This window comes from Clupea harengus, chromosome 10 (genome assembly GCF_900700415.2).
Source record: "Clupea harengus chromosome 10, Ch_v2.0.2, whole genome shotgun sequence".
Classification (NCBI taxonomy): Eukaryota; Metazoa; Chordata; class Actinopteri; order Clupeiformes; family Clupeidae; genus Clupea; species Clupea harengus.
The window spans coordinates 23,319,159-23,381,088 of NC_045161.1; the positions used below are offsets into that span (position 1 = coordinate 23,319,159).

At 43.0% G+C, this 61,930-nt stretch overlaps 2 protein-coding genes across 2 annotated transcripts in view; one reads left to right on the forward strand and one right to left on the reverse strand.

The window, feature by feature from the left end:
• Nucleotides 1-9,399: 9,399 nt before the first annotated feature.
• Nucleotides 9,400-60,726, forward strand: slc1a7b (solute carrier family 1 member 7b). Its single transcript, XM_031574254.2, has 11 exons — nt 9,400-9,540; nt 27,540-27,661; nt 33,527-33,742; nt 40,531-40,573; nt 42,184-42,418; nt 42,750-42,849; nt 43,644-43,877; nt 46,055-46,249; nt 56,938-57,072; nt 57,765-57,864; nt 59,567-60,726. Exons 1-11 carry the CDS (start codon nt 9,400-9,402, stop codon nt 59,855-59,857), a joined length of 1,812 nt encoding a protein of 603 aa, XP_031430114.1. The 3' UTR covers nt 59,858-60,726.
• A 942-nt stretch (nt 60,727-61,668) lies between these two features.
• podn (podocan) overlaps nt 61,669-61,930 on the reverse strand; it is a 14,932-nt gene continuing 14,670 nt past the window's right edge. Inside the window, exon 9 of the mRNA XM_012821853.3 lies at nt 61,669-61,930. This exon is cut by the window's right edge and continues 1,438 nt beyond it. The gene's annotated coding sequence lies outside the window, so the exon portion shown is untranslated.

Consider the following 61,930-nt stretch of genomic DNA (forward strand, 5'->3'; position numbering starts at 1 on the left):
TTCTCCAAATGACCAGTTGCTTGTTGCGTGTGCGTTCTCCCTGTGCTATGACATGGGCTTTTGTGAATCTAGCCATCTAGACAGCACAGGATCAGTAACCATAGGATGAGTCCCAAAAGCGTCCCTGCGGGGATGAAAGAGCAGCTTCCATTGACATTAGAGATTATTGTATTAATTCTGCCTTTGAATAGGTGTTAAGGAAAAAACAATTACACTGAATTGGATTTTGATGAGGTTATTAAGGGGAAAGTGCAGCAGAGTGCCAAATCCTGGTTAATCACATGAGAAGCTAAATGAATGAAGGGCTGGTGGGTGAGTGGAAGAAAATTGCTTTTTTTTCTCTCTCTCTCTCTAAAAAATGAATGCTTCAATTGGCTTTCAAACAGTTGAAGAGGACTTGTCCATTGTCCATTTGCGTAAGGATTATATAGTCAATTCTAAGAAATAATAGCCCGAACCATAAAGCTTGTGGATTTATGTATTAGCCAGGCAGAAGGATTGTTCATGCCTCCAGTCACATTCATCTCTACTGTATGCCCTGTCATTTCAGACAGTGGTTGGGCTTTGTGAAAGGAACCAAACACACCCTCCCTCTGTCCCTCCATCCCTCCATCCCTCCCTCCATCCCTCCTCTGAGGCTGGATGGACTGGCAAGAGGGATTCAGAGTGACCTTTGACCTTGGCAGATTTAACACAGTGCAGCAGCAATTCATTTCGAGATAAAACATTAAAAAAAAACGACAGCACTTAACACCTGGAACCCACCGACCAACTTCAACCCTAGTGATGCCGTTCTGTTACACTGTGCAAAACAATGCTGCTTCATTTAGGCATTTCAACTGCCTTTGCATATTGTGAAGAGGACATCAATATTATTAATGAACGACTGCATGCCAGCCTCTAGGGGGTTGTCTAATCTTAGATAATCCCAGCCTGATGAGACCAGATTGAGGAGAAATATTGGCAAAAGAGAGGGATTACAGAGCATGGAGTCTAGGGAAACATGTGATGTCACAGATGACAGACTCACACATACGCACATAGATTTTACAACGGCAAAGCATTCACGCACATGCACAGACTCATATATAATGAACTTTATTTGTATAGCACCTTTCATACAAAACAATGCACCTCAAAGTGCTTAACAGTAAAGAATTACATGCACAAAGAAATTACATGCACAGTGATTCACATCAAAATAGACATAAAATAAACATAAAAACTGGGATAGAGTGCATAGAATAGACAAAATGAACATAAAAACAGGGAAAGAGTGCATAAAGATTTAAGAAGGATGTACATGTACACCCACGCACACACACACACACACACACACACGCATACACATACACCCACATGCTGGACACATCCACACACAAACACACACACACACATGCATTCACAATCATGGACATTCACGCACATGCACAGACACACATATGTACACACACACATACACACACTCGCATACACACATGAACACACAAATACAGACACATACACATGCATTGTGTGTGGGCATGGCATGGGCATACACACACACACACACACACACACACACACACACACACACACACACACACACACACACACACACACACACACACACACACAAAAGAGAGCTCACAGCACTGAGGTTACAGATATCCTTAGTTCATTCATGAATAGGCAGCATGAGATTAGTGTGAAGATATCCTCCGTGTCCTCCACCATGTCAGGTCTCCATAGCAGCAGATATTTAGAGTGCTAAACACATACTACACGGCAGGCATTCTCTGGCTCATAGGATTAGGGCCGTATGAAATACTGTTTGGCTGTGTGACAGCTTTGGGTCACTAAAACACCAGCGCAGGTTTCCTCAGAACAAGAGCGCGTATTCATTTATTTATTTATTTATGTGCCAGAGCTTTCCTTTCAGAACATGCTGTCTGGACCTTTTTCCATTGAGGTTCTTATTCTGACCCGCGGACAAAACCAGGCACCCATCTGGTGGAGGATGTCGATGGCCTTGTGCTGTCATGCCATGTTGATGTCAAATTGTTGCCTGCCGTGCACATTACCAATGACGGCTTGCCCTGCCCCCTTCAAAAAAAAAAAGGGGTTTAAATCTATTTTTCAAATCTCCCAACCCCCTCCTGTAAAGAGAGGAGCGTTTGATGGCTCGGGCAGCCATTAATCCTCGGATAGAAGCACACCAACACCACTCACCATGAAAGCCGTGGAAAACGGAAATAAAAGAGAAAAGCGTGGCGAGAGCGTGATGTCACAAAAGAAAACAAACAGCGCGTATTTTAATAACTTCCCCCACCTCCCCTTAGTGTGACATGGAAAGACGGCTGTGCAGCACAATGGCAGACTTTAGAGGGACAAAGCGACCGGTATTGTCACAAGTTTTTGGGGTCAGTGGAAGATTAAAGCTCATCTCTGTATTTATGAAGGAGGGGGAAAATGCAGACACAACTCTGATGAGACTTAACCCAGTAAATGCACTGATTGACAGGATAATCTGGCCAATAGCAGCTCTGCAAGAGGTCCTTGTAAATGCAAGATACATAGATGTTGAAGCGTGTATGACATAGACTAGAGGAAAGTGGCCCTGTAGTCTATGCCATATGCAGCAATGTACTACCGTAGGCATATAATCATTGGGATAAGTGACACCACTTTCTGGAATGTATGCTCAGTATGCTCAAAACTATGCATCAGGCTTTTGTTACAGCGCTCAGTATGCTCAAAAGCATGCGTCAGGCTTGTGTTACTGCGCTCAGTATGCTCAAAAGCATTCGTCAGGCTCAGGGGCGTAACTATAGGGAGTGCAGCAGGTGCGGCTGCACCTGGGCCCGTGGGTCTTGGGGGCCCATAGCCGGGGGTTTTTTGTGCCCAAGAAAAATATCTGCGCAGGGGGAGGGGGCGTGGCAGCGGCGGTTAGTGACATACCCTGACAATTTCACAGTTTTAAGTGTTGTAGGCTAAATATCTGCGCAGGGGGAGGGGGCGTGGCGACGGCGGCGGTTACAAACATGGGGTACGGGACTGTAAAATGTTTGGGAATGATGGTAATTAGTTTTATACCATATATTGAAGATTCAGTCTTAGGTTTGATCAGTCAGGATTCAGGTTTATTCTTGAAGAATGGCGGCCGACCATTTGTGAGACAGAGACTTTCAGATCCATCCTCCCTCACAGAACTTCACCTCAGTATATCTGATCTTTTCCTTGTAGGATTTGCTCTTAAAAGCTGAGTTTAGGGGTGTTACCGTCTATTCAAATGGGCCATGGGTGCTGGGCTCTTTGTCTCGACCTGGGGGGGGGGAGGTGAGTCTAATATCACACCTCACTTCCCAGGTCAACCCAAGAGTATATTCACCCAGAAACTGTTTGCATGCTAGTTAAATCCAAATAAAAGTACAATTTATAACTAGGTATAATATCATTGACTTATTGACTATGGCATATTCTTATGACCTATGCTGGTCCCTTCATTCCCCCTTTTTAAGACTGTATGTCTTAAACATCAGATCATTTAACTATTTTCTTTTTCTTGAGTGAGTGGATTTGTTCAGTCTTTGTCTCATAAATGTGGCATTCTCTCACGAGGGAAGGCGAAACCCATGTTACAGAGTGCCCCACGCTTTTACGCCAATTGTGTGGACCTCTGATTTAGGGACAAATTCCTTCCCGATGTTATGTCAACATAACCATCCTATTTTAGCCGTGAGAGCAGAGAAATATAACAGAAGTAATACATATATGTACATGGTACTCATTCGGAAAATGCAGTTTACAAGCGGTGAGAACACAGAATAAACTTAATTACACATCTTAACTCTAAGGTAAACTAAGCTAAAAATGAAATGTTTAGGATTAAACAATAGTACAGAAGATAACGGATTATGGGAGATACATTATGGTGTCACAACATCTTAAAACATTTCCTTTCTGGTTACTGAGGGGTACATGACATGGAGCATTACTTTACGGTTGATACGGTTAAGTGTGTGTCTCTGTGTGTGTGACTCCAGAATGTGTGAGTGTCTTTGATGGTGATGGTAATCGTTCCCGATTTTTCCGTGGTCCCTTGGAGTTGATCGTCTATGATGGTTGAAGGTGTGATGTTTTGTTCAAACAGTCCTGCGGGTTCCAGAGGTGTTGATCTGGGTTAATGGCTGAGGGTGTTGGCTTTGGTCTGAGCCTGTCCCCCTTTCATGGCGTTTGTTTGAAGTTCAAATGATTCTGCTGTTCCTTCATCTGTTGATTTTCTGGAATGGTCCCCCTTTCGACACCTTGGCGAGAAGCTGCTTCCTTTTTTTGTCATCGCTATTCTCCATATTCCTAAAAACTGTCTGTAACGAGATCTCAGAAAAAGACAATACCGGCCAACATCTCCATGAGGCAGGAAGCCTGTTAGCATACTCAACACATCAGACAATAGACATTTGGTATTGGGTGTGAAAGACGGCAGACAGCTTAATCTCAGACAAAAGCAGGTTTGCTTAAATCTCACAAGAGACATCACATCATCCTGTTATCTGCAAGGTTTGGGCATTTAAAAACCACAGACCCATACTAACCAAATAAAGAACTGAGAGTGGGGATTTTGAAAGAAGTTGAATGTTTGAAAGAAATGGAATGATTGAAAGAAAGAAAACGTTTTTAAATCTCCTTCAATTCAAACAATTTCACTTAAAGACAAAGTCAGTGGTCAAATGTAGGTTAAACAGTCCTGTAAGTTCATTCATTCATTCATTCATACGACGGCTGGCCAGCCTACAGGCATACACACACATTCATTCGCTTGTTCAGGAGACAGGTGTGTCCATCCCTAAGAGAAAGGAATCAATCTGTTTACAGAGTTACAGTTAGTTAGTTAGTTACAAAATGATCTCATAAAATCCATTTTTATCCAGATTCCAATGGCACTTGAATGCCAAACCATTTAAGGCATTCCTTAATTCATTAATTGCTCCTGGATCATTTGATGAAGTCAGAAATTCAGCAGCTAAACCTGTTTTGAGAAAAAAAACACATTTTGCAGTTATCATCTTATTAAGGTCAATTCTCTCTGAAGCTCAACACCTCCCCCTTTTGATCTAACAGCAGTCGTCTGCTGCTGTAGGATCACGTACGGTTTCCGAAAAAAAAAAATAAAAATCTTATTTTCCATGTACCTTAAACCCATACACTAAGGATGAAGACTTTGTTCCGTTAAAAATACGCTTACAATTATTCATAATTGTAACACTTCATACAATGATTTTAGCATGAATTAAGAAAATCAATGTGTATGCAAAACAAATGCTTAAAGTTTGTCTTGCTATGTGGCTTTAGTGTGGTTCACTTCAGCTTAATGGGCCATCAAGGTCACAGGTGCGGCTGTGCCTGAAGTGTGAATTAAGTGGTATGCGTGAGAGCTGTCTAACTATTGTGTGAACAGACACAGTTTAACATTTAGCAGTCTAACATCTGACTTTATCAAAAGCATTGTGAAATCTGGACTTAAAGGAATCCTATGTCTTGAATCATGACTGGTCAAATCCAAGAACTGAATCTCCACAATCTAATGTAAATAATTTACAAATTGACTTAGAACAATCTCTAAATTGAAATATTAAAAAAAAATGCTGAAGATTTTCCAAACACTCGTTATGACCACAAAACTTCTATCCTCTTGGGAACAATATCTGAGCGTGGCAGAAACTAGATTTTCACAAATGATCCAACCCACAGCTCAGACTGTGCTGAATCAGATGTCTGCTACTCTCTAAACAGAGCAGGCTCAAGAGTGTAGCTTCTCCCAAGGGAGAACTACTCAACACTCTGATGTGAATATGGAGCTGGAATATGGAATTAAGCTTTAGCTTGCCCATGGTGAACTTGCTAGTGCAAAGACTCAATTCCGTCTGAGAATTCCAATCTCAAGACTGTTACTACGATCTACGGCACATATTTTCCCAAGATTAAGTAAGTTTACTCACCAAAGTGTTGTGTCAACCCAGTGTGAAGAGACATCTTACAGCAAACTCGAATCAGCAAATACAAGAACATATCTTTCGGTGAGGACCTCCAATTGATGGTAATTAGTTTTATACCATATATTGAAGATTCAGTCTTAGGTTTGATCAGTCAGGATTCAGGTTTATTCTTGAAGAATGGCGGCCGACCATTTGTGAGACAGAGACTTTCAGATCCATCCTCCCTCACAGAACTTCACCTCAGTATATCTGATCTTTTCCTTGTAGGATTTGCTCTTAAAAGCTGAGTTTAGGGGTGTTACCGTCTATTCAAATGGGCCATGGGTGCTGGGCTCTTTGTCTCGACCTGGGGGGGGGGAGGTGAGTCTAATATCACACCTCACTCCCCAGGTCAGCCCAAGAGTATATTCACCCAGAAACTGTTTGCATGCTAGTTAAATCCAAATAAAAGTACAATTTATAACTAGGTATAATATCATTGACTTATTGACTATGGCATATTCTTATGACCTATGCTGGTCCCTTCAGGAACCACTGCCTTACGCCACTGACTAGGGCCTGTCATAATAGCCTGCACCTGGGCCCGTCGTAACTACGTTAGGCCACTGGTCAGGCTTGTATGAGCCATTCTCAGTCATCAGCTTGGCCAGCATTACAAACATTTTCTCCTCTGAAGTTGCCTATAAACAATCACATGCTAACAGAAGAACAGACTCAGGGATTGATCCCTCTGCCTGGCAATCAGAGATCAAACTGACAGTTTTTTGGGCTGTGTAAAATAAACCACCTCCTCATAATAATTTGGTTTTATTTTTCAGAATTTGGTGAGGATTTGGTTAATCTGGCGTGAGTAGTTTCTGGGTTTTGTTTTGTAGCCCTCCACAAAAATGTCCCCAAAAATAACGACGGCTTTACTTAGGGCAGTTAGTGCATGATAAAGGTGGAGGACAGAAGCGGATGTGGCTCTTGCCTCACATGTCTCCAGAGACTAGCAGGGGCTGTTATGGTGTCTGCAGCTCCTCTGAATGAACAACCATCTGTGTTTATTTTAATCCTCTGCAAGTCGACGTGCTTTATCATTTTACAAGTGCTGCATGACATGAACAATGACACTTCACATACCAAATGCATGCTGCAATAAAATGACTGAAGCTGCAACTGAATTTCTCAGTATGTAAATAAGTACAGTTAAATAGATTTTGCATATAAATTTCAGTCGAATCATTATCACACGCTATGAGAAATGCAGCGTCTGATGAATAAGACGTACAGCTAAAATACTTTTTCAAAGCGAACAGTGAGTGATCTTTTGGATCACTGTTTCACATTCACAAAGCAGACAGATTGAGAGGAATGGGAGATATTGATGGATAGGAAGGGCTTGTGTATGCTGCCATCACTGTTTGATATTCCTCAGATGTAACTGTATAATTTTCCATTCAACATCCATTCACATTGATGTATATAAAACTCATGTACGTGTTATGAGTGTGAATTTGTGTGTTCAACATTGATATTGTAAAATGATGTATGATTGGCATATGGTGCAGTAGTTTAACTGGGCAATCAGGCAACGCTTCTCTTTGTTATGTAAGGTCTGAGAGCACACAGAAGTGTCTGAGGGAAAATACATGAATATGTGTTATGTGGACAGTTCTGTTCAAACCGCAGGTTTTTCTGAGGACTGTTTGATAATTGTCATGTGTTGTTTTTGTTCATTTTATTCCAAAACGATGTGAAACGATGGCGCCACGGACGGCTGCCTCGTGTGTTGGTGCGCGATGTTTTGTCTTGTTTTGTTAGTAAATTATGTTTTATGTTATGTGTAGTACTTACTGTGTTTGTATGTTTTTATGTTTACTGTATGCACCTATACATCAGAACAAATTCCAGGTAGGTGTAAACCTACTTGGCAATAAATACTATTCTGATTCTGATTCTGATTCTGAAACATTTTAACAGATAGATTTCTAATAATTGTTTTAGACAAATGGGCATCGTCTTTAAAAGCTAGATTGGAACAATATCGACATAATTGTTTTCCATAGACTGGTGCAAACAGACCAATACATTGCCATTCTTGCCAATTACTATCCCTTCATTATTAATAGCTGAGACGGTGTATGGTATAATTAGCCAGCTAATGAGGCTCTGAGTCCAGAGTACATTTAGTAACATCCCCACAGGCAAGCTATTATAATGACTAATATACCTTTTTTCTGTGCAAAGCAGATATCTCACAGTTAGGTGAAATACACGATGAAAACATTACCCAGAGCAGTCAGTAATTAATGACATTGGCTGACTTCAGAGCCCGGTTATATTGAGGCCATTTTATGTGTACGTTCCACTGACCTACACCAACACAGAGAGGGTAATTGAACTTGCATGTTAGACGAAATGAAGACAAGACAGTTGGTTGAGTAATATCTTATCTGAAAACCAAAAAGACTGAGCATGGAAATATTATGGCATAGTATAGCGCTGCCAACCCATTAGCGCGACCATCACAGTGTTGATATCCTAGTGGCTCCTTGAAGCATGTATGCATGTGATTGGTCCTTGAAGCATGTATGCATGTGATTGGTCCTTGAAACATGTATGCATGTGATTGGTCCTTGAACCATGTATGCATGTCATTGGTCCTTGAAGCATGTATGCATGTGATTGGTCCTTGAAGCATGTATGCATGTGATTGGTCCTTGAAGCATGTATGCATGTGATTGGTACTTGAAGCATGTATGCATGTCATTGGTCCTTGAAGCATGTATGCATGTGATTGGTCCTTCAGTGTCGCTGTCTCTGTGGCCCCCCTGGCTCTCGGGCCCCTTTAACCCACATTGTGACTTCATCCTGTTTGGCTTTGGGTATTTCATGCTGCTGCCCATCCCTATGTTTTTATGGGTCTTTAATCCTTGCATCAATCCAGCCCTTTGAATACAGGGGCGCTCAATGGGATTGCTGCCGCCTGGCCCAAGACAATCGCACCAGCTGTCACAGGCCCCCTGTTGGCCACTGTGGGGAAGTGCATGTGGGGCGTTGGGCGATGGGCTGGGCGTGGGGAGTATGCCTGGAAAGTGTCATGATCTCCTTAGTCCTGCGCAGAGAGAGGGAGAGAGAGTGAGGGAGAGATAGAGGGAGAGAGTGAGGGAGAGATAGAGGGAGAGAAAGCGTGCACGCGAGAGAGAGGAGGGTGATCCGTCACACAACCAAAAAAGTGCTTCACAGCTGCTGTGTCACGAGCAATCAGACCTTCCCCGTCGCCTTCTTGTGTACATCTTTTTTTTTCTACACCCGTTCTCCCTGTTTTGATAAATTTTTGTGCACATCTGTTTTTTCTTCTTCGTTCCTCTTGTGGTCCGCTGCCTTGGATTTGTCCTGTTCACATATGGGGTATTGATACGGCGCTAGTTGGGGATTCGCGATGGCTGTGGCACTGGACGCCGTGTGGCTGCGGGTGAAGGCGGTGTGCAAGCAGAATGGGCTGCTTATCATGTCGGTGATGGCCGTCATCATCGGATGCCTCCTCGGCTTCTTCCTACGCTCAAAGCAGCTCTCCGAGCAGGTCAGTCGCACAGCGCCCCCCCCCCCCCCCCTCCAAATAACCTGCTTAGGTTCACCTGTGCTCCCTCCAATCCCAAACCCCACCCTTAGAAAAAGCACCACATCAAAACCCAACTCTGCTTACCCCCATCTCCCACATGAGACCCCACTGTGGTGTTTTTCTCTGTCACCCCTTATGCGTTTCCTTTCACCTGCCACAATAAGTATTCAGCGTTTTGGTCAAGTCCTACTGATGGCTTTTGATGTCACAATCGTAGTGTAGCTCAAGCCAGCAGAAGACAGCTGCCATTTTTTTTTTTTTTTTTGCTGCTGCGTAAGAAGCATTAATACAAAAAAAACACACACACACACACACCATCCCCATCAGGCTGCCCTCTGCAAGTAGTGGAAGGAGACACCTTCGCGGACTTCAGAAGGTTTTTCCTAGGGTATACTTAGGTAACTTTTTTCCCTTAGTCAAACCACTTTACTTGCAGGTCTAATTGAACCTTTGAAAGGGCAGTTGCAAGACCTCATGGACGGTGGGCGTTTGCAGCAAGATTTATCAGTGCCAAAAACTGTTGCCCACATTAAAAACACACATCGTTCTGTAACAGGGCCCAGGGTCCTAGACTCTTCCCCATTAGCAAACGGCGATTTTTTTCTGTTTTGTCACCCTTCAAAAAAATGGTTGCCTGGGTAAATCTCTATCATATTCGGGAGTATGCCTAAAAATAAAATGGCAGCCGTTTGCTGCGATGCGGGAGGATTACCATCCAATCACACAAATGCTCTTAGTAATTGTACATTAAGCAAAAGTGCTTCTTATATCCATGCAACACGCTGACAATGGTGGCATGTTTTCTTTTGAACTATTGAATTATAATAGCCCTATGTTCTTTCTGGATTGTACATTTGGTATGTACATTTGGAATGAACAAGCAGAGATGAATTCCTATGTGGACACTGAAAGCCTTTTGCTTGATTCCTGATGGAAGAATATTAAGCGAGACACCACTGTGCTGGAGCACATAGTTGTTCTGTGTTATAATTAATCAGAGCAGTCACACATGTGCTAGCGGACAGGGTAGGGTGGATTTGTGTTTTCACTTGTAAAGGTTGCTTTAGTGCACAATATAACTGCCATGGTTTTTGCCGTGCCCAAGCAAGCATAAAAGTAATTTAATAAAGCGGGCTGATTGAAGTAGAGTCCTATCTCATCCTACATCACATGTCCCATCTGCCGCTCAATTTAGGCAAGTACAAGGTCAACTTATATGGGTCAGCAGCAAGCACCGTCTGCAAGTTGTTTTGATTTCATATTCTGAGGCTGCCTCTGTTTGTCTACAGCTTCCTTCTCTGTAGCCCAGCTGGAAAGTTTAGTAATGCTAATGTGTGCACTTAATCATTTCTTTTTGATTCATTTGTTTATGCTACCCAGCAAAACAGTTGGACAGCTTTACCATTGGGAAAATAATGAATATAAACTACGCCTTGATTTTTTAAGCTCAGGCTGCTATATTCTCACGCAATACAGATATGGCAGGCACATGCAGCAGCTTCCGTCAAAGTGCAGCCATTATTTAGTTCCCCCTCTGCGAGTGGTATGAATCACACACCCATACATCGGTACCTTTGACCTTCCTGGAAGGCTCATCTCCATTCAGATTAATGGAAATCTATAGAGCTTGGCCTGGGGCCTGGGACCGCGGAGCTGACCATAAGCAACACATTATTTAAGAAGCTATAAATAGTAATCACACACTGTGGTACATAGCATTTGAGTGTTGGGCCTTGGTGGAAGAACTTTGTTACATGTAGTATTCAATAAGAGAATGGCACAGGCAATCCATGTTTTTTTTACATGAAAGGGAATCAGATTAAATTTGTATTGCCTTCCATGAGGGGAGATACAGCTTTCTATCGCAGCTTTCTATCGCAGCTTTCTATCCAGTACTGAGGAACATGTCCCCAGAATACAAATCATTGCCATTGGTACATTTCGTCACCTTCCTAAAATAATAAGTCATTTTTTTCAGGTTTTTCAGAAAACACAAAAAACTTAACCAAAAATGTAATATATGATATTTATTGATTAATTTCACTCAAAAAGGTTATGACAAAAGATGACTTTTGACATACCAATACTTTTGATATGTCAATTTGATATGTCAATTATGTAACACAAGAGGAATAAATGATGTGGGCACATTTTTGAACATGCCTTTGTGACTTAAGCAATTTTAAACCTCCAGCTCTATCAACAATAAAGCTTGTAAAATTGCCTAAGTCATATTGTCTTTTGACTTAGGCAAAATAAAACTGCCGAAGTCACACTTTTGACTTAGGCAAAATTAAACTGCCTAAGTCACACTTTTGACATAGGCCATTATACTACAGGGGTAGAATCACATGATCTGTTCAACTGAGGATGTAGGCGATTTTACCAGAGGTGGCCAGCATCATGAGGAGATGATTAAGGCACAAAAAAAGTAATTTTCGTCAAAAAATGACTTAGGCAATTATTTTAGGAAGGTGACGATTTATACACTTGCCCCACGGCAAATGGGCATCAGCCAGACACTGAGAGATTGGGCAGGGGGCCAGACCCACCTGAGGGGTGCCTGGATTTAAAAACACCCCCAGCCCCTCGTCAGTCAGTGGACAGGCGTAACTGCACTGCTCAATGCCACGCCTGTACCTGATTTAGATGCCCCGCAGGACGCTGTGTCTCAGGTCCACACCGTGCACACAGCCAGCCACAGCCTGGAACAGTTGAGTGTGGGAAAATGAGATGAGAATGTGAATGCGATCTTCCAAGTATCGTATTGAATTCAAATGCCAGTTTTTCTTTGCCTTTTGAATTGGTGGGATTTAAAAAAAAAAAAAAACATTGAACAAACATAGAAGCTACAAGGCTACCAATATCAGTTACTCTCACAGTTTTGCTGCATAACACAGAGAAGAGTTTATTTCTTCAAGTTCTTGTTTTATTTTTGCAGTAATGTTTTCATTTTTTAACACAAATAGAAAAATACCAGCCTATCAGTCAATCGCCAATCTTATTGAATTGTCAGGTTGCTGGTGACGCCACACAGTCCTGTTAGAATGACTGGATCTGCAAATCTTCGCCTCCACAAGGAGCACGTGTGAGAGATGTATCTGATAGATGTGCACAAGGGAATGCATATGGCAACAGGAGGGGGAGTTTGACAGGGAAACGGGGACAGAGAAGGCAATAGTGTCTCAAGTGAGTGTGCTCTGCTTGTGTGTCGACCTGTGCATCGCTGTCTGTGTCCCCTCAACCTAGGAAGGGCAGGAGAGGTACTTTAGGGCAGTTGGGTGCTAATCGATACCTGTAGAAGTACGGAAGGTTTTGGCCTCCCATCCTGTCCTCTGTCCAAATCTATGCCTCGTTATACGTGTTATAATATGGGCGATAGGGGTTCAGGATGTTGAGGAGTCGTTTAGCAATTTGAAGTCTGCTAATCCCAACTCCTCCTCACCAAGTGTCAAAGTGTCCTTGAGCAAGACACTGGACCCCCAACCGCTCCTGATGTACAGGTTAGCGACTTAGATAGTAAAGTGTAGTCTGCAAAGCGCTTTGAGTGCTTTTTGAGTGGAAAAGTGCTATAAAAATGCAATCCATTTATAAAGCACAAAAGAAGTTAAAATAGACCTAACCTTTTCCCGGAAACACTTTCCCTCAGTATTCAATATATAATTACTTCTTATCATGGCTTCCCACTAATAATGCCGCATTCCTAAAACGTGTCAAACGGAGAAAAAAAACTATAAAATTCTTCAATGTCTTGAGAATAACACTTCAGTGGACTTACAATACCCACAGCTTCTATGCTCTGGTTTTAATTGCTTCCCACAGGTAGAATCCCATCATTTGTATTCAACACAAGCCTTGTGTTACCTCACAGCGTAAAAGCACAAAACACCAGCTGGCTTTTGTTCTAAAAACCTTGTTGAGTTCTACAGCAGCAAACTCCAGTCTGTGACAATAAGCTGAGTCCATTGAGGCGGGACCATCAGCTCGCCAACTGTAATCACAAAAACTAGAGTGGAAAACCCTCCTGCTCCTGAGGGGAGGTGAGCAGAGAATGAGAGACAGAGAGATGGAGCACTGGAGAGAGGTGGAGAGAAAGAGACAGAGAGAGAGAGGGAGAGAGGTGGACATATGTGTCGAAACCAATCAACAGGATCAGGTTAGAGGCAAAGACATGAGGAGCAGAAGCACATGGCTACGTGCAGGGTGCAATTTGTGAAATTGGGGGGGGGAGTGGTTTGAAACCTTTTTCTTGTAATGAAAATAAACCACGACCCACAGTGGACTATACAGCCTATGAAGCCTGTTAGGCTACTTCTTGTAGCTGTTAAAGCATGCATTAGCTGGCTTAAATAGCTAACACAAAAAACAGGTGTGCATTGAAAGTGCTAGCCAGCTGTTTGTTAATGTAATTACTACTAAGATTGTTTTCTGCACTAGAGTTGGCTGGACTGACTGATCAAAAGAGTGCTTTGTTTTCGCCTTCTGGAATTCAAGGAAATCCTTCTTGAAAATGTCATTCAATCATTAACGTTAAACACTTGCTGCAGCAAAACAGCGAGTGCTGACAGTAATGGTCTATTTCAGACATGCACTCAGTGGCTTATAAAGCACTATAACAGGAGTATTACAAAATGTAAAAGATCTGATGTGGTTTAGTGTGAAGATGAGAAATGAGAAACAAGCAAAAGTCCGCTGTGCATGAATTTAAGCTCATTTAATAATTAGGCAAAATCATTTAGCCAATTTAATACTATAAGCAAGATCCGAAGCGTCACCACACCATACACCACACGATAGCTGCAGTTCATGTGTGACATACTTTACTCATTGCTTTGCATATTAGCAAGCCATCTTGGCAAATATGCAACTGTGGGCCAACTATTTTTCCAGTTCAGGACGTCTAACAGTGTAAAATAATCCCTGAACATTTCAAGGATCTAGCATAAATAGTTCAAAAGTAATGACTTTTTAAAGCCCCCTGTTGAAAGCCTCCTTATCTCAGAAACTCAAGAAGATACAAGCCAAACATTTTTTACAAGTATCAAACAAATCAAAGACGGCGAGTCAGGAGGGGCTCTGTTAATTTAACATGGAATGACCAATTTTTGAGGAAGAGCTTTGACGTGGAAGAAATCCAGATCTTCCAGCTCACACAGTAGAGTCTACCTCATGGACTCCAAAAACAATAAGCACAAATGAGCATCCCGGGGAATGGGATGCAGTTCATGACAACACTAATCAATGAGCATCCCAGGGATGCAGTTCATGACAACACTAATCAATGAACATCCTATTGGTCCACTAGATGGCAGAATGCAGGCAAATGAGTCAGAAACCCAGACAGACCTGTGTGGTGTTCAAACTGGGATCTGTGGACCAAATCATGCGTCCAAAGGATCCACAAAAAATACAGTACGCTTTTTCAGTCCCAATAAATCAAATGCAAACGCAGTGTGTCACCGGCTGGACCATCGGACAGGGAGATTGATGTAATTATTAACTAGAGCTCTCAACCAATAGAGGATTTCTTTATTTTCCATCATAGGTGTAGCCAGACCAACGACAAGGACGTGGGGTACCTCAGGCAGTTCTTTGCGTAGGGTCCAAAATGCTATGCAGCTGTCCTGCTGCTCAGATTATTCAGTCAGAGTTAGACATGGCATCTTGTCTTATCCTGTCCTATCATAACCTAACCTGACCTCGAGTCTAGTGCCATCTACTATGCCTAATATCTATCTATCTATTTGTCTGTCTATCTATCTGTCTGTCTGTCTATCTATCTGTCTGCCCATCTATCTGTCTATCTATCTATCTATCTATCTATCTATATAGATAGATAGATAGATGGATTTATAGATAGATATTTAGATAGTGCCTTGCATAAGAATTCACCCCCTTGGATGTTTTATCCTTTTATTGCTTTTATAAATCAATCATGGTCAATATAAGTTGGCTTTTTTGGAGAAAAAAAATCACAAAAAAGCCCTCTTTAATGTAAAAGTGAAAACAGATTTCTACACAGTTATGTCAATTAAATAAAAATATGTAATGAAAAATAAGTGATTCTATAGGTATTCACCCCCTTTAAAGTGACTGACCTAATTCAATAGAGGTCCAGCCAATTGGTGCTAGAAGTCTCACAATTATTGAAATGGGGATCAGTGTGCAGTGAATGTCTCAAGTGATTGGTCCATTCACTGGTCAGTATTCAGTAATCAGTATTCCTGGCTACCGTTACACCATGAAGACCAAAGATCACTCCAAGCAACTCAGAGAAGAGGTTATTTAAAAGTATAAGTCAGGGGAAGGATACAAAAAAATGTCCAAGGCACTAAACATCCCCTGGAATTCTGTTAAATCCATCATCAAGAAATGGAAGGAATATGGCACGTGTAAATCTGGCTAGAGCAGGCCGCCCTCACAAACTGAGTGTCCGTGCAAGAAGGAGACTAGTGAGAGAGGCCACCAAGACACCTATGACTACTCTGAAGGAGTTACACGCTTCAGCATCTGAGATGGGAGAGACTCTGCATACTACAACTGTTGCCCGGGTTCTTCACCAATCAAAGCTTTATGGAAGAGAGCCACTGTTGAAAAAAACTCATATCAAATATCGACTAGAGTTCGCCAAAAGGCATGTGGGAGACTCCATGGTCAAGTGGAAGAAGGTTCTGTGGTCTAATGAGACCAAAGTGGAGGTTTTTTTCAACAGTGGCTCTCTTCCATAAAGCTTTGATTGGTGAATAAGAGAATGTGGAGAGGGCCGGTGGGAGAGGGGAAATAAAGTGGAAAAAAGTGTTGAGTACAGACATATGCCATCCTCCTACCTAGGAACAATCAGCTGAAGTGTTGAGTGCAGACATATGCCATCCTCGTACTCAGGAACAATCAGCTGAAGGAAGAGCACTAATGCACTGTCTGCTCTGCGGATTGCACAGAATTGAATTTTCTGTACTGTCTGTTTCTGTGGAAAGGTGTTCCGTCACCCCATTTGCCCCGTAAACTGATTCTCATCTAGCTGCGTCATCATGGTCAGGCTTTCACTGCCCGGAGGATGAAGAGTTGACCAGAACATCCCCCAATCATCCCAAAGTGTGAATTGAGTATGATGTGGTGGGCGACAGTCATCCGTCTTTCATGGGAGTAAAATTTTTGACACACACACTCACACACAGACATGCGCGCGCGCACACAGACACAGACACACACATAAAGAGAAAGAGAAAGAGAAAGAGAGACAGTGATCTTGGCTGATAGTAGGACTCTTCAATTTACAGCCTTTTACATTTTGGTAGAGTGTAGTTTTGATGGCTATTTACTTGCATCAGGTGATTTGTTAACACAAGTGATTTATACCATTAAACTAGCTTTCATCTTTTCATTATGTCATAATTTGGTACATTTCAAATTGTGGGATTACTTGAAAAGGAATTTAAGATCATATTAAAGTCAGGGTCATTTTATTAATTCAGCTAATTACACTAAACTATTAAAGACATGAGTGAATATATGTGTGGAGTATAAGAAACAACTTAAACAAATATAAGTTGATATACAGTAGATGTTTTGCAGTACTATATGATATAATATACTATATAAATATATACAGTATAGTATATATAATATGAAGCCTGTATGAAAAAAACTATTAGTCAAACAAATGAATGAGCCAGCCATGTTCTTGATTAAATGCACTCCAAGGGACTTTACTCACAGGCACACTTTCAGACTAGGTACTGTACTTCTCTCTCCCCCGTAAAGATTAAATGCGATCAACCTTCAATTTAGCTACTACTTCTCAAATCCTCTTTTTCTTCACAGACTCAGAATAGCATCAACTTGTAGTATACAGCCTATCATGTAATCATACTGATTACACTGAATAACGTGTAGAATTTTTAGGCTTGTAGAACGTATGAGGCCATATTCATACGCTATACTGTGCATCTTAGACTTTCGATGGATATGGGCAATTAGCATTCTAGTCGTAGAGAATGAATTTGCGGGAGTCACACCAAATGATGATGGAGGCTAGAACACGGAGATGTGGCAAAGACCTGGCATTCGTGATCTTGAGCAAGCAGGCAGCAAATCATTAACCCTGTCCGGGGAGAATGAAATAGCCTTGGTGTCTTGGAGATTCAACAGAATCTTTGCACAATTTCCTGATGGCTAAGATTCATCATTATTGGGAAATGAGGCCCAGATCTATAACCGAATAAACTGTGGGAGGTTTTTCATTCTCACGAAATTGCAAGGCAGTGTTACTTGAGTAAAAATGACTCTAATCCACTAGAAAGAAATGATCTGTTGGGTTCAAAAATTCAGATAATCATAAAGCTTTGACTGGACATATTCACTCACATGCATACAGACCAGAACATGTTAAAGTAACCTTCCTTGCACACAACAGTGGCAAAAAGTTGAATTGTTTCCAGTTATTATTTTATTTTGTTTTATTTGTGTATTTTTAGATAACATTAGATTCAACTTTATTATTTCACACATTACATATGACACTATGTAAACAAAACTTGCCATTATGTTTTGGTGAGTTACTTAAAAAGACTAGTCAGTCACACATTAAAGCTCTGGTGCGTAGACGTGGGCTATCCGCTTGCAGTGTGACACTTGGCTGAATTAAAAAAGTCATGGCTACATTCAGACGTGCTCTTGACTAGCCGCTTGGCAGCAGATGCTGTCCTACCCAGCCAGCTGCATCCTCTCGTGACACACGCACACACACAAACACACACACACACACATACGCATGCACGCCCACACACACACACACACATACACACACACACACACACACACACACACACATACACACACATATACACAAGTACTGATCCTGCTCTTAAAACAGAAAACTAAGCTCTCTCTGACTAATGCAGGGCAGAAAAGCTCTTTAGCTGTTATTATCGTTCACTCCTCTCTCTGTCCCTCTTCCTCTCCTCACCACTTCATCAGTCTGTGCTGGACTTCTACCTCCATCGCTCCATCCTATTCCTCCTCCACGTTCTAGAACTGTCTCAGCACACCCCGAAATCAGACCAGACCTCTGCTAGCACATCTTCCTGTTTTTCAATTTTGTGTTGCCGAGACTGAAATAAGCACTGCCTCTATCCCATGTCTCCAGGGTTGTCCTATAGTGATACATTTCCCTGCTGTTGTTTCCTCAATCATCCCTTTAGACAACGTGGAGCTGAAGATAACATGCATTCCCATCTTTTTTGTTGTTGTTGTTGTTGTTGTTTTAATTTTTTAGAGAAATACATTCTTAAAAAGGGGCAATATGTTATGTTTGCCGACAGACCTAATGTAAATGTGTAAAAGGGACTCTGTGCACCACAGCTCGCTGGTTACTTCACCCCGCTGCAATGCTCTAATGACCGGCCAGGTTGTGTGCAAAGGGAGAAAAAAAAACAGAAACATGTCTGCACCAGATTATATGATTACAAAATTACTTCAAAGCCACTGACAGTCATGCAAGGTCACAAAAACATGATGTGACATCCACGGCAACACAGCATTTAGATAATATGATTTGGAGTCAAACATTTTTGTACGTGGTTCTCCCAGTCCTGTCAAAGAGGGGGGAGGGGGGAGGGGGGGGGGGGGGGGGGGGGGGGGGTCTGTGTGATGGCAAGCCTTGCAAATCCTGTAAAAAATGTAGCATGCTATAATAAGGCATGATCTTGCATTAGATTGGAGGGAAGCTAGTTTATTGAGGCATAGAGTTTGTGACATACTGTAATGACGCAAGCCAAACTAGATCCGATTGCAGAAACATTTATTCAGTAGCAATGGCAATCCAAGAAGCGTTGTCAAAAACATAAAAATATCAAAGCAGAGCAAAGTCAATCCAAAAACTTGGTAGAAGTAGCAGAGCAGGGAGAATAAAGAACAGGAATGAACACGGGAGAAAGCCCAAAACTGAATTACAGGAGCCGTTGACTTGGCAAGGAAGCAGGGGACGAGAGTAACCAATATCTAACAAAGGACATAACCAAATGGCAGGGTTTAAATCGAGTCCAAAAACAGAACAGGTGAAACTGGTATTCAGGTGATTGACGCGGGCGGAGGGGATTGTGGAACTGGAGTCCATGACAGATACAGATATTGGACCATTGTGTGAGCCACACTATCCATAACCACAAGGAATTTAACATCTCACCCTGTGAACTAAACTTAAAAAGTGTATTTTGCCTGTGGGGTTTTGAGTTAATCATCTGCTTTGATACACTGATTTTTTTGCTATTTCTCTTTGCCAAGATCAATATTAGCAGTAACTTCGTAAAAAAAACGTTTACATTTTGAAATGGTTATTGGCCACAGGTCCTCTTCTCTCTCATGATAGTGTGTATGTCTTCTGTGAGGCGTAGTAAGTGACCCTAACAGCCCCTAACATGGATTACTACCCATCGTCTCCAGTGGCAGACTCCACTTCACCGCCCAACCAAAGTGAGGGCTTAAAGTAAAGAAGCTTTCTAAAAGTTTTGACCGACAGCCAAACTCACCCTGCTAAGACTCTAATGGTGGCGGAGAGAGAGGTTGAGACTGAGTTGGTCCGTCGCACCGAGCGAGGGCAGAGGATGCTGGGTAGCGGGCGTGGTCAGCGAGAGTGACGGAAAGTGGCGACAGTGGCCAGAGCAGCAAGAGGTCACCTGATCCACCGGCGAGCTTTGTGACAGCAACCGGCGTCACAGCATGGTGTACGCTTATTTCACTTCTGTGTCAATCAGGCCACTACTCACCATGTTTGGTGCCACTTTACATGAGCCTCCTGTCTGGATAATAATGAGCATGATGTAAAATGACAACATTTATAATTCACATTTACATTTACATTTAGTCATTTAGCAGACGCCTTTATCCAAAACTATGTACAAAGGGGAGAACAATCAAGCTACGAACAATAAAGACCTAGTGTAACAATAAATACAGCTTTACATAAGAATTACAAATAATTGCAGGAATGCAACAACTGTAAGTACGAGTTAAGTACTAGTAAGTGCAAGTTAAGTACTAGGTTAATTACAGCCCATGTCTGGTGATTTAACAATGTCATGTTATGGTTATCTTTAAATGTCATTACAGTTCCCAAATGATTTAATGTTAATACAACATGGCATACAATTTGACATTAAATTCTTAATGAATATCTACAATTGTTAATGTTGTCAGTACAATTGCTGATAGTCATAACATGATCACGAATGTCATGATATCTGCCTGCTATGTGTTTCTAGTGTCTCATGGTATCTGTCTTAACATCTGCACGTTATGTCAGTGCTACGACATGCAATTCAAGTAAAGTGTCATCAACTGTATTGGGGCTTAAGTTGGTGTGGAATGTCCAGTTACTCAAAAATGGAAATGTCCATTTAGTTAGAATGAACTCATTTCCCATGAAATTAGAATGATATATATTTTTTTTTTATGACCCCCATGAACCAAAACATTTATTCACTTTACACACACAATACGAGTGCAGTGAGGTGAAGAAATTAGAAAAACCTAATAATGTTGTTGTTGCCCTGAAAGAACAGGTGCTCAGATTAATGGACTGCAAAAGAGTTTTGTGGTATTGTCCCTGTGAAAGCATCCCCCCTCTTTGGTACAAACCCTTCAGGGTCTCCTAATGACATTTTCAGAAATACTTTTAGTTTATTCAGGAAAAATAACCAGCAAAATGTTACTGTAGGTGAAATGAGAATATTATGAGATGTTTCGAAAATGGTAAGACTACATTCTTTGAAGTAATCTGTGCCATTTCACATTAAGCTTCCCTTCATAAACATTAATGAAATATTGAAATTGTTGGTAATATTCTATATGACAATAATAAAGTATTTATGACATATATCATAAAGACTGTTTGGTAATTCTAAAGTCAATAGCTTATTCATACGGAAGTATTCAATGAGAGATATTTTTAAAAGATTAACTTTAGTGGAACTGACATTTTTCAGTGTCCTTTAAATGTTTTGAAAGGAGGTCGTTTTTTTCAGGTTCTACAATGATTAAATATCTTTCATGAATTAGTCTTAAGATTTGGATATTTCAGAAGTCTCAGGAACCCCAAATAAGTTGTTTGAAAGTTATGAAATGTGGTGAAATAATGTAATAATCCATACAATCTATCCATACATTTGTCTAGATCTAGTGCAATTGTCATTCGGTATAAATTACACCTTTATAAATCACACATCAAAGCAGAGCTATTTTTAAGTAAGAACTGTTACAAGTACTTCCTGGTCATATGAGTAGTCTGCACTGTAGAGAGGTGATGTGACATGTTACCTGTAAAGTGCTGGCTAGTCATGGTATAGTCAGTGTGGCCTTTTTTAAACTGAAAACCTGGTTTTGACACTCAAATGTTTAGCGTCTTAAGTTAGCGATCAGAGAGAGAGTGAGAATAAACAAATGGTTGCGAGATGGCTGTGGTTGTGAAATGGCAGTGGTTGTGAAATGGCTGTGGTTGTGAAACGGCTGTCGTTGCTATCCCATGTTAACCTACCCCATCTTGACCAGCCCATGGTGGTGGGAGCCCATTGCTCTCCTTTAGACATTTTGCCCTGTTTGGTTCCCCAGTCAGGATGTTGTATGTGTGTTGTATACGGAGATTGGCCATGGACTCTTGTAGGTCTTCACAGCACTACATAATGCCATTTGGTTCTGTTGTATCCATGCCTGTATGGACCTTGATAGTTTTAAAGATGTTGCGTCTAGAGACATGGCAAGAATATGATCACTGATCCCATTGAACGCCTTGATTCAGTGTCTCCCTGGCTCAACCAGTGGTGCTAACTACACTGTGGTCATGCGTTTCAAGGCAGCATATAGCCTGCTGATAACCTGCTTACTTGTCCTTGTGGTGCTAACTACACTGTGGTCATGCGTTTTAAGGCAGCATATAGCCTGCTGATAACCTGGTTACTTGTCCTTGGGACAAAAAGCATTTGCTGCATTTATTAAAAATATGTGTCCAGAAATTTTGTCAAGGCTATAGTTGAAGAGGTTCCAGTGTGGACACTTGGAGTATGTTATGACCCCTTTGTCAGAAACGAGAGCAAGGTTGCACTTGAGAAATTTCACAATTTCCCATTATAACCCCGCTTATCTGTGGTTTATTTATGGTGTTGCAGGTAGAGCTCTACACATTTCAGCAGAATATGGTTTTGATTTTTGTATTATTGTTATCATTTTTAATATAACACAAGGCTGTTTGGTTCCTCAGCTGTACCATTGCAGAAGACATCTCTATTTAAGCAATAAGGTACGAGAGGCAGTACTGTATCGTCAATAATGTACTGTTCAAGGGTGTTGTTAGGCCTTATTGCTTATTGCTTTTATAATACGGTTGCCAGCAACATTATAAATAGTAACTAAATAGTAAGCTGCCTTTCAGCACAAAATAGTTGTAATAGCCACCAAACGTTGTGTATCGCATTTCAGTAGCCTAGACTCTAGAGAAAATAGTCCCCGAATGTGTGGCTGTTGCTATGCAACAGACAAACAGCATTGGGAACATCACGTTTGTTAGCCTACACTCTCCTGTAAGCTAAAGTGGTATAAGCTAGCGAGCTGTTTACGGTCACAACCCACAGAAAGTTCAAAATGCCCGGGATATGTTGTGCTGATGGATGCGACAACAGTAGCCAGAGAAAACCTAGATATACAATTGATACAATCATGAATAATTGCTGTGTCTTGTTAGAGCTAAACTCTCCTGAGCAAGCTAGAGTGCTAATAACTAGCAAGCTGTTTAGCCCTTTGGGATTTGGCTACAACTCGTTAGCCCATATTGGCACTCTTGCTTGCTCAGGAACGGTTAGCTTTGATAAGATCCAGGATACATGTCCTGTGATCTCATACATATTGTTTTTGTCTCCAAATGCCATATCTTGGTGTCGTTCACCCATCCTGCAACTGCATATTGAAAGGCATCTCTACTCTTGAAATATCCGGTTTATGGGGATGGATTATGTACAAGATAAATGTAAATGTCGGGAAAAGAAAGTTGGGGCAGATGCTTTGCAAAAACACAGAGGAATTGCTAATCGCTAACGGCTAGTAGCATGCTAACCTTTGATAGGTGCTCATACACCTCGCAAATCCTCTTAGACGTATTTTTCAGTTACAATAATGGGGTTTTTATATTTTACAGTGTCTATTTCTCGGTAACTTTCTAAAAATCTAGGCAAAAAAAAGTAAAACTTAAAACTTTTAGGTACAAATAAGATGATCTACGGAGATTTGGTCCGCCATTTTTTCTCTAACTAAGGTAGTATATTTCGAGTGCGCACTGATATGGAACGCTCAGGTAAATGTAAACAGCTGTACAGTACATTATGGCTCAATACAGTACACCCCGTGACCTCCTTTCAACCAATCAGAATGCTTGATTTCATCTACCAGTATTATAAATTATGCATAAGGGATTTTTAGACGGGCTCTGAGTTAGGCTTTCCCTCCAGTGGGTTGGACTAGTGATGGAACCGATGCTGCTAGTGGTGTTATACCCGTAATTATACCCATTCAGACAGAGGCAGGACTGACCAAATTATGAATAATTGTTTAGTAATACATGATTATTTCCGTCAGACATATCTGTGAGTGAATGATTACCAAGGCCCTTCAGTAATTTATTTGTGTTTCAAATATGGGAGAAAAGGAGAATACTGTTGCGCTCAGAATAAGGTGGTCAGCTCACGTGTGTAAAACCACAGTGGAAGTGAGTCAGTTTGTTGGTTCGCACACTGATGCAAATAAATGAGGACTTAGTTTGTCAAATTATTTTATCCTTAGTTACAGACTTAGACTTAGACAAAAGTGTTTTGCTCTCTGCTCCTATCAGTGCTCAGCTTGTGGCAACTAGACATCCAGTTTAAACAAGGCACTGATTGTGGGCGGTAACCAGAGAACAAGAGACAGGTGGAGGAGGCGGGGCACTATATACCAGGAAGCATCCTAAAAGATGAGTAGATGTATATGCAGTCAAGTTGAAACTTTAACCATAGACGTTATAAGGGAGGAGACAAATCATTGACAGGAAAATGAAGGGGGAATTAAGGGGACGAATCCATAACGCCTCACCTGAACGTTCTGTTTATTTCCATTTGGTGCATGCGCAGTGAGTCTCACTGATGACACTGAAATGTTCCAAGAAGAGGGAACAGATGTGAGAATATCCTTCAGAGATAAGACGAATCCAGATGTTGATAATGTTTCAGAGGTGTATGCCCCGGTGATGGGTATCGGGTATCTTCTTGTGCTGAATAGGGGTAGATGCTGGGTAAACTCTCAGAGCTAGGGTTCCACTGTGGAGAAAACCAGAAACTGAGCATCATGAGTGTTTCTGGAACGGGCACCAGTCAGAAAAGATGGATGCAGAAACATATAGAGCAATCCTGAGTGAAAACCTTATCCAGAGTGCTCCGGATCTCAGGTTACATTTCCACAGAACAAAAGCCAGAAGCATACCACCAAGAAAACACAGGGGTGGCTTCGGGAAAACTGTGTAAAGATGCTGGAGCGGCCCAGCAAGAGTCCAGACCTGAACTCAATAGAGCATCTCTGGAGAGACCTGATAATGACTGTGTACCAACACTCCCCTTCCAACCTGTTTGGGATTGAGCGATTCTGCCAAGAAGAATGGGAGAAGCTTCCCAAAAGAGTGGTGTGCCAAGGTGGTGGGTTGGGCTGGTGGGATTTGAGGCTGTCAGTTGCTGCCAAGGGTGCGTCAAATAAGTACTAAGTGAAGGGTCTGAATATTTTTTTGCTTTATCCTTGTGGAGTACTGTGTGTAGATTGACGAGAATTTTTTTCTAATTGAATCAATTTTAAGATGAGTCTGATGCATAACAAAATGAACGAAACCTTAAAGGGTCTGAACATTTCCCAAATGCAATGTATGTATTTATGGATAGATGGATGGATGGATGGATGGACAGACGAAGGAATGAATGCCTGTTTGTATGCTGATGAAGGACTTCTGTCAGAAGTCTGACACTTTCTGGTTTTGGTTATGTATGTATGCATCGAATAACCTTTCCAGAATCCTCCACACAAAGCCATACCAAACTTATATTGTAGTATGTTCCAAGAAGTAAAGAGGAAAGAAATTCACTGTCACTGTCATCAACAAAAATACATCACGTTGTCATCTACAAACTTTTACATCCAGCTTTTCAGTGATTGCTCTTGTTGTTCATGAACTGATTTTCAAAAGAACAGATGGTAATTATGGATCCTAATGAATGACATGACTAATTCGTGTTCTCCAATTCCTTTCCACACCGTACATGTTACATGCTGTCTCTTTGAATTGAAGAATAAGCATTGTAATCATGGGGAGATAATTAAGCCACTATTTATCTTTCCACGGAAAGATAAGAGTTTTTGATTTAATAAGTATGCGTAATTACGTGATCGCATTTAGAGACATTCAGTACAATACAGAATATGTTTGTAAAAACACTAGAGGATACGCCTTGGTCACTTTCACTGAAGGAAATAGATGTTTCCACCATTGTTGCTTTGAAGATCTATTCTTACATAAGAAGGTTAAGGATAATTGTAAGCAATTACTGCTCAGACAAAGGATCCTGGTCTTCCAATTGAATAAAAGGGTTGCGTAAAACACCTTGTTCACAAGTTCCGTGTTCACAACGTAATGCAAAATTAGCATGATACAGAATATAATGTAGATTTCCCAGTATGCAACAGGAGTGTACTCTCCCTCTCTACGTTGGCTTGTTAGATTATAGATGATGTAACGTCACAACCCAGACTCGGCCTCGTTGCTTTGTTTGCACTGATCTCTCTCTCTCTCTCTCTCTCTCTCTCTCTCTCTATATATATATATATATATATATATATATATATATATCTCTCTCTCTCTCTCTCTTTCTCAAAATATGCAGAGCAGGGGGTAGCATTAAAACCTAACGTGCAGTGTGTGGGAATCAAGTAGCGCCCCACCCCCTGCCCTCTTCCACTGTCCCTACTGACTGTGGGGAAATAAAAGTGGACATTCAGAAATAGCACCAAACTCAACATGAAAACATGACCCAACATTGGGGAAATTCAGAGAAACACACTCAACTCCATTACACCCACCCCCCCACTAATTTCACTGAATTTCAACCAACCAAAACAGCAAGCAAATTGAACATAGACGCAGAACCGGCAATATACAATAATAAAACAAAGCAGAGAAATGTAACCCAAACTAGATCCAACAAGTCCACCAGCCTTGGAAAGCTATCAAGTGATGGACTTGGGGGGCTAGGGGTAGTCACTCTGCAGCCTGACCACAACTGAGGTGCCATCTACGCCTCATGAATAGGGAATACATTTAAACTGCAAATGATAGAGAGTAACCATTAACGCTCTTTTCCCTCAAAGGAAAGTAGACAATGTAAAGAAGGATTAAAAAATACAGAATATGTGAATATGCTCTAATAAGCTCCTCTAAAAAGATTTATTGCACAGGCATAGTTTAAATGAGCCTATTCACAGGCTTATCCAGTGCTCCCCGCTTTGTGTGTTCCCCACCCCTATGACAACCAAGTCAAACTCGGAGTCTTGGGCATGGGAGGCGGGCGTAATAGCAAGGAGGCTAAAACCCATGGATGCTAGTGTTAAGGTGTTGGGGAGTGGGGATCTACTCACTGTCGAGCACTGTATCCGCTGGCTACCGTTACAAGTATAAAGTGACCTTAAATGAAAAAGTTAACCATTTACTGAAGGGAGTAGCCATTTTTAAAAAGACACCATACTGTGATTATTTTTCACTCTGTCTCTGTCTTTGCACATTGTACAACTCATTGTGCAATTCCAAAATACACGGTTGCTGCTACAGTATATACAGCATTTTAGCATACATTGTGCCAGATACCCTCTAACAGCGTGCTCTCTCTGTCTCTCTCTCCTCAGGAGGTTAGACACCCTATAACAGCTGTCTGTCTCTGTCTCTCTCTCCTCAGGAGGTCAAATACTTCCAGTTTCCTGGTGAGCTTCTGATGAGAATGTTGAAGATGCTTATTCTACCCCTCGTCGTGTCCAGGTAAGGAACCTCCTGGCAGCAGTCTCTTTCTCAGAACTCTGGGGAGCATCTCCACAGACATGTGGAGTAAAGATAAAGAAGCAGGGGTTTTCTTTGCATACATTGAGAGTGTTGTACTCTAAACATGGCGTAATATATAGCATGGTATAGAGAATCAATAGACAAATGCAAAAGACACCACCCTAGTCATTCAAAGATATCAGCATTGTGATTGTTTTGTTGTGTTTTGTTGTATTTGATGTTATATTTATTTCTTTATTAATAAAGTTCAAAGTATGAGTATTATCTACAAAAAGCGTAATAGTTTGCCATTTGATGTGGTTGGTTTTGGTTCTTTGGAAAATCCTAAAGAGACTTTAATATCAGCAGGAAATTATGAATAAACATAAGAGCTGCCAGTCTCTGCTGTAAAACTGATTGAAATTCAAAACTCAATTTAAAATGCAAATGACTCTGACTCCATCATTTCATTTTCTTTGATACTTAAAATATATTCCTTTTGATCCATCCGTTTTGCAGAATTGATACCTCTCTTAATTAGCTGCAGTCTTTCATCCCCTGTAATTCCGTCAGTCCGGCAGTGTGACAGCGGAAAGGGCCTTGCCTGAACATGAAGAATATGTGTTGCAACTAAGTTCAAAGTATTTGTGCAAAAGACACGATGAGTAATGAATGATACAAGACTGAAGTAGAGGAACACATCTGAAGGCCTTTGACTGTCCCACATCCTGCAAAAAAACACAATTGAAATTTTTCTCATAAGGAACATAAGACTGAGGTAAATGAGTCAATATTAGTATTAATGCCCTTCAAATAATAATACAGATTACAGTTAATCCTCTCAAATTATGTAAACAGTGAAGGATATACCAGAACCATTAAATGCATTTTTTCAGCCTGAGCATACTTGCAGTAAAATAAATTAACACTTTATTCTGCCCATTTTGTCTCAGAGGATACGACACAGAAAAGAGTAAGTTATTATAAAAACTCAAGACTCATTCAATACCTAAAATAAATAGCCCTTACAACTTCCTGCCATTTAATATGATAATTATGTACTATGAGTGCAGAAGGGGAAATTGACATTTCAATGTTAAATCACCTGGCCTTGACCCAGGGCCAGAGAGCAACAATGGCCTGACATTACTTTATTCAAATATAGATTTCAATGGTAGTTTCATAATCACTAATATGACTAATTTCCCATTTCCCGGCACTGGAGATGAAAGCTCAACACCAATAGGCTATTTATGGCAAGCATTACTGATGATTTTTGTAGACACCCTCTTTTGTGATTAGGAGGTTAATTTTCTAGATTTGCCAAGCAGCTGTGTTTTTTGTCTTTTTCATTTTTCTTCTTACATTTAGTCAGGGAGATGGAATAAGAAAGAGTAATCCTATTTGGCATTGATGACTCATATATATCCTTCAGACCTTCTAAAGCTAACTTGAAGCTCTGTTAGTCTACATAATTGTCTTTTGCCAAATCATGGAGAGAAAAAAACATACTCACACAAATAAGATGGCAGACTTGGACAAGGATGTGTTGTTTCTCTCTGTTATACTTGGATTGAGTTACATTGAACACCATCTGTGAACCACACTGAATATAAATGCAGAAGAATATGTTATGTAACTGTAATGTAAATACTGTAACATTGTAGCGTATAACATTGTAAGAACATAATAATTGTTCACATTACCATGGCATATGATTATGATTGAGTAGAGAGTATGATGCTGTCACATATGTATAATTAGTGTGTTACACTGTAACTAAATGTATAGTTAGTTTAACCCCAGGTATCTAACATAAAGAATTACCCATGTCAGTGCATGGAGTGTACGGGTGACATAATCATATATTTTACAAAATCGCCAAATACAATGAGATAATGTGCATTATGTGGAACCATAGCAATTTCAGAAAACTTGTTTAATTGTCAACGACCTCGACCCCATTAAGAATATTACAAATTTGACTGGTCAGAAAGCCTTAAAAGTTAACTAGACATGCTAAACTTCATGCCGCTGTGAGCAGAACGCAGAAGTAGAACGCAGTTTAAACCCCACCTCACTGGCATAATTCTACCAGTGCTAAATGTTCCACTGCTGAAACAACGATACAATCTGCCGCTTATGCCACTACTTACTACCGCTGGTCAGTGTGATCCTTGCCTAACGAATTCTGGAATGATGAGTTGGAGTTACCATACAGAGTGTTACTACAGTGGGAGATACAGATGGTGTGATGATCTGTTCTGTTCTGTTCAGTATGGCCAATCAGATGTGACAGACTGTTAGGGTTGCAAGGCTACTAAGGATGGCAAGGATATTACGCAACTGAAAACAAGTGCTTCATAACCTATCAAGCCTAGTGATTGATGGTACTTCACCAAAAGACTGTATAAAATACCTCCATTTTTTTTTCACAAATCGCACCCTGCATACGTACACACATAGAGAGAAAGAACAAGGAAGTAAGAAAGACCGAAGATTAAGGTGCACATCTGATGGAAGACTGCAGAGTGCCACCATGTCAGCAATTGAGCCAGGATTGTCTGTATAATCATTCTGACCAAAAAAAAGAAGTAAATACCATTGCTAACCTTACTGCGAAGTAAAGGGAGACTATGAAACTGTAAATCAGCCATTGTTTTGAGCAACACCATATTTTGTGGCTGCAATGTGAGAAGATTAAAGTGCAGAGGATAAATAATTCAAGAGCTGCTGTTCAGCAAGAGGCCGTTGAATCAGCTGACTTTATTGAGTGATTCATTGTCTTTGCATCATGTAATTATGGGAGGCTTGGTTTTTGATTGAAGACTGAGATTGTGTCCACGTGGTCATGGTCATTATAGTTTCATCTTCCATGTGTGATTATTGGAGATGAAGACAATCACATCTTGTTCCACCCCCCCTCCCTCAGGTCAAAAGACCACTCCGGATCCAGCCATTACGCTTTGATCCCCGCAAAGGATACATATAATGTTTTATACAACTAGCTCACTCAGTAGGGACGCTATTTTGTTCTCTGTCGCCCACCCCTACACAAGAGGTGGTCATGTCCTACTGTATATAATACCAGAGAGAGACCAGGTTGCGACCGTGGCAACAATATGCTGTTGATTCTGGCCGCAGAACAAGTGCTCGTCCAATGACCCGGTCCAGTGTTACCCGGGAAACAATTCAATAGGGTGAAAGCCAGATTAAGCAGAGACAGGCCTGGCATTTTCTTAATGAATCCGCTGCCACATGTGACTCTGGTTCAGCGTCATCAGGGGATTACCCATTAGGCCATTCTGTGTCTGACCCCTGGCTGTATGGACAGAATGAGCAGCCATTGGTTGGATGACTTTGGCCGAATGGTGCTAAAACGAGGATGGGAACCTCGTTTTCTTGGGCACACGGTAAATTATCCATGGAGGAATTTTTTACTTGTACTCAGATAATTGCCATGATGCAATAAAGTTCAATGATGCCACTTTGATGCATTTCAAGACACGTTTAGATGCTTTAGCCGAAGTGCATGAGATTATTACTATGGAAAGAACAGCCATATTTGTATGAAATAAGGAAGTAAAGGGATTTTGAAATAAGTAAAAAAAAACACGAATCTCTGTGTCCCCTAAATATCCATGGGTGTCGTTTTCCCACTATGTCAGTATAAGGCATTGCGTTTTTTGCACAGTATTCCTTCCCAGTTTAATAAGACCTACAGGAGAAACAAACCTGGTTTTCAGACCGACTTTTTGTGTGTTTATAAAGGCCACATCTTACAGCAGCCAACCCCATAAAAACGATATCTCTCTCTTTTTTATTTTTTAAACCTTTACATGATGAGAGATGTCCGATGACAATCACTAATATGTAATCTATGGTGGGGTTATCCAGATGTTGAGTGGCAAGCAGCAGTCTTTTATAGGGCACAGTATCCGCTAATCTTTTGGAAAGCCACTCAGCGGGCTTGTGCTGGTCTGACTGCTCGTGCTTGAATGGGGTTTTTTTTTCTCCTGTTTTTTTTTCTTTTTTTTCTTCTTCTTCTTTTTTGTTTTTGACTTCGGCCGGCTGTGGCTGGGTCATTTCAGTTTTTGTTTTTCACGTGGCTGTGGCTGAAACAACAAATCTGTAATCTCAAAATGTCCACACACACACACACACACACACACAAACAGGGAGAGGAAAAACAGTGTTCTTTTCTTTCTTATGTGGGTATATCAGGAATAAAAACGGTTACAGTCCCATCCTCACATAAGACTAAAGATCAATCACAATGCACACTGTGGGTCAAACTCAAGAGACTGAGCTAGATTGACAGATATGTGGAGTTGTGTTGACATGGCCGTGGCTTGTGAGAGGATGTGCACATTGTCATGATTGAAACAGACTGAAACTTCAACACATACTGAGAACACAGGCAGGAGGAGGGGGAGCAGAGACACACACAACCCACATATTCTACGGCACACCTACCACTATGTTTATCAAGCAGAGAAATGTCACGGCAATGATTGCAGAAAATGACTGTGCCATAAGCATTAAATGTCAAAATAATTTAGTCTCATTTGAAAACTTCAAACTTTAAAAACCTCACAAGACTAGGGATGGGACAGTATAAATGTGTTATATTACAAGTGACCAAAAATGTTTTATCATAATTCCAGCTGTACTAGCATGCAATAAAAATGTACTATGCTAGTACTGAACTGAACATGCTGGTAAACCTTCCCGTTGTAGGCCTAGAAAATCACATGCACTATTGCTGTCTACTGTTTGTATGATGGATGGACAAATCATCAGTTAGGCAGTGTTGCAAATTCCATTACCTGCGTCTTGTTCATGAGAAATATATTACATTCACGGTATGTGTTGAGGATGTTTTAGTCATTTGTAATTGGATTCATTTTTTCATTTAGCCTGCAAACCATGTTTCGATGCAGACGCATGTGCTAAATAAATTAAATGATGGACATACATGGCCTAAATCGTAGGACTGAATATGTCATAATGCATGTCCCTGTGTAGGCTGCAGACATGTGCAGTGGGTCTAACCTGCTGGTAGCTGCTTAAAGCTTTGAGCGGTGCGGGCTATGGTAAACATATCGACTGAACTCGTGTTTGTCCACTGTTCAGTTCATTGCCTCTTACTGAAGGCTTCAGTGGCTTCATCCGTCCCTTGATTCACAGCAGGTGATTCACAGCAGGACTACGGCAGTAAGCTGTTTGCTCTTTTTACACAATTGTTGGAATCAATATACCATTAAAACATTCTTATACCACTATACCATTAAATAGGGATGTATTGAAATCATACAGTAGGTTTAATTGTAGACACCTTTACGCTGCTATTATATTCTTTTCTTCTTCTTCTACTTCTTCTTATCATCGTCATCTTCTTCTTCTTCTTCTTGTTTTTCTTCTTCTAGTTATTATTATTATTATTATTTTCTTACTATTATGACTATATAAAGACAACCTAACACTATTCCTGTTTAATGTGGCCTCGTGGCTTTCACAGCAATATGGATTTTGAATTGGTTGGAGTAGTTAAAGCATTCAGAGTGGTGTTTTGTCCTAATGACAGAGCCTTCTCTTTCATCTGAGCTGTTCTGTAAATATGTGTGAAAGGCATGCCTCTAGTATTACCAACCACTTAAGGAAGTGTCTAAAATATATATGGATTTGAATTTGTGTATATAAACAAAAAAGGTCAAACAATTGGAAGGAAACGTGATGATTTCACATTTTTTGGCAAGTGAGCTTTTCTCTGTAATACTGGCTAATGTTTGTAAAATATATGTAAGCACGAACGATGCTGAGGGTGTTGAAATTGCTCTCTCTCTCTATCTCTGTCTTCCCCAGTTTGATGTCTGGACTGGCAGCCCTGGAGCCTAAGTGCTCCAGCCGCCTGGGCCTAATCACCGTCTCCTATTACCTGTGGACCACCTTTCTGGCGGTGGTGGTGGGCATCGTCATGGTGCTGATCATCCACCCGGGCGGAATGGCGCAGAAGGAGGATTCGGAGGACAGCGGGAAGCCCATCATGAGCTCAGCCGATGCCTTGCTCGATCTGATCCGGTAAGACACACACAGCAGAGTGTGTGTGTGTGTGTGTGTGTGTGTGTGTGTGTGTGTGTGTGTGTGTGTGTGTGAGAGAGAGAGAGAGAGCAAGTTTACTGCTGGCAAAAAAGCTGGACATGCAATCCCAGAAGAGTGCGTGCATCAAAGATGTTTACAGCTGTCAAAAAGCTGGACGTGGAAACCTAAAGCAGAGCTTGTTGACTGCGGTGCTGAAACCCCTAAAGGGTTCTGAATCTTGACATGCCACGTCGCTCGGCGGTTGGGTTGAAGCTTGAAAGCTCTCTGTCTTATGAGCCTTTTCTACTTGTTTGACTACGTGCCAGACAGAGTCTGAATCCTGATCCTGACCTGGTGTGAGTCCGCCACATCTGGGCCACATCTGGGCCACATCTGGGCCAGTGTTAGATGCCATGCTGCTACTCATATGCATCCAACACATTGATCATTTCTTTTCTCCTGAGAGGCAAACCGACATATCAACACTGTCTTCAGATACTTGGCTTGGATTGACGTATTTCCAAGATGCAATGCAGAGGAGAATGTTACCGTAAATGCGAAGTTCAAACAGTTTGACACCAAGTGTAGGAGACAGAATGGATCAGCATTACTGTAGGGCTACAGCAGACTTCTAGTGGTATTACAGTACTTTGGTAGACTGTATCTGGTGTTGATGTATGTCATTTACTGCATTGGAAATACTGCAGTAAATATTTAGCATATTCAGGCCTTTTTGTTGTAATGTAGCAAGCCTATATAGTGCAGTAACACATGCAATTCTAGCATATGAGCATTTTAGAATTATTAGTTTACTGTCATATTACAAACATTATTACTGTAGTCCAAAGAAGTGTTTGTCTGTGTTTTTTCTCTTTTTTTAATGCAACACTACAGTAATCTATGCTAAACTGGAGGACCCAGCAACATCTTATAGATGCAATTAGCAATGCTTCAAGTTGTTAGTGTTTTTTAGGTCATTCTACTCTGAGAGGGAACATGTGTTAAAGTTACGGCAGAATTGATTGTGGTGTGGTTGTTGTAGTGCATTTTGCACCAAAGGTTAACTGATATGCAGAGGTGTGTGTCTGTAAAGCCCACTGTGTTAAGTGTTTGGGAAAAGTATCCATGGTATAGGTACAAGAACTAAAATGATTGGAAAAAACTGTAAAAACATTTACATCTTAAGGAATCTGTCTCTAGTTCTTTCATTTTTAATTTAAAAGCATTAAGCAAGATTAATTCCTTTAGTTTCAAGACATTTTGCAACATATTCCATGCCGAGGGTGCAGAGTACACAAAAGCCCTCTTTCCAACTTCCGTACGGGCATAAGGGACAGATAGCATGACGCAGTCCTGAGAACGCGAAGAGTATTTCCCGGCACTTTTCAGTTTACTAGGTACAGGCTTTTTTTTTTTTTTTTTTTACAGATTTTCCTCCTCTCAAGAGCCCACTTTAGATTCATGGAGATGACTGTGGCACTGCCGATAAGGGGAGAAGCTGTCTATTGTGTCTTTATCCAGATGATAATACAAAAATAAGCATGTTCAAAAAGCCTAAAAAAGCTCAAACTCCATGAATTGTATTAGATTTAACTGTACCTAATGTTTTCTGAGTGCCAAGGAGAGTGGGAAGTGAAAGGGCAGAGAAGTGTGCTGAGGGAGACCCAGTGTGTGTGTGTGTGTGTGTGTGTGTGTGTGTGTGTGTGTGTGTGTGTCTGTGTGTCTGTGTGTCTGTGTGTGTGTCTGTGTGTGTGTGTGTGTGTGTCTGTGTGTGTGTCTGTGTGTGTGTGTGTGTGTGTGTGTGTGCCGTCGCTGCCTCCTCTGTTCAGCTCATGGAGCGATCTAATTACCAGCAGGAACCAGACGAGTGTGCCGAGTAGACAAGACTTTTAATACAGCTTGATGTCCTTACATAGACACACACACACACACACACACACACACACACACACACACACACACACACACACACACACACACACACACACACACAGAAACACATACTCACACATACACACACACACACACACACACACACACACACACACAGAAACACATACTCACACACACACACACACACACACCCACACACAGAAACATATATTCACACATACACAAACACACACACACAGAAACATATACTCACACATACACACACACACACACACACACATAGAAACACATACACACACACACACACACACACACACACACACACACACGCACACACACACATACTCACATACTCACACACACAGAAACACATTCTCACATGCACACACAGAAACATATACTCACATACACACACACACCATGAGAGATACACACTATGTTGAAGTGTTTGTAAGCAATATTAGTTACACACAGGAAAAGCTGTTAAATTCCTTGTGGTGGTTGGGGAATTCCCACAGTGGCCAGTCCTCTCCCTGTCACCTGCAAGTACTCATACCCAACAACCTAACTAGTATAACAACTGCCCAACCATAGATCCTGAGCAGCAGGATACAACAGCATCGCACAACTGGCTGGAGACAAGCACAACATGTGCGGCATGTTGCACGCGGATTCATAAAGGCCCACCTTCACAGTACCACAATCGCTGTCTGTAGCCCAATGGCTGCCCTCAGCCACAACCACTGCCCTGCTTTATCAGCATTCAACAGAAATGTTTTGGTTACAGTTTTTCTCAATTGCTAACACACATTTTTTGAAAGCATGCCTCGTTTCCTCAAAACTCTAAACACAAATCCCAAAACCACTCACACAAAATGCAAAACCCTTTATACATCCTGCAAAAGGCAACTTTGCTTTCAAAACAGTGTTATGTCACCTCAAAAGGGTACTTTGTTTTCTAATGAAAAACACAGCCCATTATATGAGTAGACATTCTAAGCATCGATTGAACACTGATGTGCTCAATGGAAAACACTACTATGAAATGGGAAAACACCAGTATGAAGGCCTTATCAGGAACATTATGTTACTATACGCTTACTCCTGTAGTAAAATATAACTGTACAATGTTTTTACGAAAATATAAAACAACACACAAATATACAGTAACAACTAAAATATTTCTTTATTTTTTCCAAAAGTGCTGTAGCCTATACATCACAGCAAACACAAATGAATGTGTAAATGATTTGCACAGAACAAACAATAGGATATAGGCCAGTACAGTAAAAAAAAAAAAGAAAGAAAAATGTAAAATGAAAAAGGACAAAAAACTACTGCATCCTGTTCTAGCTCAAGACAATATTGACAATGTGCTATCAGAAATACACCTACACAGTGTTGTGAATGTTGTTGCATTTTGTGTGAGTGGTTTAGGGATTTGTGTTTAGAGTTTTGAGAAAACGAGGCATGCTTCATGTGTGTAAGCAATCGAGAAAAACTGTAACATTGGATTGGATTACAATACAGTACAGTAATGTGTCAGTGCTGATAGGACGCAATCAGTTGTGAAAATGTATATGACTTACTTGCACATAGTCATAGCATAACTGTTTGACTGTCGGAGTTTCTGACAAAAGGCACCCTGTACACCTGCTTTATTCTCAAGGTGTTCCGCCTTAGAACACAGTCCACTGTGGCTAGGCTCACTGTATTGATGTTTAGGAATATGTCTTGGTCATCAATGGTTGCACTTTGTATTTGTTTACGTAATTTTACAGATACAGTACAATGGAAAATACAAGAATACTATGCTCCTGATAAGGCATTCAAACTAGTGTTTTCCTGTCATAGTAGTGTTTCTTACCTATTCCCTCTTCTGAATGTCCAGAGAATGGATGCAACTGAGAAGCGGCTTATATTTGGTTGAACCCTCTGGCCAGCCTCCTGGATGGTCAAACCATGGTTGACCATATGGTTGACCACAGTGGCCCGAATCTCATCAGAGATAATGGCTCTCCTTCTTGCTCTTTCTCTTCATCCTCTTCATCCTCCTCCTCCTCCTCCTCCTCCTCCTCCTCCTCCTCTTACTCTCACTCCTCTGCCTTTCTGATCACCTCTCACTTCAATGTTGCCATCAATTGTTCTCCAAACCAGGAGCTAACCTGTGGCCATCATATTGCTAAAGCTTTGATTTCAAATTGCACAACAGCCTTTGAAATGGAAGTTTTGCCAATTGAATAGCAGTGTGTTCTGTCTGAACACAAGGAGGTTTTGGCATTGATGAAGTGTGCAAAGTAGAGAGGATGGTGTTTAGTGTTTTGAAGAAAGTGTGGTTAACAATTGAAATTTGTGTCTAAAGCACATAATTGTGTGTTGTGTTTTGAAGAAAGTGCGGTTAACAATTGAAATTTGTGTCTAAAGCACATAATTGTGCTTATAGTTTAGCAGAATTGGTTTAGGGAGTTGGCACATGAGTTACAGGTTGTGGTCATTGTGCCATAAGTTCCAGTTTTTGAATGTAATCAATCGAGAAAAACTGTAATTTAGCTACAACGCTTCTAACACCTATCTCCGCTGGTCTTGTGTGTGCTTGCCAACCTCTTTGCCTTGTTTCCGCTATTAGTTCCGCATACTTTAGCTTCTTCCTTTCAAATGCTTCCTCAATCGCATCTTCAAAAGGGAATTGTTAACTTAATAAAGAATCACAATCAGAATACAATACCAAGTCTGGTCTCATAGCAGTCACACAATACATTGTGGAAATTAAAGTTGTACACCAACATCAGCCAGCAATCTCCAATCCTGCGCTTTGCCCCATTTGCCAGTCCTGTTTGTACGTGCCTGGTGTCCACTTTTGGGCCTCTTTCACAGAAAAGAAATCCCTGTTATTAACTGGCAAAGAGTTAACCTTCACTAGATTATTCTTATTATGATCTTAAAACCTGATTATGCCTTCACATGTAGTGACCCTGAGTCAGGCTTGTTTTACATCCAGACATGTGTTTTAATGAGCCAACACCCAAACACACCTTGCAGCTTTTGTCTTCACCCCCCTACTGACTGGGGTTCTGTGGCAGCTGCAACAGAAAGTCTGCTAGCATACTTCGCATTGGGAGCGAGCAAAGCAAGTTATCACGAAGGTGACCCGCAAACTCTGCAAGTTGAACAAAAGTAACGACCGTTTCCTCTGCAATAGTACAAGGAATCTTCTCCCGTGTATAACTTTAAAAAAATAAAAGTCTCTCTGGAGATTTTCTGTGAGCGTATGAAATTGCCTCTGTTAATAACTCTGAACTCAGTCTCTTAGTCAATAAAGCAGTACTCTGGTGGCCTGGCTAACATCACATGTGCAATACTGCCATTTTACATACATCCCTGACATCTTCAGGAGGTAACTCTATTCAACATCATTCCCTTTACCTTTAGTGAGTTTATCTCTGGAGTTTATCATGTGGAGATTCTAATTAATTACAATGCAGCTAATGACAAATGCTCATCACATCACACTGATGTATGCAAAGCAGAGGCTTGTTTACTATGCACAATAGCACATTTACATTTCAAGGCCACAGTTTGACTAGGTGTAAAATCTGTGGTATTTGTCCAAAGTCCTCTTCCTGTTATTCAAGTCCAGAGATGATGGCATTTGATCGATCTCCCACTTTCTCACCGTGTTTGCTTGGTTTGGATGCGGTTGTCGATGTTGTATTTGACTTTGCCATAACCAGTGCGTCATGCAGTTGTTTTTTGGCACAGCTCTGTGAGTCCTTTTGGTTCGTCTGTGTGTTCTTGGCGCCATGGTGATGCGAGAATGTCATAATGTGCCTCTTTGTTGATAGTGAAACTCATTGTTTCATCAGGAAAGGCACACAAACAAGGTTGTTTGCCATGCTGTTTTTGGCATGGAGCGGCAGTCTGTGGGCGCACAAAAGGCTTTCCTGTTGCTAATGTGGCTTTTCAAATCCCATGGCGAGGGTCAGAGGCAGCAGGCTGTGGTGCTCATAACAGAGATGTTTCAGGCATATTAAATACTGTGTACGCAAAAACTGCGGCCTGTTCTCCAAGCCACGGCATGCAGAGGTTCCACATGAAAGAGGAACCAGGCCCATGGGGAGAGAGGCCATGAATGTCCTGATAAAACTAAATAAAAAGGCTCTGAAGCTTTTACACAGCACTGGAAGTCTAATATAATATATGCCCATTTGTTTTACTTCACAAATGTGTGTGAAATGTAAAATAGTAGCTTTCATGTATCCAAATTGTCCTGCCAAACCTGACTGTGATCAGAAAGTTAATCATGTTAGCGTTTATTCAGCCGGGTCTCCTCACAGTCGTGGCTGTTTAAAGGGCTTGTGAATTTGAACAGAACAATTTCTCTATCTCTATGTCTATTACAAGAGCACCTCTAGAACATTACAAAATCTCATTACATTACCTTAAATCTCTCTTCCAGCTTTAGAATCAACATTTCTTACATGGCCTGCCCACGTATCCACTGCGAGGAACGTTGTTGAATAAGGGCCCCATTTACCCATAAATGCCATGTTACACAGAGTGTGATAGCCTCAGTCATGATTCCGAAAGAAGAAAAAGCAAGACAACGTCACCAATGGCATTGCAATCACAAATGTACTCATCCTAGGCAGCACCTTTCAGAATTGGCCTTGGTGAAAGCATGCTAGTTGGTCAGATTGCTCCCTGTCATTGAGTGTTTTGTCACAGTCACAGTTAGTGTGCCGCAGTTTTGTTCAGGAGATTCTGTGCTGATTGAAGGATCTTTTTGTTCTCTAACGAGTGTGTGACAGAATGCCAGAGTCCTTGTCCACAGCCTCTATGGTTCCCCACCCTTTTGTCTGTGATTTCATGTGAAAACATCTCTGCTCTCTTCACAGAAACATGTTCCCGGCCAACCTCGTACAAGCCACCTTTCAACAGGTGAGTCCTAATTGGAGTCCTTATTGATTTTTTTTATCTTATAGTTCATCCAGTGTCCGTCATAGCCAACACACTATGAAAGGATAATAATAACCAGAGATATTGATCTTTTAGGAGGAGATGCTTTGTCCCTGCATTCATTGCTTTTTGCCCCATAAAAGGGCATTGTGAGAGGCCAGCCTGGTAAAGCATGTAATGTATGTTTCAGTGACTGGTGGTGTTTTCCCTGCTCTGCCCGATTAGAGAGCCTTTGTTGTAATTGGATGAGGCTCTTTTGTCACTGTACTCTTGTTTTGCTTGTGTCAAGGGCCTGACAGGCTGCATGAAAAACCATAGTCCTCCACAGTCCAAACACGGTGTTAACCTGTAGGTCAGAACATTAGTAATACTGTGATGTCATCCAGTCAGAGAGGTACTATGCAGCCCACTGAAAATAAGTTTAATGATGAGGTTTCCTTCAAGTGAGTGAAAAAATGATATGCATTCTGTTAGCTTATTATTTATATTTTGTCTGAATCGGCATTAGAAACTTATGAGATTCATATTATGTAACCTATGAGGTGACAAGCCCTGTATTGCACAGGGCTCAAACTTGCAACCTTGACTATAGAAGGCGGGCATGCTAGCAAGGAGTCACAAGAGCTAGCATCAAGGTGACCTTGAGTTTACACCCTACATACATAGTTTACACCCTACAAATTCCTAGGAGCCAATTTATCAGATGACCTCTCATGGTCTGTCAACACCTCAGAGACAGTAAAAAAGGCACAGCAGCGACTACACTTCCTGAGAGTACTCAGGAAAAACAACCTGGAGTGTAAACTGATGGTGGCCTTCTACCGCACCACTATCGAAAGTGTACTAACCTACTGCATCTCGGCGTGGTACTCCGGTTGCACCGCAGCAGACAAGAGAGCCCTCCAAAGGGTCATCAACACAGCACAAAAAATCACTGGCTGCTCACTGCCCTCCCTGGAATCCATTGCCCGCTCCCGCTACCTTAGCAGGGCCAATAACATCTTAAAAGACTCCTCTCACCCAGGCCACCACCTGTTTACTCTCCTGCCCTCAGGCAGACGGTACAGATCCTTTAGAGCAAGGACCACGCGTCTTAAGAACAGTTTTTTCCCGACAGCCATCAGAACTCTAAATACCGACATGCACTAAACACTAAGCACTTTATTGACTACAAGTCACATACCATCTCAGTCACCTTACACATGTGCATAAACAAAGCTGTATTAATTGATGTATTTATTGAAGTACTTTAGTCTATGCCACCGCACTTTGTTCTACTCTTAATGTATATATATATTTTGGGGGGGCTGTTCCTACTGTTTTTGGATAGTTGTAGTATTGTTATGTTATATGTTGTTGTTGTGTTATATGTTGTCCCTCGTCACACCAACAGGAGACGCACTCAAAATTTCGTTGTATGAATACAATGACAATAAAGGCTTTTCTATATTTCTTTCTACATAGTGCTGTTTCCATTGACTTTACTGCACCTACAAGAACGGAAGATTTTAGAAACTATAAAAAGAATTAAAATAGTCAGTCAATCTTCCACAGAGTGATTCCTGTCCTCTCATCTCTCATCCCCCAACCAGTATCGGACCAACAGCGTGCCCATCATGCAGTCCCCAAAGCCCACGATCGCGCAGAGCCTCACAGAGAGCACCACCAAGAGGCCTCTGATCTACGGCATCCAGGATGACAACGGAACCGACATCCAGAACTTCCAGCTGGACCTGACGCCACCACCGGACGTGGTCTTTCGCACGTTACCAGGAACCAGCGATGGCATGAACGTCCTGGGAATTGTGATCTTCTCAGCAACAATGGGTAAACAACAATCACTCACCTGCATTATACAGAGAAAAACATATTCATTTAAGTTTAAGTTGAGTTAAGTTTCAGGAATTTAAGGAGACCCGAAGTCTTTAATTCATTCTATAATAATTAAGTTAATTACATTCAAACAGATGAATGAATACTAAATATTTAATTACACAAGTCTGTACTGATGTTAACTAACCTCCTGTTTACTGTAAACATCAGAGTACCAAACGCCGTATTTCGGGTGGGGCGGTTCAAGCTCACTATTGTGAGTGCATGTAGTATTTTCTATCAGTAGACTGCAGTAGACCACTGATGTGTTTGTGTTTGTGTTCAGGAATAATGCTGGGCAGAATGGGTCCGAATGGGAGCGCCTTGGTCAACTTCTGCCAGAGTCTGAATGAAGCTGTGCTTAGAATCGTCGCCATTGTCATCTGGTACGGTTTTGTTGTAACTATGAAACACTGTGAAGGCATTTTTTGCTGAAATGTCTTGCAATCAACACATCAATGACACACAACATGCTTTCTCCTAAGCGGCTTTCACATTAGGGTAAACACGTCATGAAAAAAGACTAGAAACATTTCTATAAATAGTAGCACCAAAGTATAAAACATGTTTTCCCAATGGTATGAAACTGCAAATGCACTTTTCTTATAGCCTAGCTGGCAAAGCAGACCTGGAAAAGAGACCTAGCATTAAGGTGATACAACAGCAGCACATTCAGCGAAAATGAGAATACTGGAATGTGAATATAAAAGCCCTCTGTACAGGGAATATGGGAATTTGAGAAGAGGCCAGTAAAACGTGTGATTGATATTGTGTGGTTACTTCTACTATTTCACTTCTTCAGTACACATCTCTACTGCTGGTCAGATTGTAGCAAGCAAGTTTGAATCGTGACATGTGACAGTAAGAGCACATAAGAGTGATTGCTGCTGGCTCTGGCCCATGTCTGGCCCTGATCTGGCCCTGGTCTGGCCCTGGTCTGGCCCTGGTCTGGCCCTGGTCTGGTCCTGGTCTGGCTCACATCCAGCTATTCAGCTATAGGCCAGCTGGGGTGCAGCTCATTATGCCTGTGAAATGCCTGGGAATTTAACACTAATATTTGGAGGAATTTAAATGAGCAGAAATCCGTCTTTCAAGTCTTTCAATAACGAGTCCACGTGTTCATGCATGGCAGCCATGTTCCTCATGGTTCTTCTCCATATTCTGCATTCCAACCAACCAGGTACTTCCCGTTTGGAATCGTGTTCCTGGTGGCGGGAAAGATCCTGGAGATGAGCGACCCCTCCGCCATGGGAAAGAAGCTGGGCTTCTATGCTATTACCGTGGTGATGGGGCTGATCTTACATGGCCTCTTCATCCTACCAAGCATGTATTTCTTCATCACTAAGAAGAGCCCAATTGTATACATCAGGGGCATCCTGCAGGCACTGCTCATCTCCCTAGCAACCTCCTCCAGGTAGGAACGGCATCCTGCCATACATACTAGTAGGCACGGGAGTGAGATCAGTGCATCTGTGTTCTAAGCTGAATGACAATTTTTTTCTTCCTTGTGGTAGGTTTGCATTCAGTGTGATCTCTAGCTCTCACTATCTCTCCACATTTTCTGTCATTCACTCTCTCTTTCTCTCTTTCTCTCTCTCTCTCTCTCTCTCTCTTTCTCTCCCAATTCAATTCAATTCAATTCAGCTTTATTAGCATGAATGTTTTTTAACACTATTGCCAAAGCTTCTCTCTCTCTCTCTCTCTCTCTCTCTCTCTCTCTCGCTCTCTCTCTCTCTCTCTCTCTCTCTCTGTCACTAACTCTCACACAAGCACACACAAACACACACAGGCTCGGCCCACTTAAAAACACAATTCATGACTACAGGTGGGCATGAGTCCTCCATCTAGCTATTTAATCATTGCAGGCAAGTCATTGTGAGTCATGACAACCTCTCCAGATCCTATTCCCACTTGCCAGTCACATCATACTCACTGCAGGAGTCTCCCCACACACATCACCCATCCTGAGCGCCTCTCTCTCTCTCTCACTCACTCTCTCTTTCTCACTCTCACTCTCTCTCACTCACTCTCACACACTCTCACACACTCTCTCACTCTCTCTCACTCTCTCTCACTCACTCTCACACACTCTCACTCTCACTCTCTCTCTCTCTCTCTCTCTCTCTCTCTCACTATCTCACTCTCTCTCACTCTCTCTCACTCTCTCTCTCTCACTCTTTCTCACACTCTCTCACACTCTTTCTTTCTCTCTCTCTCTCTCTCTCTCTCTCTCTCTCTCTGTTGTTTTTTTCCGACCTGTCTTAGCCAGCACTCATTCATCTCACATTCCTGTGGAGAGGATATATGACTCTGTTTTTCTTCCCACCTGCTAGTGGGCTTTTAATGAGAGTGTGTGACCCCACAGATGCCATGTCATGGTGGCCCTTGTGTGTGGAAGAGAGGTGAGGGGGGTCAGCAGCACACATCTGGTGGAGAAAAACAGGCAGCTAGGGGTCGTAACCCCACACACCTGTGTGGGCCAAGTTCATCTAAGGGTCCTGATAAATGTGCACCTAGAGTGTGTGTGTTGTCTGTCTCAGTGACACACACACATACATACCTAGTCCCTGTGCATGCACATGTACACACTCCAACCAACCATTTTTCATCCGACATACAGGATGCCATTGACCTATGCATAATATACCATACTAATTTGAAGGATGTCAGATTCTGTTGCAAAGGGCATCTGAATGTATTTGAATTGTATTAGGTCTACAATGGCCCTCACATGCAATGCTCAAAGACTTCCACATTTCCCCATTCTAAAGATAAACAACATGTTTGTGAGGCTGTCTTTGTGCATTTCATTTTTTATGATGTGCTTTTCCCAGTTCTCTTTAACCTCACACCCGTATAAAAGTCCTCATATGGTTTGCCTGGTGACCCGGTGGAAGGGCTTAGGCCTAATTTAGTGGAAATATATTCACAGAGTAATTGTATTACCCATGTGTTCTTTCATGTCATGTCCTTTCTGATAGGTGAACGAGAGTGAATAAAAGATAGATTCAATTATTTCATGATTTACTGGAAGAAACCTTTTCACGCATTCATTCATGCATTTATATTCTTTTTCTTCATACATATTTATTCATCATTAACATTTCGCATCCATTCATTATTGATGTTACCAAAACAAGATGCTTTGTCATTGAAATCACTTTATATTGTTGGAGCATTATGTGTATTGGAATTGGTCATAATCTTTCTGTTCACTACTTTTGTTAGTCTTTTTTACCAGAAGCAGAATTTTAGCCTGTATCAGTGTGTTGAATTCAAGTTTAAATTCTAACAGAACGGACAGAAACTATGCCTTGCTCAAGGACACTTTGAAGTGAAACAAGTGATGCGCCTAATTTGAACCTAAGAACCTCCTGGTTGCTTGGCAACCACTCTACCTCCTGAACCACTGACAGCCCCTCTTCTTGCATACTGTGTCATGGACAAGGCTTTGTTTTTTGTCTTTATGTTTTTTTTAGTGGACAAAAATTCAAATCCCCTCTGTCTTGTGTTTTCCTCTCAGCAACTATGTACAGATAACACCAGGTCACATACTGATGTGCTTCTTTTACACGTCCTCCTTTTGTCCAGCTCTGCCACGCTGCCTATCACCTTCAAGTGCCTCCTGGAAAACAACCACATCGACCGGCGCATCATTCGCTTTGTGCTGCCCGTGGGAGCCACCATCAACATGGATGGCACCGCGCTCTACGAGGCAGTGGCGGCCATCTTTATAGCCCAGGTCAACAACTACGAGCTGGACTTTGGCCAAATTATCACGATCAGGTACTGCACATTACATAGCATTGTAGTCTGGGGCTCAACATACAGTATATGAGGTCCAACTACAACTAAAGCTGGGGTATTTTGTCTAAAGTGAGCTTTGCAGATTAATCAAAATCTGGATTATATATTAGATCAAAAAAAGTGATAGCTTAAGTATGGACAAATTGCTGTGAGTTTTGGAGTCAGGAGGCCAAATATTTCAGTCGAGACACATTCTTTCAACTAATTTCGATGAAAACAGTATAAATGCTTTTCGTGAGACGTTATTTTTTATGTCTGTAATGATAATTCATGATGAACTATTTGTGTGCTACTGAGCCAGCCAAGGTCAAATAGTGTTAAGGCCACAGTTCATTTCATTCTCTTAGTGAAAGCAGCACAGCTGTGGTATAACCCCCTTCCCTGATAACAAAAGCCAACAGCCGACACGCACACATGCACACACATGCACAGGCACACACGCACGCACACACGCACACACACACACACACACACACACACACACACACACACACACACACACACACACACACCATCTCTCACACATATTCCCACTCAAAGCTTAGAGCATGCTGAGAGGTTATTTAAAGTAGGTTTCTCCTTGCATATTGTGGATCTCCAGTTAACAGCCAACATGCTCCGCAGGGATAGGTTGCATCCGCGCAGCGCTGATCACATGACCTAGCGATTTAAAGTGCAAACCGCAGCAAGCAACGTTTGGCAGCACAGAGAGCGCACAGGGAGAAGCCCACACCAGATGACAAAGGGTCAGGGGTCAATGTAGGTGAACACGGACAGGATACAGGCTCTCCCCAGGGACATTCTGCGATTAGCGAGCATGAACTGATTTCAATACATAAACAATAGAAATGTTGATTTTGGGGCAAACAATTGTAAGCGTTATGAGCCGTAGCTTATTTTTTTTCTGTGGTGAAAAGCAGCGCTGTACAGTCTGGAATGCTGCTGGGGAGAGCGGGAGGGTGTAGGGTGTAGGGTGGGGGTGGGGGTGGGGGCTGAAAACTGGTCAGTAATCCCTCTGTTAAGACAACCATGTGACCTGGGTAAATCACCAGTGCCCTGTCACGCCAGACTTCTATTTTTTATCCCTGTGACACTTCTGGTAGCACTGCTCCATCTGTGTCAGTTTCATTCCTCCCATCCCCCTGCTCTCTTCATATCTCTCTCTCTCTCTCTCTCTCTCTCTCTCTCTCTCTCTTCATCTCTCTCTCTTTTCATCTCTCTCTCTCTCTCTCTCTCTCTCTCTCATATCCTCTCCTCATCTCTCTGAAACCTCCATATTAAATCTCTCCGCCTGCCAACCGCTGTCTGACACAAACCCGTCACAGTCCATGTTTTGATTGGTGCATGAAATACAGTACATTTATGGCATTTTATCATTCAGTTCATGACGTGCGAGAGAGATAAATGGGTCACATAGCTCTGAGAAGTTATATATTTCTTTCCAGACTTTAAATTGGACCGACTTGTGTGAGTGCTAGTGTCAGTGGGGTAGACTGGGGCAATTGGCACTTTCAGAGTTCCACCAGTGTTGCATTATATTCCATGGGGTCTGACGCTGCTTATACTGATTGATGCTTTGGGTTAGCCGAGTTTTCTACATCTGCTGGGCAGTAGCGCTGTCCCTGGCTCACACACACACAGACTCACACACAGGCACACACACTTTCACACTCTTGCTCTCTCACTCTCTCTCACACGTACACACACACACACACACACACAGGGGAGTGATCTGGCTCTGATTTGCCATCATCTGAGGGAAGAGTTAGCATCTTAGTAGCCAGCAGGGAAGACAGAAAACAACTGATAGCACTCCTGCTTGATTAATGTCCTTTTTGGAGGATTGGGTTGTACTGGGGTGGAATGTGGTGCTTAAAGACATGGCACACTGTAGATAGCTTGTGCTGTCAATCAACATACTGAAAAGGCCTCGACCGTTTCCTTCAAGAACATACGTTCCCTACAATATTCTTTTGGGCAAATCTCCCATTCTATGTGTAGTGTGTCAGAGCCCTTCAATTACTGATTATGTTCGTTTCTAGGCAGCCATGGCCACTTAACCTTGTGCACAAAAAGCTTTCTGGTGAAGCCACTCGTATCTAATGGTTTCCTTGGAATGACAAATTGATGGTAAAGTTCGGGCAAATGGATGAGTTAAACGTAAGCATGTACAACTGAGCTATGGCTGAAATTCTCTATTCTTTGATTTCCCATCATTGTGCCGATAAGGCAGGTACTGCGACTCAGGCTGATGATGTAACCCTTTAGTCAACAGTGAATGCCGTATAGTATTAGTACAACATTGTAGTTATTTGCTATTTCTCGAATGAATCAGATACAAAAATAATAATAAAAATCATAATAATAATAATAATAATAATAATAATAATAATAAATCTGTCGGATTTGTAATAGTTCTGTCCAACCATGTTGTGGTGCTGGCACACATCTTGCCTATTTTATTACTTACCTTAGTGGGCACAATAGCCTTGTGTAAAATCGTGAAGAATCTAAATGAGAGTGTTTTTTTTTTTTGCTGTGAGACATTCTTTTATCTATTTGCAAGGCCTAGCCCTGGAACATCTTTTCTGCCTCCCACACCCCTGTCTGAGGCGTCTTTTGTTACCAGAAGACCCCTTGCTTTGACCCGATCGAGAACCTAGTGATAGTAGTCTTTCAAAGAGTTTGAAATGCATGATTGGGCTCTTTGTGCAATCTTCAGCCTACACACATATATTAAACTGTGCACCACTCATATTAATTCCTGCTTCCTACATGTCTGTTGTACCTTTCATCCAAAGACGCAGCCCAAAGTGTTTCACAATTGTTAACACACGTTTTTCAAAACAATAACGGCTTTCTCAAAACTGCACACAGAAAACGTCTCGGTTACTTACGTAACCTCGGTTCCTTAAGCAGGAACCAGATATAACAGTATGGTACATGACACTAGTCATGAGCCTAAATCGAAGCATTTATCCATTCACGCCTGAAAGGCCGCGAAATCTGTCAGTGCGCACTCCTGAGCCCGCCCCCTCAGGAGTCTATATCTTGGATTACGCACCAGATCTCTGTCTTGGAATGAAAACTGAGCAAGAATATCAAACCAAGGTCACACTGTACACGCCAACTTTGTTATATCTGGTTCCTGCTTAAGGAACCAAGGTTATGTAAGTAACCGAGACGTTCCTTATCGCAGTTCACTGCGATATAACAGTATGGGACCCTATACATTCCTGCGTGATAATACAGTGGCAGCCAATCACACACACCAGCTTTATTGAAGCCTTTGCCCTCATAGAGGTTCATACGGCCGCTGGCGGTGAACATATTAACAGGGCAACCTTTATCATAGGCGGCATGGATCCGTGATCCTGCACCTGTAGGAAACCACCCTGGCATGTTTCATGTGCAACATAACATGTAGACACCAATGAACACACTTATCATATACACCGTTCTCATGCCAGGGGATTCAGAGATCGCTTGCCCGCAGAACGCTATGAAGAAAACTAGGTTCAGCCACATCTAACATATAGAATCTAATGAAAGTGTGCTTGCAGCTTTGCAAATATCTTCCACTGAGACGCCCTTTAGCAAGGCCCAGGAAGACGAGACCCCCCGCGTAGAGTGCGCATGCAACTTCTCCGGGGGATCTAAAGACAAGCTCTTATAAGACAACACGATATCCTCTACTATCCAACGGGAGAGGCTCGGTTTTGATAGAGGTCTGCCTTTTGCACGTGCGCCAAAGCACACAAATAGCTGATCTGACTGTCTGAAAGCTCTAGTGCGCTCTGCGTAACAGCGGAGAGCGCACACTGGACAGAGCTTATTCAAACGTTCCTCCTCTGCTGACGCAAAAGGAGGAGGCGAGAAAACTGCTAATTCAATCACCTGATTGCGGAATGGGGTTACCACCACTTTAGGTGTGTAAGCAGCATTAGGTTGCATAACCACTCTGTCACCAGCGATCGAGAACTGAAGGCACGATGGGCTGACTGACAGGGCTTGCATGTCACAGACACGCTTTGCTGACGTTAACGCCAGCAGCAGCGCAGTCTTTAAAGAGACAAACTTTATGTCCACTGTCTCCAGGGGCTCGAACGGAGGCCCTGTGAGAGCACGTAACACCACTAGCAGATCCCAAGAGGGTATGAGGTGTCTCTCTGGCACCCTGAGCCGTCTCACCCCCGCCATAAAGCGTGACGCTAGCGGGTGACTGCCAGGAGAACTGCCATTAATGCCTGCGTGGCAGGCTGAAATGGCAGCCAGGTACACTTTGAGAGTGGAAGCCGCCTTCCCCTCATCAAACAACTGCTGTAGAAATGCGAGAATAACGCCCAGCGCAGTTAATGGGGTCATGCTGACGCGCAGCACACCATCGTTCAAAACTGCGCCACTTCAGCGTATACAGAGCCCGTGTCGGCACAGCTCGGGCACTCTGTATTGTAGCCACCACCGCATCCGACAAGCCTGACGCTATGAGCCTGCACCGTTCAGGTGCCAGGCTCTGAGACGCCACCACTCCGGATGGGGGTGCCACACTGTCCTGTGCGCCTGCGTTAGGAGGTCTCTCCGCAGAGGCAGCTCCCAAGGCTGCTGCAGTGACATATTGACTAGATCTGCCGCCCACGGCTGATTGGGCCAGTGGGGGGCTATCAATATCAATTCTCTGCCCTTGTCCGCTACCCTGCACAGCACTTGCTGGAGGAGCGGGATCGGGGGAAAAGCATATAGGCGTAGATCTGGCCACTGGTGGCCCAGCGCGTCTATGCCTAGTGGGGGGTTGTCGCCCCCCTAGCGAGAACCAGAGCGGGCAGCAGGTGTTCTTCCTGTTTGCGAACAGGTCCACCTGCGCCCTGAAAAAATGCACCCAGATCTGTTCTATCACTTGTGGGTGTAGACACCAGTCTGCTGCTCGAGGATCGCCCCTCGATAACAGGTCCGCACCGTAGTTGAGGTGACCTGGTATATGAACTGCCCTGAGGGAAAGGATGTGCCTCGCTGCCCACAGGAGCAGGCGAGTCGCCCAATGGTGCAGTGACTGGGAGTGCACTACGTCTTGATGGTTTATATACGCCAAGGCCGCAGTGTTGTATGTCCTCACTAAGGTTCTATTGCTCGTAGCTTGAATATTCTCTCCCTTGTACGTCGCTTTGGACAAAAGCGTCTGCTAAATGACTAAATGTAAATGTAAATGCACTAACACATGCTGACCACTCAGTCTGGGCAGAAAGTGTCGTAGAGCCAGGACTACTGTCCGCAGTTCTAACACATTTATATGAGACGCGGCCTCTGTCACAGACCAGAGACCGTTCACGCCTCTTCCTTCGCAGACCGCCCCCCACCCCATGGTGGAGGCGTCTGTGGTCACCACTACGCGACGCGACACTATGCCCATATTGCCCGACGCGGCGAGAAACCAGGGGGTTCTCCAGATCGCCAGGGCTTTCCTGCATCTGGAGGACACCACTACTCTGCGGTGCCTGTCTGTGACTGCATTGAGCCTCATAGACAGGTACCATATTTGGAACGGCCGCATACGCAACATCCCCAGCGGGAGTGTGATAGTGGCTGACGCCATCATTCCTAACAGGCGTTGGCAGCACAGCGACGAGACTGACTGTCCCAGTCGGAACTGGCACACGCATGTTTTGATGGCATTTATTAGTTCTTGAGACAGCCTGACCTCCATGGAGGTGGAGTCTAGAATCATGCCTAGGAAATGCGTAATTTGCTTTGGGCACAGAACGCTTTTTTCCCTGTTTATCACGAAGCCCAGTCGATACAGGTGCGCCACCACTAGATGGCCGTCCTGCACAGCTGCAGCCTCTGAATGAGCAGCTATTAACCAGTCGTCCAAATAATTGTATACGCGTAAGCCGCGTAGACGTAATGGGGCGATGGCTGCTTCTACGCACTTTGTGAATACCCTCGGCGCTAGAGCTAGGCCGAATGGGAGTGCGTTGAATTGGTACGCTATTCCTCCGAATGCAAACCTCAGATATCTCCGATGTCTGTGGTGGATCGGAACGTGGAAATATGCGTCTTTTAAGTCTATCGTGATAAAGCAATCGTTTGGCCTTATAAACTGCACAAGCTGGCGTGGGGTCAGCATTCTGAACCGTAGCGGCATGAGTGCTTTGTTTAACACACGTAGATCTAATATTGGCCGATAATTCCCGTCCTTTTTTGGGACCAGGAAGTAACGGCTGTAGAAGCCTGAAGCTTCCTCCTCGGGAGGAACTATGCTTATCGCTTCTTTTCTGAGCAGGGAGACTACCTCTTCCCGTAGGAAGTGAGACTGCTCTCGCTGCACCACAGATTGGATCACTCCGCTGAATGGCGGAGGGAGACGGGCGAATTGCAGCACGTAACCCTTTGTGATCGTTCTTAGCACCCATGGTGAGACTGCGCATGCTCGCCAACTCGCCGCACAACCAGCCAGGTTGTGCTTTGAGTTGAATTTGTCGGGAACTAACCCGCTCATGGTCAATGAGTTTAAACCTAGATCTACACCCACTCCGCCTAGGGAGGGGGATGAGATCTGGGGTTGCCCCCTCATGATTTTGAAAGTCGCACAAGCATGTCTGGGCACTGCGCCATCTGGGACAGGAGTTAGGACATATGAGTGTGGTGCTTGTGAGAACCTGCTTACCGTGCTGGACATGATTTTCACATGTGAGCGACGGGCTGATTTCTGTGGAGGCGGTGTGGGCTCCACCGCTCCCCCCTGTGTGACCACTGGTTGACTGTCACCATCAGGAAGCATGAGGCTTACCTCTGCCCCGCCCGCGGCGAGCGGAGTGCTGTCGCGGGGCCTGGGCTGCGCCCTGGGCAGGGCGCGCAGCTGGCTGCTGCTGTGCTGCAGGCTGAGCTGGAGGGCGGAAGGGGTGTCTCTGCCAGCCTCGCTTAGTGGGCACCTTCGCTGGAGGAGCTGGCGAGCGGAACCCGCTTCGCTTCTGGCCCAGTGTGGGTGTGGTGTGTCCTGAGGAGGACGTCTCACCCGGGCCGCTAGAGCGAGGCATCCAAGCCTGGAATACCTCTCTGCTCTTTTGCTGCTCCTCGAACCTGGCAGCCATTGTGACCACTGCTTCACCGAAGACGCCCTGGACAGAGACCGAGGAGTGGTGCTTTCTCTCTGTCTGAGAGCTTAGCCAGTGATAGCCACAGAGACCTCTGGGTAGCCACCGCGGTACCCATCACCCTCCCCAGTGCCTGTGAGGTGCACCGGGTCAGTCTGAGTGACAAATCCGTCGCGCGACGGACTTCTGCCACTGACGGGTGATCTTCCCCCAGCGACAAGGCAAGCTCAGTCAGGAGCTTTGCCTGATAGCGCTGTAGCAGCGCAGCCGTGTTGGTTGTGCAGGCAGCCTGCCCTGCAGCCAAGTAGGCTTTCTCTGCCAGCTGAGCCTGGTGCCTGGCCACCCGCGTAGGCAGGAGAGGCTTCTGGCCGAGGCGCATCGTGGGGGAGGCGGGCGAGAGGTAGCCCGCTACTGCATCCTCCACCTGAGGGAAGGAGAGGTAGCCACTCTCACTAGCCCTGTGGAGCTGCATGTAGGGCGCGAACCCCGGCACCGGGGCCCGGCCCGTGTAGGGGGTCGCCCATGTCGCCTGCAGTTCCTCGTGCACCTCCTCGAAGAAGGGGATGCAGCTGGGAACTGGCGCGGCGGGGCCAGCATAAAACTCCCCATCCAGCAGCGAGGGCCGCACACTGGGAGAGGGAGGGAGAGGGAGCCCGAGGCAGCTGGCTGCTCTCAGCGCAACCTCGTGGAGTTGCTGGCCCAGGATCCGTGACGAAGTAGGGGGTGTATCCACCCGCGGCTTAACATCTTGGCTTGTCTGCATTGCCTCTGCGATTGAGCTGTGCTCATCGGAGTAGTCCAGCAGACTATCATCATCTAGGCCGATGTCCAGCTCGAGTTCGGGCAGGACACCGCCCAGTGGTAGCTCCTCCGCCTCGCTGCCCGCAGCCCCAGGGCTAGCAGGTGGCGGTGACGGGGAGAGGCCAAAGAGTGGAGCTGCAGCTGCACGGCGGCTGCTCTCACTCACAGAGCCCACGGCTGGAGGCGCACTCGGTCCTACAGGGGCGTTAGCCCCGGATGGAGCCGGTGCAGCCCCCTCGGCGCCCTTGCGCTCCCATAGCGCAAGGCGCCTGGTAGCCTTAGCTAGCGTGAGGCTAGCACAGATGGCACAGACAGGGTCATCGCCCGAGAGCGCGACCACTGCGTGGTCCCTGCCGAGGCAGGCCACGCACCGACGGTGGCGGTCACCCTTGACACGGGTGTGCCCGCAGTCGGGGTAGTGTCTGGACATCTTTTTTAATCTGAAAGTAGAGAAGAGTATTAAAACACAAGCACACTATCAGCAACGAACACGTTGTTAGAAAGCTAGCAGGCTAGTCAGAAACTTAGCCAGCTAGGCAGCTAGGATAGCAGCTACTACTTCCAAAATTAAGTTGAGCCAACGAATTTTGCAGCGCCCTGAGCTAGTGAGGGTTAAAGAACCCGGATAACTCACCAACCCGTAGAGAGCAAAAGCACACAAAACTCTTTGACTTTTGGTAGCGTAGAGGATACACTCGGATCTGGCACTTTGTTTCTTGCAAAGTTTTCAAAAAGACAGAGATCTGGTGCGTAATCCAAGATATAGACTCCTGAGGGGGCGGGCTCAGGAGTGCGCACTGACAGATCTGACAGAAAACACAATCATCGAAATGGAACACCATGAATGACAATGACTCTGGAGAATGAGCCATTTCTCCTTTAGTAAAATGTCTCAGTGTAGGCCTACTTTTTTCATAGTCAAACATAAAACAGCACACAAATATGCAGCAAAAAAAGTTTTATTTCGGTACACACAGAGAAAAGTACAGTACTGTAAACCGTGTGATACCGTTGTTCTCACAAAAAATATTTACAATTTCAGTCTCCTGTTCGGCGGTGAAAGTGTGTGTTCTTCCTCCACGGTGTGGTTCACTTTCAGTCCTGCAAAATACAAATACTGTGAGCACAATGTATTCTATTGATATGCAGTATTACATTACACAAGGCAAATAGATTTCGTACCTGTTCTCCATCCTGAAGTTTCTAATGATGGCAGCAACTGTGAAGCGGCTGAGAATTGGTTGGACACTCTGGCCAGCCTCCCTCATGCTCAAACCATGGTTGAGCACATGGTCTACCACAGCGGCCCAAATCTCATTAGAGATGACCATTCTCCTTCCTCTTCCTCCTCCTTGTCCTCCTACTCCTCCTCCCCCTTGTCCCCGTCCTTCTTGTCCTCCTCTTCCTACTCCTCTCACTCTTACCCCTCTCCTTCTCTGGTTGTTGATCTCTTCAAAGTTCTCCATTGTTTACCAAACAAAACAGAGGCTCAAGGCACTTTTATGCTGCAGTCCTCATTGCAAATTGCTCAACCGACCTGAATGTTTAGAGATTTGACTATTTGTGTGTTGTAGGTTGATGCTTTGAGATTTTACTTGAGAAGTGTGTGCAACAACTGAACATTGTGTGTAGTGTTTTGACAACAAGGTGATGTGTAATTGACATCAGAGTGTAAACAAGGAAAATCAGAGTCTAATGCAGATAAGGGAGTGTGAAGTAGTGCCAAATTGGGTCGAGCGATTGGTACATGAAGTGAAGGTTGTGCAAATTGTGCCGAATTTTCGCTTTTTGAGTGTTAACAACTGTGAAAAACTGTAACAGAAAAGCAAAACAACCACAGCTATGTATGAACATAAGTAAATAGAGGTTTAAAAGAGAGAGCTTAACAGTGGCAAAGCACAGTATCAGATTAGAAGGACATGACAGTATGACACGATGACACAATGAAAACCAATGGACAGCGTGTGCTCAGTGAGGCCTCACCTGAGGCAATTTCAAAATGGCTGAGATTTAACCAAATATGGTTGTCTCTGGGCAGATGTGGCAGATTTGTCTGTTTACTATGCACACTCTGGCTCCAAAAAGCACTTACTGCGTAGACTCTGGCTCCAACTTTGCCAATTTTGGCTTCATTTCCTCAAACATGACACCAGGCTGTCCATCTTCTTGGGTAAGACACATGAGAATCAGAAAAGGGGAAAAGTAGTATTACCTGTTACTGAGGTGTCTCTAGAATGTTCACCTTCAAGGGATGTACCGTTACACATGTATAAGAGATTTGTGTTCTCTCTGCAACACCACTCATTCGGTAACTGTTAATTATATCTTGATGCTTCAGTTAGTTTTACGTTTTAAAGAAAGAAAGAGTGTTGGTGTCCAATACTTATTGTCAGATCTACTAGTCCCAGTCTCAATGTTAGATGTCATACCTTAGATATGTAGTATCTTAGATGCCTGCATCCCATCTAAATTAAATGTTTTACTTTGCTTGAACACATTAAAACATACACTTCTATTAATCTATCAAAATTTAAACCAGCTCATATCAGAGTGAACGATGCACAAAATGATAGTGGTTTATTTATTTTTCGATGGCTTTGTCTGATGGCTTTGCACTGCCAGATGTCACATGTCACAGTAGTTCTCAAACTCCAAATCAAAATATCGTAGATGGCAATGGAATTCTGTTTGGAAGATAGTGTCTACAAAGTCAGCTGTCATCATTGGCAGGCAGTAGAATCTGCTAAATTACATTGTTTGTTTCTGTTCTTTCTCCAGTATCACAGCAACGGCAGCTAGCATTGGTGCAGCTGGAATTCCACAGGCTGGCCTGGTAACTATGGTGATTGTGCTGACATCTGTTGGCCTGCCTACTGATGACATCACGCTTATCATCGCAGTGGACTGGGCTCTGTAAGTACATTGGGGTTGACCGGGTTTATTTACCAACCTGAACAACACAAACAAGAGCACATTTTTTATAGGATTCTGACCAATTTCCAGGAACACAGCATTTCTGCTGGAAGTCTGAATGCCCCTCATCTTTGTCCAGTGTTTCCACTATGCATTAACCTGTCTGTCTTGGCCAAATGCACATTAGTGAAGGCATGTTAAATGATCTAATGACTTGAACATTAGTCCCCATCCAATTCCGTTGTCAAAATGCTTTGATGATCTGGACTTATATACTGTTCTTATACACTGTAGCAGACCTTGGGGCTTCATCATAGACCAGGTGGCTGTTAGGGTTACAATATCATTCTACCAGTTGTGCTGAATCTAAAAAAGAAATACATTTTATTTTTAAACCACTGTTCAGAGCATGTCAGAATCACCAAAGTGGCATGGTGGTATGGGGTTAAATAGTGTCCTCACTGATTGTTCACCTGGGCCCCTCTTACTGTGGGTGGGAACCCAGGGAAGATGTGAGGGGAAGGGGCAACCTAGGCCAAATCCATTTCAATCTATGCAGTATCCATCCATCAATCACACATAGTGCATTATGCGACTGCTTGTTCGTTGTAAACAGATTGTTGTACACGAATCCCCATAATGCAGATAAGCAGCTTTTTGTTTCTCACGTCAGTCCTTGACTGTTTTCTCAGGGACAGATTCCGTACCATGGTGAACGTGATGGGAGACGCCCTAGCCACCGGCATCATGGCACACATCTGTCGGAAAGATTTCATGAAGGAGGGAGATGGGGTAGGTCCTCTTGTGAACTGCGTTTATAATGTTGCTCTGCTACAGATAAACATTGTTAATATTGTACTCATTTTGTTTGTTTGCTGTTTTCGTTTTCAAGTAAATGCCTGAAGTATTGACATTTCAGGCAACGGAAATCTTCTGCTTAAAATAAATATGTCATTTCCATATGGCTTTGTCTATCTTGAAGCAATCAAGTTTGTAGACACAGACCAGCCATTAACTGTGCCCATCAAGAGTAAATAAATATATGCGTATAAATAAAACCAGCTCACGCCAGGCTTGTGTACTGAGGTAAGGCTTCTTCCACGCCGTGGTTATAGCCTTCCATTTTTTTATGTCCATTTCTTACAGGGCATCAGACATCCAGTATTGGGTTATTGTATTATCCAGTATACAGACATGTTTGCATGGTGGGCTCACTGCATTCTCTGTGCTTAAAGGCAGGACACAAATGCACGGCACTCATGAACTCAGGTTTAAATGATAAGTCTTTACTTTTCAAACAAGAACAAGGCGTTATTTAGAGAAAATGGGTGTGGTGCCAAACAGGTAACACGCTCTGATTGAGTGAAGGTCAGATAGCGGGATCTATTTGATCTATTTTATCTGGGATCTATTTGATCTATTCTATCTGGGATCTATTTGATCTATTCTATCTGGGATCTATTTGATTGGCCGTAGGGGTCAACCAAACAAAAGAAAGGTGGGAGTGACCGGATTACTTTTAAAAAGATGAACGTGCCATTCATACCGTAAGATCAACTGTTGAAAGGAAAACAGAAAACATTTTCAGTATAGATACAGTAATTTGTGCTACATTTTAAATTAAGTGCATGGCAAAGGTTTGGCAAATTCATACATGTCATAAGTAAGGCTTGAGAACTGCACAACCGGGCATGACAGTGTTCAGGAAACAGTTTCTACGGTAACTGAATTAGCATTACAACTCTTCATTCTTTAGTAGGCACCAGAGTAACAGCGTGGAACCACAAACATTGACAGACCAAGAACAGAACAAAACCAAGGTTGTTAAATGCACAAGACTTAACAAGATAACAAGACACAGATGGGCAGGGAACAAGACATGGCAGGCAGTAATAAGAGAGGCGTGAACAGAGAGTCAAGGAACAACTGAGGAACATGGCTAAATAAAGGAAGTAAACACACATCGCCACTCCAAAATAAAGACCAACACAGCACAGACAGACACCAGAACGTGACACATCTTCATGAGCAGAGTTCAGCTCAGTTCAGGCTTGTTGTGTTCAGAGGTGAGGCTTATTCCACGATGCAGTCATGGCCTTCCGTTTATTAACTCCATAACTTATCTGACATCTAATATTGACATAGAAGCAGTCCGTGCTTGCTTGGATATTGACCCATGGTGGCCTTACAGCATTTTCTTTTCTCAGATAAGTGGAACCTATCAGGGCCACTGGTCTCACTGTTCAAGTTAATATAGGTTCTCAAGCAGAGCTCTGTATTTTTCCTTCCTATAAAGACAGAGGCCATGGACCTGTACCAGTTCAGTAGACTGGATAATTGTCTTTGCTTAAGGCCTTTCTTTTTTATTTTTTTCAGACTCTCTATCACCGACTTCCTTTTATTTTCACTATTGCTGACCCGTGTTGTATTGTTCTAATCAATCTAATCTCTCCCACTCTCTCTCTCTCTCTCTCTCTCTCTCTTTCACTCTCAGCAAGTGCCGCTCATCTGTGAGACCAAGCCCATGATCTGCGAGACCAAGCCCATCAACATCCAGCAGCTGATGAACTGCCAGCAGAACAACGGCAGCTTCCAGCCCCACCCTCCCGGGGGGCACAAGCCCGACCACATCCCCCCGGACCTGGCTCGCCTCATGCAGCTGGAGGAAGGGGTGCGACCCCCACCCCCGGAGCGAAAGAAGCCCCCCATCCCTCCGCGTCACCTGAAGAGCAAGGACAAGGACCATTGTGCCATCGACATGAACGGCCTGGAGACAAACGTATAGCCCACAGGCTGGGGGGGAGCTGGGTGACCTAGGCCCTCTAAGCGTGTGGGGGTCAACGTGAGGGGCCGACCATGCGAGCAGAAACTGGAAGAGACGGATGATGTATCGTCTTAGATATATTAATAAGACTGATCGATTGTTTAAATGTGTTTGCTTGTTTGTTTGTGTGTGTGTGTGTTTGAGTTTTTGAGTCTTTGAGTTTTTTCTCCAAGTGTGAATCCTGAGAAATACATGAAAGCATATTATTATGACTTTGGTCTTCTCTGGGAGACTCCAAGAAGAGGGGAGTGTGGAAATGCCTGTTTTTGATGTACTGGGAACAAAAAAATGGCTGCCCAAAGCCAAGGCTTACAATATGAAGGAAACATGAACGTGAGAACGTAAGGTGCACGTGAGAACGTTTCACCATATGGAGAGAACAGAGACTCCGGCATCAGTGGTAGCCGCTGAAACATGGCCGCCTTTACCCCTGTGGCCAAACTTGATCGGTCCAAAAAAAACGCTTTGCAGAAGGTGCTCTTTCTTTATGGCTGGGCAGAGGAATATCCAACACGGCCCTGGCAGAATCCCTGAGGAGGAACTTGAACATAATCTCTCCTCTTGAGATGAGAGGAAATGGTTTTTTTTCTCTCTCTCTTGTATATATGGATGTGTACTATCAAAATTGTTTTTTTTTTTTCAATTTTATATTATCTATCTGCCATGTTTTGATTTGTTGGGCAATAATCCTGCAAAAATCTTACAACAGTACTTAATGGGAAAAATATAATATTCTAGTTGCGCCTCCTAACCCCGCCCTCCTATCTGCAATGCTGTGCATGACGCTTCTCTTCCATATGCAGAACACCCGCTTAGCAAAGAGTGGAGGAAATCTCCTATTTTTCGAATCTTTGCCTTATGAGAAGGAGAACATGAATCCAGAGAATGAAAGAGAGAGTTCAGACACCTCCCCCACACCTACACACATTCTCATTCACACTGGCAAGGCAGGCTGAGCCGACCACACCTGCCACCCTTCAGCCACTGCACAGATATCAGCCCCCTCTGAAAGTAATTTGTCCTTGAGGTCTGCGATCGGCTGGTTTGGCCTGTCCTGTCTCCCACTGCTCTTCTCTGTGCCACTTTAGGACAGGCTGCACACACAAACGCCTCTGGTCCTTTCTGATAATGTGAGGGATTATCAGGAGGCGCTAGCACCACTTCTCCTCCAAAATGCCCCCAGGAGAACTCGCTGGCGTTGCCATGGCAATTAATCAAATGAGATTTAAATCCCTCCCTTTCGTGATTACAAACGGCGATCACAGGTAGAGCTTCTCTCGCTTTTTTTTTGTTTTTCAATCGTTTTTATTTCATTTTATTATTTTTTCCGTTAAGTCAGGTCAGGACATTTCATTTTAAATAGGCACTGACATATTCCAGCTAATGCACTTGAATTTAGTCATGCCTATGAGTCCTTTTACCCAGAGGGCATTTCATTAGCCAGCTAGAGTGTGTTGTGAAGTAACGTGTAATGCCACACTAAAGGGAACAGTCTGTCGTGTCATCGGTGTCCTTGTAGCTTTTACATCCGCCCGATGTGACAACAGCACATCTCATGGGAATTAACCTTACAGGTCTCTGGTTGGGCTTTTAACTTTGAATATCTTCTGAGAAAGGCAGAAAGTGCCCCAATGGGTGAATGAAAAACACACTTATTTCAACCTCAGTGAATAAGAGGCACACTGAATGAAAAGAGATGGTCCTCTCTTTTTCGTCTCCTCTTTACAACAGTTCATTAAGCTCTCTGTTGCTTGTTCTGAATCTTTTTTTTCCCCATTTCTTTTCAAATTCCCCCCTTAATTAACTGTTTTTTTTTCTCTTTTCTTTTACTTCCATTCACCCTGTCTCTTACTAGATACAGTATACAGTATAGTGAAAAAGATGAAAGTGTACCCATTACTCGAATACATCCTTTTAGATCTTCTATCAAAGACAAAGGCTACCCTTCTGACTGGCCGTGCACCAAACACAGGGCAGCACTTCAGTGGGGATGACAAAGCAGACAGCTCACTAGCGCAGCGATGAGCTCTCTGT

What these genes read in the sequence shown, in the direction of transcription:
- slc1a7b (XM_031574254.2), top strand. Translation starts at nt 9,400, where the DNA reads ATGGCTGTGGCACTGGACGCCGTGTGGCTGCGGGTGAAGGCGGTGTGC. An exon ending in CAAAGCAGCTCTCCGAGCAG is followed by an intron (nt 9,541 to 27,539) that starts GTCAGTCGCACA and finishes TCAGGAGGTTAG; the next exon opens with ACACCCTATAACAGCTGTCT. An exon ending in ATCGCAGTGGACTGGGCTCT is followed by an intron (nt 57,073 to 57,764) that starts GTAAGTACATTG and finishes CTGTTTTCTCAG; the next exon opens with GGACAGATTCCGTACCATGG.